We start from the raw sequence: 70,808 nt of genomic DNA on the forward strand, positions 1-70,808 counted from the left end.
GGGAAGAGTTGCAAAGAATTTAGCATATTTAATCTCCCACAAGTGACTGCAAAAACTTAAAGCAAATATAGTACCTAATGATTTTATGTTGAAAGCAACACAGCAGGAAGAAGATACACATGCCCAATGTCACTATTCTATTTAACACATTACTAGAGGTTTTAGCCAGTGCAATAAGGCAATAAATTAAATAAATAAATATCATATGCTTGAAAAGGAAGAGATAACTTTTCACTATTCTCTACATAGTTGGAATTAAAAAGTTTAAATATATAAACTATTAGAATAAATAAATAAATTTAGCAATGGTGCTGGCTTCAAGACCAACATACAAAAGTCAATTGTAGAGATCTCTCTCCCTCTCTTTATAAATATACATACATATATATATATATATATATACATATACATATATATACTGAAATAAACTATTAGAAAATGAAATTTTACCATTTAAAATAGAATATCAAAGACCTAGAAAAAATCTTTTTTTTTTTAGAAATATAGTACTTTTTAATGTGGACCATTTTTAAAGTCTTTATTGAATTTGTTACAATATTGCTTTTGTTTTATGCTTTGTTTTTTTGGCCATGATGCATGTGGGATCCTAGCTCCCCAACCAGGGATTGAACCCCTTGCATTGGAAGGTGAAGTCTTAACCACGGGACCACCAGGGAAGTCCTGAAAAAAATCTTAAAAAGATATGAGTTCGCTACACTTAAAAAGTATAAAACATTATTAATTGAAATTATACACATTTAAATAAATGGAGAGATATACCATTTTCATGGACTGGAAGAGTCAACCCTATATAGTGCTATCTTAGTCTCCTGGTCCTCCTGTTATAAAGTGCTACAATAGAAATTTATTGTCTCACAGTTCTGGAAGCTTAATATCCAAAATCAAGTTATCAGTGGAGCCATTCTCTCTCTGAAATCTGTATGGGAGAATCTTTCCTCGCCTCTAACAGCTTCCGGTGTTTATCACCAATCCTTGATTCTCCTCAGCTTGAAGCTACAGCACTTTAATTTCTGCTGTTGTCACCTGGTGTTCTTCCCCCACGTGTCTGTCTCTACATCTCCTTTTCATATAAGGACAACAGTTATATTGGATTAAGGGCCAACTCTACTCCAATATGACCCCTTCTTAAATAATTATATCTGCAATAACCCTATTTCCAAATAAGCTCATATCTGAGGGTTAGGACTTCAACATATCTTTTTTGGGGACACATCCAACACAGTGAATAACAAATGCCAATTCTCCAAAACAGGCCTATAGCTTTAGTGTAATCCTAAACAAAATCCTAACTGGTTTTAAAATGCATATAGATATGCAAAGGATCAAGAAGAGTCAAGACAGTCTTGAAAACATAATGGGATGAAGGACTTTTTCTGCTAGATATCAACATTCAGTGGATCTTCCCAGGTGGCTCAAGTGGTAAAGAATCCGCCTGCCAATGCAGGAGATGCAAGAGAGTCGGGTTCGATCCCTGGGTTGGGACGATGGCCTGGAGTAGGAAATAGCCACCTAGTCCAGTATTCTTGCCTAGAAAATTCCACGGACAGAGGAGCCTGGTGAGCTATAGTCCATGGGGCTGCAAAGAGTTGGACATAACGGAGCACATAGATCAAGATTTGTTATATAGTCATTATAGAAATTAAGACAGAGTTGTATTTCTACAAAAAAGACAAAAAGAATAGATTACATAGTCTTCAAATAAGCTAACACATTTATAGACAACTTATATATGTAAAGGTGATGATAAAGAACAGTGGGGGAAAGGACAGACCTTTAAAAAATAGTACTTAATCAGTTTAATATTCACATTAAAAAAATGAAACCTGACTTATCTTACACTCATACACAAAACTCAGCTGGAGATGGACTGTACATCTAATGAGGAAGGCAAATTAATGATAATTCTATAAATTAATCAGAACCTTTGGTAGGAAAAAATTTTTTTGACAGGATACAAGAAACACTTAAATGTGTATATATATATATATATATATATATATATATATATATATATATACATATCAAAGTGAAGTGAAAGTCGCTCAGTTGTGTCTGACTCTTTGTGACCCCATGGACTATACAGTCCATGTAATTCTTCAGGCTAGAATACTGGAGTGGGTAGCCTTTCCCTTCTCCAGGGGATCTTCCCAACCCAGGGATCAAACCCAAGTCTCCCACATTGCAGGTGGATTCTTTACCAGCTGAGGCACAAGGGAAGCCCATGTTCATCAAAGGACACCAATAATAAAGTGCAAAGGCTGGCAACGGAGTGGGAGAAGATAGTTGCAACACATGTATTCAACAAGGAACTCATATCCATAAGAAAATAGCAGACAATCCAATACAAAAATGAGTAAGACACTTGAACAGGCAATTCATAAAAGAGGCTATCCAGATATCAAAAAACAGGAAAATGGGTTCAGTCTCATTAGAAACCTAGAAAATCCAAATTAAAATTACAGTAAGATACGACTATACCCCACCAGAATGTTTAAAATTTAAAAGGTGTACAGTAGGGACAGGGAAGTCTAGCATGTTGCAGTCCGTGGGGTTGCAAAGAGTCAGAGATGACTTGGTGACTGAACATCAACAGTAACAGTAGTAATTATCTGCAGGGATGTGGGGCAACTGAAATTCTTATAAATGGCTGGTGGGAGTACAAATCGAAACCACCATTTTCTAAAGTTGTTTGAGGACCTCCCAATGCAGGGTGTCCAGGGTCAATGGAAAGTAGATCTTGAATGTCACAGCTTAAGATGCTTCATGTCCCATTTAGAAGATTTTGCACATCTTAAGGAAGATCCCATGTGGTACAACTAATATATGTGTCCAACTCTTTGTGACCCCACATACTGTAGCCCACCAAGACCTAGGGCAACCAAATAAATAAATTAAATATCTTAAATAATAAATTTGAAACTATTGGCTTAACTTTCATATAAACAAAACAAGCAATTTCACTGCTATGTATAAACCTAGCATATGTGTCACAAGAGGAAAGAATGTTCACAGCAGTATTATTTCTAATAGCCAGAAATTGGAAATAACTCAAATGTCCATCACTAGCAGATAAATTGTATCACATTCATAAAATGGAATATTATACAGCAGTCAAAATGAATAAATGACAGCCTCACAAATCATAGCTGCATCTCCAAAACAATGTTGAATGCAAATGTACCAAATCTTGACTTTGAACAAATTCATTAATCTCTTCATTTACAGCTCCCAGAGAAACATTTGTACCATTGGAGTTGTAGTCAGGAATAAGTGGAAAGAGTCATACCAAGTGTTTACCAAACACTTGGCTTAATAAATATTAGTTATTACTTATTCAACTTCTTTTAGGAGGTCACCTTTCCGGAAATAAGAATGGTGCAGAGCACTTACAGTACCATCTTAGGCCCCTTAGATTCTTCCCCCAAATCCCTTCCTCTAGCTTCTCACTATTGGATCTCTGTCTCTTTAAGAAGTCAACCATATATGAGGAGAGAGAATGCTGGGAAATCAGCTCAGCTCAGATCTGGAGCATGATGGGAAAGGGCGAAGGGGGCGGGGCGGTAACCGAGGCTGCGCACGCGCAGTTGTATGGTTGTTGCGTTGCGATGCATCGTGTAGAAGAATTCCAGTAAGAGAAAGTAATCATTGTCCCGGCGTGGGGCCCCCAGGTTCTGTCCCCGCTTCCCGGAGCGACGAGGGCTTCTCAGGAGCGACGAGGGCAGCAGACGGTGAGCGCGGTCGACCCCAGCAGGAGGGGCCGTATGGGGCGGGGCTGCAGCCGCGCCACGTGACGAGGCGGGCGCAGGGCGGAAGAAGCGCAGTCTGGCTGGGTGGCTGAAACGTTGGGGTTTCGCCGCAGAGATGGGCTGACAGGCATATGCGGGTCGCGTTCCCTCCATCAGATACAGCGTTGCCGTGTTTGTACCCACTGACAGGCGTGGGAGTTAATGGTGGGGGACGAGATTTGGGGAGCGAATAAGACATGAGCGCTCATAGACTGTTAGAACTGTGGCAAGTGGGCACATAAGTTCTCATCTCTCGCACTGGCTTTTAAGCCTGGCGTTGACCATTTCCATGCCTGGCTTGACTGGGTCAAGACAACTTTGCAGAGTTTTCGTTTGCTTTAGGTGTACTACGTCCAATTTAGTATGTTGACTCCTAGGAGAAGGGAAATCTGCTGAATGACTAATCTTGTTTACGAGAAGACGATTGGGCAATGGAGCTCAGAGGGGCTCCTTCCTGGGCATGGACCCCATGAGACCCTGAAAGGTGCAGGTGGACCACTTTAAGGGTATACCAGTTCATTTGGTGGCATCTTGAGCTTAGAGCTTGTCTTAAGGCCAGAGATGGGGTCCCTATGGAGACCTCCAGTGAAGGCTGAGTTAGAGGTGGGGGTGGGGAGCTTGGTGTGCCCCACTTTGAGACATATAAGCTGGAGGTATGCTTCAAGTACTAATTCTCATGGTCTCAGAAACTGTATTTCTAGGTCCTTTCTTCCAAGAGCGTGGTAACTTCCTCTCCCGTCTTGGTCTTCTAGTCTCAATCCCACGGTAACTTTCAACGTACAAAAAATCAAGAGTGTTTGTCTTTAAGATATCAGGGAAGTGGGAACTATTGTTCTAAGACACTTTTTTTTTTAATGTGAAGGCAGCTACTGAAGGAGAAGGCAGGAAGGAGTATAGTCATGGCCTCAGAAGAGTTGTTTTTTCAAATGCTTAGCCCTAAAATCTTGCGCTCAACACAGAGCTTTTGATACAGATACACATGAAGGAGGAAAAAAACAAGAATAAGCTTGAGTACCAATCCTTTATGTTGTGTTTTAGGAATCCAGCTATCTACCACCAAGAAGAAATCTATTTAGACTGAGAAATCCCTTTACGTAAAAAATTAGGATGAAAGAACCTTTGGATGGTGAATGTGGCAAAGCACTGGCACCACAGCAAGCCCTTCTGGACAAAATTAAAGAAGAACCTGACAATGCTCAAGTAAGCATTTCAGCTTTAATTAAAAAAATTTTTTTTAAAATTTCTTTTCTTGTATCTGTTGAATTCAAATTTTTAGTTAAGTTTCTGACTTGTAACCCAAATTGATTTTTTCCCCACATTAGATGGGTAAATTACCTCTTATGTTCCTTGAATGAAAAAAGATCTTGATAACTCTTTCTTTTTGTGGGAGGAAAGTAATGTGTATTACCCTTTTCCCATTATTTGGTACCTTTACAAAGAATTCTCATGTATCTGATAGTAGTTTTCTTTTATTCTGTAAGTGTTTGTGGTCTACTCTATGCTAGGCTTTGGAAATCCAGCAGTGAGCAAGGTCAGTTTAATCTCTTCCCTCATAGAGCTTGCCAGTTAGTAGAGGAAATGGACATTACACAAGTAATTGATCACGTTTATATCAGATGTATATCAGATGTATTCAGTTCAGTTCAGTTCAGTAAATATATATAATTACAAACTATGTCAAATGCTGTGGAAAAAAGGCCTAAAATGGGAGATCTGGCTTAGTTCTGATTGGCAGGTGCAGGCTGGAGGAGGATTTGTAAGCTGAATTTTGCAGAATGAATTGACTAGGCAAAGGCATGGAGGATAGTGTTCCAGACAGAGTGATCTGTATATAGGAAAGCTCTCATCTGGGAAGATGCATGGTTCTTTTGAAGAACTGCAAGACCAGTGGGCCTGGGACATAAAAACTGAAAATGGTGATGACGATGATAATGGTGATCATAATGACAATACTAATAGTGGTATTGATATATCAATATGTAGAGTATATCATAATAACATGACATTATAAATAGTAACTTGTTAAAACTTACATGTGCTTAGACAGTGATGAGCACCACTCTTACAACCTTATCATTAGCCCCATTTTTGAGATGAGGAAACCAAAGTACATAGAGATCAAGGAGTTTACCACAGATCATAGCTCCTAAATGGCAAAAACTGAATTCAAATCCAGGTATCAGACTTGAGAGCCTGTGCTATCCTGCTTCTAGGATGAGGCACTGTAAGTAATTTGAGGCCAGATTATGCAGGACTTTGTTACAAATTTTGGTCTTATGTTGGTCTTATCATGAGAACCTTGTGAAGCCATTGTAGGGTATTACTTGGTAGAATAAGATAAACATGTTTGGAAAGATCATATGGCTACCCTTTAGGGACCCAGATTAGAAATCTGTGGACGTCAATGTAGAGAGACCAGCTAGTTGTTTTGGCAAAAAGTGATTTTTTTTGTCTTGGACAATTCCTTTGCCATATACTCCAGTTACTGGCTTTATTGCAGAAGCAAACCAATAATACTGAAAATATAAATAATAATGATTTTATTTCTCATATTATCTCAAAGGCAGTATCATTCCAGGACAGGATGTCAAATAGTTTGTCTGTTCATCAACTCCACGCCTTCCTAAAGGGCTGTGCTGTGAAGGGTTCGGAGGGAGTGTCTGCAGGATGTGGGGTGGGGGATGGTGGTATCTATGACACTTATTTTCCCTCCAGATAGTAATTCTTCTTCCTTTGCCAGAAGTAACCATTTGTTTGCCACATTTTGTGGATTCTACCTTTTAAGAGTTTTTCACTCTTCCTTTTCCTCTCTTCATTATTTCTCATCTGGACTTTTATAACATTGAGTTTCCTGTTAAACATCATCTCTTCAGTCACATTCATGAAAATATTGTATAGTGATACCATGGTACTCTCTCTCTCTCTCTTTTTTTTTTTTGAGTAACAAGAGCCAAGTTTTTAATTAAATCATTTCTTCTATTAGAAGTACCCCTCAATGACATCCTTTGCTTGAGACTCTCTGCTGTAGTCCATAACCACCACACAACTGCAACTGTTTTACAGGGTTTTTTCCCCTCTCTTGTCAGTTTTACAGAGGCCTGCCCTTTCTTCTGTTTTTTTGTTATCATTGTCCTTAATTAGGTTGATTTGTCATTCATTACAAGGGCCTTCACCAACTTGAGATAAGCTCATCAGAGTTAGATGCAAACACAAAAAGATGGGTTTGGCACGTGTCTAAGGCTTTGGTAGCTTTGAAACCCCCTGTGCTGGGCCATCCTGGGTAAGGGTGGTCTTGAGCACCTCTTGTAAAGCGGCTTTAATGTCCATTACAGCTCCAGCAGAAATGCCTCCCCCACCCAGGTGCGGTGGGTTACAGCCATGGTGCCATGGCAGTGGTGGAGCCGAAGCTCGAATGCTCCTAAACCTCTGCCTCCCATGTGACTCACAGCGGCAGGGAAAGAGCCCTAAGGTACTCTTTACAAGTTTGATGACATGGTTCTCTTTAAAGACCTTGTCTCCTCATGTGGGATAAAACATAAACTTTTTCATGTTATATCCAAACTATCCACATTTAGACCTTTGTTTCCCTCTTCACTGTCATCACTCATCCTTCCCACCTTTTCTAATCTAGGATCCTGCAAACTATTTGCATTTCACAAAAAGGTATATTCTGTTAATTTTTGTTTCCTTGCCTTTGCACATGGCATTTCTTCTGCCTTTGTATCCTAAACTAGGTAGCTTGGCAGAAAGTTTCTCCTCTTTTAAGATACAGTTTAACTGTCTTGTCACTTAGAATTAGCCACTCTCTCTCTCTTTATTCTTTAAATTGTGTGTAGTGCTTTCATTTTTATGAATTTTGTTTTCAGAGTCTGGTCTTACTTGACCTCAGTTGCTTGCACAATGACTGCATGTGCTTAATAATTAAAATAAAAGAGCCTGTGTTTCACAGACGAGGAAACAGCATTCATGCTGTCATGAAGTCACATGAGTAAGTGACTTCATCAAGGTCTCATGGCAAAGCTGGCATACAAAACCAGTTTTTAAGATTCCAGGTCCAATATTTCTTTCATTGTACTTTGCCTGTAGTCGAAAAATTTAAGAAATATTGAACTATGAATTAATTGAGTATTCTTTCTGAATATAAAAATTGTGGTAAAGAAAATCCCACTGACAGCTTGCAATGTAAATTTATGTGGATGGGGGCTTCTTCAGTTCTCTTTGGTTTATATTAATGCTTGAAGGTGAATGGGCTATGATTTTTCATGATTGAGTGTCGGCTATGATGGAAAAGCCAATTGAACAAATAGTGTGTGTTCCTTTGCATGTTTGCATATTGTAAATATTTGAATACTGGAAAATAGTAGAGAAGTTGAAAAAGTTGGCTATTTCCTCATGTACCAGGGGTCTGCTCTGGATACTAAAGCTATATGAATTGTCACTCAGTGATTCAGTGAGCTTTTATTCCTGCTTATATGACCTATAGCACTTGTTGAACACTGTTGAAAGCAGTTTATACATGACACTCACAAATCCTGTGAGTTAAGTATGTTATTATTCCCGTTTCACACACAAGGATACAGACGCACAGATAAAACGTAACACAACCTAGTACATCGATGAGCTAGCATTTGAACCCAAGTGGTCTGGTTCAAGAGCCCAAACCCTTAACCAGGATGCTAAGCTGTGTGAGTTATTTTGTTTTCAGAGGCGCTACAGAGATGAAAAGATAGGGCCGCTGCTCTCAAGTGAATTGATGGCATGAAGGGGAGTAAAGGTATGGAAATGGGAGAGGTATTATTTGTGGTGACTGTGCCCTGCCAAAGGTATGCTGATTGTGTCTTGCCCATTCTCATTTAAATTCTACAAACATAGGAGGGAAGTATCCTTACCCCATTTTAAAAAGGAGGAAACTGAAGGAAGGACAGGTTAGGTAACTTACCAAACTCAAAGGAAGCATCAGAGTTAGAGTAGGAACTTAGCTTGGACTGACTTCAAACGTGTTCTTTCTGTTGCTTTGTGCTCCCTCTGTACAGATACAGAATCTGTGCAGATAATCTGTACAGATACAGAATCAGAATATGATATAATTACCATAATTTTAAATATTGTGTAAGGTGCATGGGGAACATAGGAAAAGGATACCTTATGTCTGTCTAGGGAGAAGAGGAAGGTTTCACAGGGCGGGTAGTGCTTGAGTTACAGCAGTTGATTAAAAGCTTCAGACAGAGAAGAGAGCATGTGCCAAATCATTGAGGGGTGAGAGAATGTGATATATTCAGTGGTTGGGTATTTCAACAGTAAAGTGGGAGAAGAGAATAAATTTTAGATATTTAGACTTAAAGATAGTATATGAGGTATGAGGGTCAAGGAGGATCCGGGAAAACTCAGAGGTTTCTGGCTTCAGTAAGTTCAGTTTGTGATGATACTATTTACTGAGGGGCTAGGAACAGGATTTAAGGGGAAAGAATAAGTGTAGTTGGAGATCTGTTGTGTTCAAGGGGCTCATGGGGGCATTCAAGTGATAATTTTGCCCTCGGAGGCGCCTGCATGTATTTAGAGATTAGAGAGTTATCTGTATGTAGGTATTGTGTTGCCAGTTAAAAACAATGTTCAGTTACATTTGCCTATCAAATGAACAATGAATATTTTTTTCATGTAAGTATTGGTGGAGCTAGTGGTAAAGAACCTGCTTGCCAATATAGGTAGATGTAAGAGATGTAGGTTTGGTCCCTGGGTTGGGAAGATCCCCTGGAGAAGGGCATGGCAGCCCACTCCAGTATTCTTGCCTGGAAGACCCCCTGGACAAAGGAGCCTGGTGGGCCATAGTCCATAGGGTTGCAAAGAGTCGGACACGACTGAAGTGACTTAGCATGCATGTTGCATGCAGTATTTGGGACTTATACTAAAAAATTATTTGTTGTTTATTTGAAATTTAAAATTAACTGGTGGTTTTATATTTTTATTTGCTCTATTTGGTCACCCTATATAGGTGATTGTTGAAGACATGAAAGTGGATGAGATTGTTCAGGGAACAAAAATAGAAAAAAGAGTAGAGCTCAGGATAGAGCGCTGGGAACTGGATTAATTTAATGCTTCAAAATGGCTTCAAGTAATCTCCCAAGCAGCAGCCTTGTTATTACCTGGGAACCTATTAGAAATGTATGTTCTTGGTGGTTCATGCTCCAGACCTGCTGAATAAGAAATTTTGAGGCTGAAACCCAAAAATCTATGTCTTAACAAGATTTTAAGGGTTTCCAATGCCACTGAATTTGGGACCATTGACTTTGTTGTTGCTTAGTTGCTAAGTTGAGTCCAACTCTTTTGTGACCCCATGGACTGTAGCCCACCAAACTTCTCTGTCCGTGGGATTTCCCAAGCAAGAATACTGGAGTGGGTTGCCATTTCCTTCTCCAAAGGATCTTCCCAACCTAGTGATTGAACCTGTGTCTCCTGCATTGGCAGGCAGATTCTTTACCACTGAACCACCTGGGGAGCCCACCTTTTACTTGGGATGAGTATAAGATTAACGAAGGATACTAAGAAATAGTAATGATGAATTGAAATAACATAATCAGAAGGCAACCAATAGAATTATTGGTGATGTCAGATGTTTTTGAGAGACCAAGAAAGATAAAACCTAAAATTGTTTATTGAATTATGCAATTTGAGATAATTGGTTGTCTTTCAGTTGAAGCAACAGCTTGATTGCATTGTGTTCAGGAGGGAATCAAAGTGAAGAAGTAGAGAAAGAATGGAATACTTTTTCTGTTAAGTTTGGTTGAAAAGGGAGAGAGAAGAGAGGTCAGTAGTTCCCTATGGAATAGGTTCCTTATAAGCTGAAGGGAAGAAACCAACATGGAAGTTGTAAAAGGAACAAAGGCAGGAATGACTGAGACTCCTTTAGGGTCATGATATTTGGTACCCATGCCAAACTCTTGCTGAACTCTGTAACGTAAAATTGCTGAATAGTTGCTGAGTTGCCGAAAGGAAAGAACAGTGCTAAGAACTGGACTATTTCCAGACTAAGGAAACCATACCTTTCTCTAGAAACAGATGAGGTGTGCTCGATAACCCAATCAAATGTACAGAACAGATTTATCCTCCAATCCAAATTCTTAGTCAACAGCTTGTGTAAGCCTGCTTGAACTTCCTTCTTTGCCCCGTAAAATCTCCTATGCATTCTCCTCCACTGGGACACTATTCTGGCTTCCTCCAGAATCTGTGATCCCTGAATTGCAGTTCTAAGAACCCATATAGACTACCTTTTTGCCTCTTTACAGTTCATGCTGCTTTCATTGACAAGGTGGAGAGAGGCTTAGGATATACAAAGAAAGTATGAAGTGCTGTAAGAAGGGGGAGGGAAAGGGACTCCGAAAACAGGCATGGTTTCAGCCATGGCTGAGGAGGTTGCCTTTTCCTGTGAGGTTCAAGGACAGTTTGCCAGCCCGTGTGTAGGCATGGTGGAGGAGGCAGTCAGGATGCTGAGGGAATTCTTACTTAGCTGCCTCTATTTTCTTGGTGAAATAGAAGCATTACTGAGTCAGAAATATATGGGGTTTGGACTTATGAGTGATGGAGGTGTGGAACAGTTACTTTGTGAAGTAAGAGAAACTGACTAGGGAAATGTAGCAGGCATATTAGAAAAATATTAAGAGATTGAGTTGATGATAGACGATCTTTTATTGAGTCTTAAGTGTTCTTTTTGGTTAAGTTGAAGGCAGTCTATATATGTACTTTTAACTTCTCCTTTTTCACAAGTGCCAGTAAATGAATATTGTTATTTAAGTATAGTGTTTAAGAATGTCCACTTTGAATTGCCAGGTGGTTCAGTGGTAAAAGACTCCAGTATTCTTGCCTGGAAAATTCCGTGGACAGAGGAGCCTGGTGGGCTACAGCCTATGGGGTTGCAAAGAGTTGGACATGACTGAGTGACTGAGCACACACACACACTTTGAATTGAATGAATTTGGACTCACTCATTCAACAAGTATTTATTCGGTGTTATAATTATGAAAATAATAATAAGAGCTAGCATTTTGTTGATGAGTCATATTTAACTTTTGGCTAATTGTAAGGCATCATGCTATGTACTTTATTTGTTTTAAATCATATGTCCCATAAATTCACTCCAGTGAGTTAGGTAATACTGTCTTTTTAGATAAGGAAATTGGAACTGAAAAAGATTAAATAACTTGTTCCTAAATACTGGGATTGCTAGCGTTGTCATTCCTGCAGCGCACCCTTTCCTTCTCTCCCTTTCTTAGACCTGGGGGTTGTGGACAGCGTCTTGTATCCCAGCCAATTGCTTGAGTGGCCTGGCAGGGGAGTGGGCCACGAGCACGTGGAGGGCACTGTGGACTGAAGAGAGACACACAGCATGGCTGAAAATCGAGAGCCTATTGGGGTTGTCAAGGCTGAGCCTGACCCAGTGGAGTATACCCTGTGGGAGCGGCTTCCCCACCGCCTGCCCTGGAGGCCCAGTGACATTTATGTCCACAAGAAGACTGGCCTTATGGTCCAGCTGGCCTGCTGCCAGAAACTGCTAGGCCGAAGGGCAGGGATTCAGAATGCCTGCACTGAGATCTTCATCCACCACTTGGGCCTGCCTGTCACCCGTGTCATTCACATTGCCCTACAGCTGCAGGCTAGCAGCTTCAGGTCTTTGCACACGGCTGCCAGAACCTCCGCCTTGGAGCTTGTGGATGAGTGGGAACCAGGGACGGATACAGGAGAGCCGCTGCTCCAGATCTGCAACAACTCAGCCATCCATATCTGTGTCTTCAGGGTCACCCTCAAGAAATTGAAATGAGGCTGGCCCGCCTTAGCCACCCAGCTGCCTACAGCTAGACTCAGATGTGGCTCTTCTTGTATCGATTACTGTCATGGACCTTCTACTAGAGCCACGTAGGAAAAAGCCTGTCCCCTTGCAGCCCAGAGAACTGTGAACTGAGCAGGCAAATAGTGTCTTTTGTTGGGCCCAAGCAGTGGGTTTTCCTGAATCTTTGTGTTCTGTAACCATTGTCCTATACGATAAAAAGTTTCAAGTTGTGTCGGTGCCTGGCCACCCCACTGCAGAAAAAGAACCAGGATTGCACTTGTTTCTGTCTGTCAGAGCCCTTAGTCTTCTCCGTTGTGTAATGTTGACTGTGCTGGGTGTTGAATGTACAGAAGTGGAAAAACAGATAGGATCCCTGCCTGTAGTGGACATGGTCCTTTCAGTCTAGTGTGGGAGGAAGAGGGATGTTAGACATTAAGCAGATTATCACCCAAATAAATATGAAGTGATGAATTATGACAAGTGCTGTGAGTGAAAGGAGATGGGAGAGCCTATACCAGGGAAACTTCACTTGGGGGCCAGGGTTGGAATTCATTATTGTAATTATGTTATATTGTATTTGTACATTTGTGAGGGAGAGAGCATGGGTTTTGAAACAGACCTAGGTTTGATTCCCATTTGTGCACTTGCTATTTTTGTGACCTTGTGCAAGTTGATGAACGTCTCTAAAGCTCACTTTTCTCATCCATAGAGAAGGTTCAGTAGGTCTTACATTATAGGCAATAGCTTGTTTGGTGCCATGGAAAGTGGTAAATTAATGCAGTGGTTTTTAATCTTTGGCATTTACTATTCCAGAGTAATGCCCGAGTAACTTTGGGAACTGATACATCAGTTATTTTGCTAAGTACAGGGAGATTAAAACAGTTACTGCTTATTATCACCATTGTTTCAAAAAAAGTAAGACTATTTTTAAAAAAGCTTTTTATTTTGAAATATGTAGGGCTATTTTAACATCTGTTCCCTCCCCCCAAATGTAGGATAGTTCATATCTCAGAATAAAGGGCAGTCTTTTCTAAGGGAGATTCGTGTATTTAAATTTTTTTCCATGATTATATATTATTTTAAAGCATTTTGAAGAATATATTAAAGATAAATCTGATTTAAGCTGTGATGATTTTGTATATAATGAGCAGATTGCATTGAAACACATATCTTTTCTGCCATTAACAGATATGACAGCTTGCAAATCTGTTGGATAAAATTACTAATGTGATCCAAACTCGAAATCACTCAGATTTAATTTCATTTATTGCTCCCTTATAAACACAGCCTAAAAAAAAGTAGTGCTCAGCATTGAAATATCTGTGTATAGCAAGATTAAATTAAAAAAAATTTTTTTAATTGGAGGATAATTGCCTTACAATATTCTGTTGGTTTCTGCCATATAGCAACACAGGTATACGTATGTCCCCTCCCTCTCAAGATTACATGTGGTAAGTAAATATAAGTATCATAAAAGATTCTCCAGTTACAGGATCCTTTTTGTAAAGATTAAATCAGCCTAATAACTCGTAAATTTTGACTTTTGAAGTATTTGTGAAGGTGACTAGGATTATAAGGTAGAAGAGATAAATATGATGATTATTTTTTTTGTTTGAATTTCTGGTTTACTCAGGTACTAACACTATACTGTTTCTCTGTCTCTTCTTTTTCTTTAAGGAATATATACATGCTTCAAAGCCCAAAGCTCAGGAAAGTGAACTGAAAATCAGTGCTGTGTTTTCAGTCAGTGATAGTCCTCTTGGTAAGAAGCAGAACTGTAAGTTAGTTACGATCCGTATCTGTTCTATTCTGACTAGTAGAATGGATGGAAAGTACCTCCTCGTGTCAGTCTGTTTTCTTCCTTTAGACAAAGCAGTGCTTTTCAGACTGGCTGGTTGGTCTTGACCACAATTGTAAAAAGTGGAATATGATTACAGTTGATCCTTGAACACATGGATTTGAATGGGTGCAGGTCAACTTATTTGGGTGATTTTTTTCAATAAATACAGTACCAGTATTTTCATTTTATAGATCTGTAAATTAAGTATGGGGAGATTTTTATGTTCAGTTGGAAATCGCAATATGTGAAATCAAAAGAATTAGAGTTTGAGTCCTGATTCTATCCAAAGTTTCAGCTGCCTGCCCTTGGATGAGTCATTTGTCTGTTCTTTTGGTTTTGAGGCAGACATAGCAGGACATGGATTTTCGACTGCATGGGGTTGGCACCCCTGCCCCTGAATTGCTCATGGGTCAACTGTATATCAGAGTGTGATGCATATAGTAAGGAAACATATTATTTCATAAAACTGTTGTTTCAGCTATTTAATTTTGTATGCCTATTCACATACATACAAATCTGCATATGTGTCTCCTGGGTTGTAATGTGAAATGTGGTTCTTTCTGTGTGTCATGGTTAAATAAATTGGAAATCACCTGTTCTGGAGTGGTTCATTGTCTCAATATTGGATTTCCAGACTGAGGGAATTTGTCCTAAAAAATAGAGAATGTATATATGTTCATGTTGATATGAAAATTTTTTTTTTCTGTTTGTTTCTTTTTCTTATTTTGTTTTTATAGCCCAACAGTTGACCCCAGGCTTTCAGCTTTCTCTTGCATCATCTGGCCCAAATGTATCACTTCCTTCAGTTCCAGCTGTAGCTCTTCAGGTTTTTTGCTCTGGTTGTAAAAAAATGCTTTATAAAGGTCAAACTGCATTTCATAAGACAGGATCTACTCAGCTCTTTTGCTCCACAAGGTGCATCATCGGACATTCTTCGTCTGTCTGCCTACTACCTCCTCCCAAGAAAACCTGTGCAAACTGCTCAAAGTATGAGTTTGTTAATTATATCTTTTTATTTTTTTAGTGTATTTAGTTCAAACATACTATCACTACTATAAATTTCTTTAGCACATTTCTTTGGAAATATTTTTTAGCTAATTGAGAAATTTGCAAATTCTAAAGTTTGTAAAGTTAAATAAGTGACTTGATGTAAAAAAGGATTGCCTAACCCAGTTTTCCTATGTCTTTCAATTTAAATTTTACTAGAAAGAAAGAAACTCTTTGAGAGATTGCAGGATCACTCATATATTGTATGTCTGTTGTAATTGTAGACAACCATTTAAAATTATTTGTTATCTTGAAAGTTACTGAAGTATAGAATGAAATAATATCACCCTTATAATGGTATTTGAAAGTTATTTAATTCTTTAGAAGGTAATTGGCCACAAAAGTAATGCATTTATTCCTGAGAAGTCCTTGTGAGCTTTTGTTGGAGGTCACTGTTGCCTTGTAATAACGCGTAGATGCAGAGAGAGGAAGAAGTAGCAACAGAGTCCTATAAATTTCTTTCTTGGGAATTACTTGGTGGTCCAGTGGTTAGGACTCTGCACTTCCAGTGCGGGGGGCATGGGTTTGGTCCCTGGTTGGGGAACTAGGTAAGATCCTGCGTGCTAGGCACGGTGTGGGCAGAAAAATAAAAAATAATATAGTTAATAATAATCATAAACTTATCTCAGTAAGTTTGAAGAATTTGGCATGTTTTGCCTATTTGTGAGGTACTGTAATTCTAGGAATATAGTGAGTTGTGGAGTAGTCACTAATGTGGAGCAAGAAACAAGCGTGGTTTTAGATTGTATTAATAGCTCTATCACTTACTAGCTGTATGACCTTGGGCTAGATATTTAACTTTTCTCAGCCTCAGTTTCTTCATGAGTAAGTAATATCTACTTCCTCAGGTTTTAGTGAGAAAGTGTTAGCACAGGACCTAGCACATAGCAAATGCTTAATAAGTGGGATCCTATTATTTTAAATAATAAATTTGATATTATGTATAGTTAACATATAATTTGTGACCTCTATTTTGTCTTTGGAGACATAACGATAGTTTCTTTATCTGATTGGTTGTGTTGACCTTAGGTATCTAAAAGTAGATCCTATTAAAATGGAAATCCCCAACTAAAAGGAAAGAGAAATTTTAAAATACTTTACTTAAATATTCAGATTTACTTTTATTACAAAATGCCCAATACCTTACTTTAACTTTTTTGTGTCATTCTCATGAAACTGATCTGGAAGAATAAATTCTCCTCTGTCTCCCAGTTTGTTCAAGGTTGTGTCCATTGAGTTGGTGATGCTATCTAACCATCCCATACCATTTCATTCTCTGCTGCCCCCTTTTCTTTCTGCCTCAGTCTTTCCCAGTATCAGGGTCTTTTCCAGTGAGTTGGTTCTTTGTATCAGGTGGCCAAAGTATTGGAGCTTTAGCTTCAGCAGTGATCCTTCCAATGAATATTCAGGGTTGATTTCCTTTAGGATTGACTGGTTTGATCTTGCAGTCCAAGGGACTCTCAAGAGTCTTCTCCTGCACCGTAGTTCGAAAGCATGAATTCTTTGGTGCTCAGCTTTCTTTATGGTCCAACTCTCACATCCATACATAACTACGGGGAAAGCCAAATTTAGTTTTCTGATTTTAGGTGTTCAGCTTCAATATATCAAATATCAAGAGGAAATTAATTAAATTTTACTTTATTTTATTTTTTGACCAAGTCACATGGTACATGGGATCTTAGTTCCACCCGAAGATTGAACCCATGCCCCCTGCAGTAGAAATGTGGAGTCTTAACCACTGGACCAAGGAAGCCCAAATTAATTAAATTGGAAAGAATAGAACATGACTTATACATCCAAATACATATTATTTTCTTAAAAATAGTCACTCTTGTCATTGGCTTTTTACCACAGTACTGTTGTTGAGAAAAATTTTTTGTCTCCTGATCTGGCATTGCCTTCAGAGACTGTGAAACATTCCTTTAGGCTAAGTTAGGTGATAAATCTATCTTTTCAGCTAGGGTTTGATTTTTGCAAGTTGCCAGAAGTTACTTGATGTCTCCAACTGACTGTTGTAGATGATTAAATTGAGTCATACTGTTAAACATGATATCTGACTATAAAATTAAGAAGTTGTGCTTAGAGTTCTTATAAACTAAATGAGAAATTAGAAAAAGTGTTTGAGCCATGTTGTTGTTGGAAGAGGTATAGTTTTTCTAAGGTGAATGTTTAGGTGTAGCATATACATTTGGATGTGTAAGGTTTAGAATGCATTTATATTCATGTGCACAGATTTTCATTAAAAAGTCATTCTCATTGGTATATGTATGTATACATGGCACTTGTAGGTTTTCATTATTAAATGAAATTCTTAATTGCTTTGATTTTAGTAGAAGAATCACTTTTCAGTATTAGTATTTCATGTGCATGTAAGCATATCCACTTGGTCCTCAAGATTGACTATTTTTTATTAAGGCTGAGTTATAGAAGATTAAAGTAGTGCTCTGTCGCCTTTGGAATTCTTTTGTAGTTTACCATAGAATAGTTAAGTGTGGTGAAGGTGCAGGATGGAAGGTAGAGTAGTGAAATGATGAGCTGCGTACATGGTAGACTCAGCGCCTTGATTTACATTCTGGCTTCACTGCTTATCCAGCTGAATGACTTTGACAAGCTATTTAACCTTTCTGATGTGGTCTCCCAATAATACTTACCTTATAGAGTTTTTTGTGATCATTAGATTGGATAATTTGAGTCAAGAGAACAATATCTGGCACATAGTAATTACCCAGTACGTTATTATAGTACATAATATTATTGCCAGTATTATTCTTTACTATGTGGCCTGCACTAGTGTTTCTAATTAATGACTATTTCCTTCAGTTTTTATACTTGTCAGAAGAATGGCAGTAACTTAGCCTCTGTTTTTACTGGCAGTGCTTATTGTAACAGTGAGCTCTCACAAAATAACTCTAGGAGTCTCATAGAACAGCTCAGTTATTTCTGTTCTTTTTGTCTCATTCTTGTTTCCATCTGTCCTCTGATACCAAGCCTTAATAACCCTTGTTTGTCTTTTGTTTCTTGGATCTCTTCAGTTACAGTGAAGTTTTCTATATCATGCTAATTTTTAATGCAAATCTTTGATAATTTATGTTTCTCAAATCTTACATTTGAATAAAAAATTTTTTCATTCGTTGTTTCATTTATGCTTCTACTCTTGGCAGCTGCTGGCTCATAGGAGGACAAGTGTTTTGTGGTCTGGTTGTGGGATGGACACTTGTTCTTTTTGGCTCCAGTAGATGAAACTTGGTTGGAACTGGAAGCCTCAATGTTTTTTTCATGAGCATCTGGCTGGATATCTTTTAAATGTAATTCTCCCTCAACACGTCTATAAATTAAGTTTTATGAACTCCATTTTATACATGAGGAAATTGAGCCAGTAATTGCCTGTTGCCTCACTCATTGTCCCTCAGCTGAGAAGTAATAGAACTAATCATCAAACCCAGTTTTCCAGAAGCCTGTCGCAGGGCCAGCCATTTTCTGCTTATACAATAGCTGTCCTTAGTAAATGTAGTTATTTTAGCTCACAAAGAGGAAGAAATTACAATTAGGGAGAACACATTTCATTTTGCCTTTGTTATTTATTTTTAGAGACATTTTAAATCCAAAGGATGTGATCACAACCCAATTTGAAAATTCCTCTCCTAGCAAAGATTTCTGCAGCCAATCATGCCTTTCTTCTTATGAGCTGAAGAGAAAACCTGTTGTTACCATATATACCAATAGCATTTCAACTAAGTGCAGTATGTGTCAGAAGAATGCTGATGTAAGTTCTGTTTCGTCTTTACTCAGATTCTGTTCACAGATCAGAGGTTTTCTACTGGCTCTGCTTACTTTGTATCTCTGTGTGTTTTTCTTTCCTAGATTCGATTTGAAGTTAAATATCAAAATGTGGTACATGGTCTTTGTAGCGATGCCTGTTTTTCAAAATTTCATTCTACCAACAACCTCACCATGAACTGTTGTGAGAACTGTGGGAGCTACTGCTACAGTAGCTCTGGTCCCTGCCAGTCCCAGAAGGTCTTTAGTTCCACAAGTATCACGGCATATAAGCAGGTACGAACGGCAGGCTCCTGTGCCCTGTCAGGCGCGCCCCTTTCCAGGTGGCGGCACAGGGACAAAGCGCAGAATAGAGTGAGCTCTGCCCATCAGTTGATCTTGTGTGTGATTTCCCCTCCAGAAAAATGGGATAGATTGTGAAACTTTAAGGGTTGATTTTGATAGTAAGATAAGATAGATGAACTAGATCATTCTTTAGGGTTTCCTTCATGGCCACGAATTCACAAACATAATTTCATGAGTGTGAAATATTTTGTGCTCTATTGATAGTGAAGAAAACCCCATATTATTGTGGATAAACTATGACCAAGAGTTAAAAAATGATACAATCAGCAAATATAAAACATATCTTTTTCATTTTAGAAAGTACGTATTTTAAATGTGTTTTGGAATTAATTATCATTATTTTGGCAACATTGCTTTATTAGGATGCTTTAGGTATTTTTTTTTTTGGATTTTTCTGTTTTCCAACTGCCTTTTTTTTAACTTTAGCTAATTTTTATTTATTAGTTTTGTTACTAAATGTATTAATTTGTGTCAATTTAATCATTGCTGAATATTTATTTAAGAAATAAACTGAAAATTTATTTTTATTTATTTATGTTTTGGCTGTACCATGTGACACGTGGGATCTTAGTTCCCTGACCAAGGATTGAACCTGTGCCCCCTGCATTGGAAGCACAGAGTCTTACTCACTGGACTACCAGGGAAGTCCTAAAAAAAAGAAGTTATTATTTTCAAAAAATGTGTAAATGATAATTAAATTTTTTTTTCAGTTAGGGAGTTTGGTTTAATTCCTCTGAGCAGTTAGTAATGGACATTCATCTTTATAAAGTATCCTTTTTCTAGGAACTTAGCCACTTTTGGCAGTCTGCTTACTATTTTTGCAAGAATAGAATCCATGTTATATGTGTATGTATGTGTGTGTGTGTGTGTATAGTCCTCAGATCAGTTCCATTCCTGATTTTGTTACTGGTATTGTATTCTGTCCACTTCGTAAGTGGTGTTCCTCTTTTACCCAGAGGATTATGTAAAGAAACTTTGCAATTTATGTTTTCCTACCTTTTACTTCCCTGTGTAACTTATTAGTGAAAGATTTTACAGTGTGCCAGTGACAGTATAGGCTAGTGGCTAGGAGCCTGGACTTTGGATCCAGATGAAGTAAGTTCAGTCTCCTACTTTGCTGTTTTTTGGGTTTTTTTGGTTAAGTTAATTAAAGTTACAGTTTATTAATATAATTTTTTAAAGTATCTCACTATGTTATTGGAAGGATTTTACAGTACAGTGTACATAAAATTGCTTAGTATGGGGCCTGGCTCATGATGAGCACTCAGTAAGTAATAATATTTTTAATTTATATAAATGGTGGCCAGTATTATTGTGTTTCTTAAAACGTGAATAAACTTATAGGCAAATTTTATTGTGAAACTCAGCTTGAAAAACAGGTAGTTCTGCAGAATCTCCTCATTTACATTAAACATCTTTTTTGTCTCCTGCTAAAGAGTTTTACTAGTTAAGTGACCTTCAAGGTGGTAGACTGTCTCTTAGACTGATGTCCAAGTCTCTCCTGGGGGTGGTCCTTAGGTTTGTGGATTACTTGGTCTCTGATTATTTGTGATGAGAAAAGTATGTTATGACTAATTAATTCATTATTTTTAATGTATTTTGTTGCTAATATATTTGAATAGTTATTAATTTTTTTCAGTTTTTATTTTACAGACATACTTCAGGAATATTGTGAGTTTGGTTCTAGACCACTGCAATAAAGGAAGATTATATTAGCAATTCTTATATACATATATACACAAATATAATGTATATATATATATATACACACATATATGTCATTTATATATATTTGGTTTAAAGAGGTATGTTTCAGGTCTCAGTGGGTCCTTTCAAAAAGTGAACAACTTATCCTTAAATAATTCCAAAATGTTATTTATAGAGTTTTCATCAGTTAAGAGTTTCAGAGGTATAATTGAGTTAATCCAGTTTCTGTAGCTAGGAAAGCAGCTTACTAGATAACTAACTTATTCAGAATGTGTCTTTTCCTCACCTTTAGAAAGAGAGTGTTTATAGGCATACCTCAGAGATATTACGTGTTCAGTTCCAGACCACCACAGTAAAGCAAATGTTGCAATAAAGTGACGCATGAATTTTTGATTTCCCAGTGCATATAAAAGTTTATTTACACTATACTGTGTAAATACTATGCCGTGTGCAGTGGAATTATGTCTTAAAAAATAATGTGCATACCTTAATTTAAACATACGCTATTGCTTAAAAATGCTAACCATTCATTTGAGCCTTCGGAGAGTCATAATCTCTTTGCTAGAAGAAGGTCTTGCCTCGATGTTAATGGCTGCTGACTGCTCAGCATGGTGATTACTAAAGGTTGGGGTGGCTATGGCAGTTTCTTAAAATAAGACAGCAATGAAGTCTGCTGCATGGATTGACTCTTCCTTTCATAAACAGTTTCTCTCTAGCCATACAATGCTGTTTGATAGCGTTTGACCCACAGTAGAACTTCTTTCAAAATGGGGGTCAATCCTATCAAACCCTGTCACTGCTTTATTAACTAAACTTACTTAATATTCTAAATCCTTTGTTGACATTTCAACAATCTTTGCAGCATCTTTACAGGAGTAGATTTCATCTCAAGGAATCACTTTTTTGTGTGCATTAAAGTTTTATGATGAGATAGCAGAAATTGAGTCACATCGTTGGGCTCCACTTCTAATTCTGGTTCTCTTGCTATTTCTGCCAGTCTGCAGGGGCTTCTGCTCTGGCTCAGCGGTAAAGAATCGCCTGCAGTACAGGAGCCTCAGGAGACACGGGTTCGATCCCTGGGTCGGGAAGATCCCCTGGAGGAGGGCATGGCAACCCACTCCAGTATTCTTGCCTGGAGAATCCCATGCACCGTGGAGCCTGGTGGGCTACAGCCCATGGGGTTGCAAAGAGTCGGACATGACTGAAGCGACTTCACATGCACAGTTACTTTATTCACGGAAGTCTTAAATCTCTCAAAGTCATCCTTGAAAGTTGGAGTCAACTTCTTCTAGACTCCTGTTAATGTAGATATTTTGACCTTTTCCCATGAATCACTATCTAGAATGGTGAATCCTTTCCAGAAGGCTTTTCATTTACTTTGTCCAGATCTATGAGAAGAATCACTATCTATGGCAACAATAGCCTTATAAAATGTATTTCTTAAATAATGAAACTTGAAAGTCAGAATTACTCTTTGATCCATGGGCTGCAGAATGGATGATTTGTTAGCAGGCTTGTTTTCAGACAACATTAATCTCATTGTACATCTCTGTCAGAGCTCTTGTGTGACCGGTTGCATTGTCATTGAACAGTTGTATTTTGAAAGGAATCTTTTTTTCTGAGGAGTTGGTCTAAACAGTGGGCTTCGAATATTCAGTAAACTGCATTGTCAACAGATACACTGTCATTTAGGCTCTGTTGTTCCATTTACAGAGCACAGGCAGAGTAGAATTAGCCTTATTTTTAAGGGCCTTAGGATTTTTAGAATAATAAGTGAACATTGGCTTCCATTTCAAGTTACCAGCTGCATTAGCCCCTAACAAGAGAGTCAGCCTTTCCTTGAAGCTTTGAAACCACACATTGGCTTCTTTGTAGGATGAAAGTCCTAGATGGAATCTTCTTCCAATGGAAGGCTGTTTCATCTGTGTTGAAAATCTGTTGTTTAATGTAGCCATCTTTGTTAATGATCTTAGCTGGATCTTCTGAATAGCTCGTAGTTTCTGCATCAGCACGTGGTGCTTTGCATTGTACTTTGATGTTATAGAGATGATGTCTTTCCTTAAAACTCATGAACCAACCTCTGCCCGCATCAAACTTTTCTTTTGAAGTTTCCTCACCTGTCTTGGACTTCATCGAATTGAAGAGTGGTAGGGCCTTGCTTTGGGTTAGGCTTTGATTTAAGGGAACATTGTGGTTGCTTTGATCTTTTTAGACACTAAAACTTCCTCCATATCAGCAGTAAGACATTTTTGCTTTCTTAACATCTGTGTGTTCACTGGAGCAGCATGTTTAATTTCCTTCAAGAACTTCTTCTTTGCATTCAGAACTTGGCTAACTGGCACAAGAGGCCTCACTTTGGGCCTGCCTCAGCTTTTTATGTCTTCCTCTCTAAGTTTAATCATTTCTAGCTTTTGATTTGAAGTGAAAGATATGTGACTCTTCCTTTCACTTGACTCTCTGAAGACCATTGTAGGGTATTAATTAGCCTAATTGCAGTATTGTTGTGTCTCAGGGGACAGGGAGACTTGAGGAGAGGGAGAGTGACGGGAAACGAGCAGTCAGTGTAGCAGTCAGAGCACACACAACATTTACCAGTTAAGCTTGTCTTAAATGGCTGTGGCTCATGGCAGCCCCAAAGTAGGTACAATGGTAACATTAAAGATCACTGATTACAGACAACCATAACAAAATAATGAAAAAGTTTGCAATATTGCGAGATTTACCAAAAATGTGTCACAGTGAGCAAAGGCTGTTGGGAAAATGGCACTGATAGACTTGCTTGACGCAGGATTGCCACAGAATCTTCAGTTTGTGAAAAACGCAGTATCCGCAAAGCATAATAAAGTGAAGCACAATGAAATGAAGTGCGCCTGTATTAGTCGATGAAAGAACTTATTTTTCCCACATCCCAGTTTTAGGAAAATCTATACTCGGTGTAGCTGCTATCATTGTCAAATATCATGCTCAGATACTTTAGCCAGAGGCTTTGGTTGTAGGTAGCTTTTCCTTTTTTCTTTCCTTACAGCATATGTATATATGTGTGCTTGTACTTGGTATTTAAATGTTATTTTATTTTAATAGAATTCAGCCCAAACTCCTCCGTATGCCTTGGGGAAATCATTGAGGCCCTCAGCTGAGATGATTGAGACTACGAATGACTCAGGAAAAACAGAGCTTTTCTGCTCTATTAATTGCTTATCTGCTTACAGAGTTAAGACAGTTACTTCTTCAGGTAATGTTTAATTCCATACATTTATAGATTTTGTAACTATTGAAGAGGAATGTAACTGCTTTTTTTCCCACTTTATTACAAAACTAAAGCAATCTGTGTGGTTTAAATAAAGACCCAAGGTTGCTTTTGTTTCAAAGAGCTGATTTTTTTTTTAAGTTTTTTTTGATGTGACCATTTAAAAAAAATTTCATTGAATTTATTAAAATATTGTTTCTGTATTATGTTCTGTTTTTTGGCCACAAGGCATGTGGAATCTTAGTTCCCCAACCAGGGATCAAACCCGCACCCCCTGCATTGGAAGGTGAAATTTTAACCACTGGATGCCAGGGAAGTCCCTCAAAGAGCTGATTTTTAAGCAGCAAAGTTTTTCAGTGATTTTCTTGATCAAAGTATTTATTTTGTAATTTCATATGTGAAAAGAGCGAAAAACACATATACATTCCAAGTTAATTTTTGTGTAAGTGGGACTTAATTGTAGTTAGCTGTACATGTTACTATAAAGTTCTTTCATTTTCGTTTTGCATATTCCTGAATATTTGATATTTTTACTCCCCTAATACATTTTTGGTTTATTTGTTCATCTGTGTAACTTAGTCATTGGGTTTTGTTTTTTGTTACCAAGGTGTCCAGGTTTTGTGCCATAGTTGTAAAACTTCAGCAGTCCCTCAGTATCACCTGGCCATGTCCAATGGAACGATACACAGCTTCTGCAGCTCCAGCTGTGTGGTGGCTTTCCAGGTATGACCTTAGCTAGTGCTGTACCCTTGCAGTTCTCTTAGGCAGTGGTCTGTGGCAAAATGTTAACTGCCGAAGGGACCATCCTTATCAAAGATTAAGCTTCAGTTAGGAAGAAGAGAGATTCTGTTCAATTATAGTCCAAGAGGTCATTTCTGCAAAATGTCTGAGCCCAAGATTTGAGCTTTAGTCCTTCTTTATTCAGCATTCTCACCTAAACTGCCTTTCTCTTCCACTTTCTCCCTTGGCTGTCTCCCTTTCAAAAGAATGGAAGTAGGCTGTGGTTTGGATAGGTGGCATGGTGATGGGCACCTGTGTCCGTTCCTCTCATCCTGGGCCAGATACATCATGACTCCTGGCACAGAATAGGAAGCCTCCACTTGTCACATTCTCTCCTTACTCTCTAATACACAGAGAAAGGGTAGAATTTAGTGATCCTCCTGGGTGGGAAGATCCCTGGTGTGGTATCCTTGGCCCCAGGGAGAAAGCAAAGTGGCCACTGTGCTCTTAATAGCTAGGAGATTCTGGTTGGTAATAGGTGTGCAGGTGGAGGGAAAGGAGAAGCCTGGTCTTACTTATTAGAGTTAGGTACTAGAGATCTTTGTCTGGAAAGCCTGAATTTTAGTCTGCAGCGTTTTTTTTTTTTTTGCAACCTTTTAGTGCTACATTCCTCAGTCCTATTCTGGGAATATGCCATTTCAACTCTTCTGTGAACTCCTTAAGAAAATTTTGCAGAAACATTGGGGGAAATTAATTTATTAAAATGAGAAAATGAAAATGACCAAGTTATCTTATTTCTTACTTGATACAATCTTTGCCTTATCTGTATTTATTCAGAATGTATTTAACAAGCCAAAAGGAGCAAACTCTTCGGCAGTGCCTGTATCTCAGACCCAAGTGATTGTAAGCCCACCCTCTGGGTCAGCAGTGTCAGCCGGAAGAGGTCACACCTCTGCCTTTTCCCCCCGCTCCGTCAGTGGCTCTGTTGCAGCCAGTCTCCAGCCTCCTGCTCAGTTCCAGCAAGTTGCTTTAACCCATAGGATTGTCAGACTCAGGTGTCAGCACTGTAACCATCTGTTTGCGACAAAACCAGAACTTCTTTTTTACAAGGTAAAGAGAGATCATAAAAGGGATTGAATATATGAGTTTATCCAATAGAAGCATTTTTGTCTTTTCATGTTTGACAGTCACTCACTCAGTTTTCTTTGAAGTGAGAAAGAAAAAGATTTCTTAAAAATAAAGCAACACTTTAATTAGATATTAATGACTGTTCTTCTGCAGGGGAGAATGTTTCTGTTTTGTGGCAAGCTTTGCTCTGATGAATACAAAAAGAAAAATAGAGTTATGGCAATGTGTGACTACTGTAAACTACAGAAAATTATAAAGGAGACTGTACGATTCTCAGGAGTTGATAAGCCATTCTGTAGTGAAGGTAAGAAAAAAGCTCAGTTGTAGCCATAGAGCATGTGGTGGTTATGAAGTAATTTGTGATGAGTTGGGCTGCTGCTGCTGCTGCTAAGTCGCTTCAGTCGTGTCCGACTCTGTGCGACCCCATAGACGGCAGCCCACTAGGCTCCTCTGTCCCTGGGATTCTCCAGGCAAGAATACTGGAGTGGGTTGCCATTTCCTTCTCCAATGCATGAAAGTGAAAAGTGAAAGTGAAATCGCTCAGTCATGCCCGACTCTTAGCGACCCCATGGACTGGAGCCTACCAGACTCCTCCGTCCATGGGATTTTCCAGGCGAGAGTCCTGGAGTGGGGTGCCTTATTAATCCACAATTAATTTTCAAGAAATTTCTTTTTTGAGGTATAATTTGAAGCTTTTTTATTGAGTTTATACTTAACTCACTTCTAAGTCTATCCTTTTAAATGTTATAATAATCTCAATAAAGAAAACCTTTCCAAATATAATTAGAACAATGGTCTTAGTATGGAGTATAGAAAATCTCTTTGTAAGTTTAACTTCAGAGATCTTTTTTTGTATCCTTTCATAAACGGGGTACTTGGGCAATTACTGCTTCTCGGCTTAAGGAACTTTTATACCTCTTATGTTTCTGAATATAGATAACCTAATATTTACAGTGTATGTTTCAAAGGTGATATGAGTTTGTTTTGTGAATACAGATAGGACTATCTTTTAACTTAGAGCCAAATAATTGTGTCCAGATTTAGAAGTTAGCTTAAGGCTGGTATTATTGAAGACTGTAGAAATTCACTTCACTGCCTTCTGGTTAATGTAAACTTGATGTATCTTCCTTTTATCCTTCTGGTTCTCAGTTTGCAAATTCCTCTCTGCCCGTGACTTTGGAGAACGATGGGGAAGCTACTGTAAGATGTGCAGTTATTGTTCACAAACATCCCCTAATTTGGTAGAAAATCGACTGGAGGGCAAGTTGGAAGAGTTCTGTTGTGAAGATTGCATGACCAAATTTACTGTTCTGTTTTATCAGGTAAATATGATATAGCTCTTTGACTTTCTGAAGTTGGTACAGTTATTTTCTATTTAAAATATATTCAGATTATGTGAAGAGAAATTGGTTGTTTAGAACTAGGTAAATAAATAAATTATGGGCTGTGGGCTCCTAAAGCAAAATTCAGTTGACTACAAACATGAAATCTTTGGGGTCAAGAAGATAGGATTTTTGGAGATTTTATTGTTGTTGGGGGAACTGTTCCTTTTATTTTTTGCTTTCTTGTAAGGCACACGGATCTTATTTATAACTTTTAGTTCTTTGTAGTTGAAATTTTACACAGTTATGTTGCCTTAAGTGGCTCTCTCATTCAGAAGTGGTTCTGAGGAACTTGAAGTGAGCCTTTGCTCTCACTTCATGAGTTAAATGACTCTGACCTCCCTACCCTTCATCTGCCTTCTTTTTTTAAAATTACTTTTTTGAAAGCCTAACAACAAAAGCTGCAATTAAACCACTAATACATGTCTGGTGCTTCATAAATATTATTTCATTTAATCTTCACCACATTCCTTGGTGGCTCAGATGGTAAAAGAATGTGCCTGCAGTGTAGGAGATGTAAGTTTGATCCCTGGGTCGGGAAGATCCCTGGAGAAGGAAATGGCTACCCACTCCAGTTTTCTTGCTTGGAAAATCCCATGGACAGAAGAGCCTGGTGGGCTACAGCCCATCAGGTTGCAAAGAGTTGGACACGACTAAGTGACTAACACTTTCACAATCCTAAGAGATAAGGTATAGTATTGCTGTTGTTAGGTTGTTCTGGTATTGCCTGTTTATAAATAAGGAAAAAGAATAAAGTCCAGGGAGGTTATGTAATGTTCCCATCAAGAATCTGGTAGGAGAGGAACAGCACCTGTAACACTCCAGTAAAATCACCTGTTTACTTGTCTAGCTACCTAAAATATAGTTTTCTTTGAGAGAAGGTATGTCGTTTTCATAATTATATGACTAGGACCTATCTCAATGCTCAAGACGAAGGAAACCTAGTTAGATATTTTTTGAATGAATCTAAGTCTTTATGACCAGAAAGCCCATATTCTTTTTTTTTTTTTTAACTTATTTTATATTGGAGTATAGCTGATTAACAACAATGTATCAGTCCAGGTGCACAGCAGAGTGACCATAGCCCATATTCTTTATACTGCAGTAGGCTGCCTCTTGAAGAAGGCAATGGCACCCCACTCCAGTACTCTTGCCTGGAAAATCCCATGGGCGGAGGAGCCTGGTAGGCTGCCGTCCATGGGGTCGCTGAGGGTCGGGCACGACTGAGCGACTTCACTTTCACTTTTCACTTTCATGCATTGGAGAAGGCAATGGCAACCCACTCCAGTGTTCTTGCCTGGAAAATCCCAGGGACAGGGGAGTCTGGTGGGCTGCTGTCTATGGGGTCGCACAGAGTCAGACACGACTGACGTGACTTAGCAGCAGCAGCAGGCTGCCTCTTAACCTTAAAAAAAAAAAAAAAGCCTATCTTTTGATTCCTTCACCAGTAATTTTGAAAACAGGAGATCAATTTTTATATCTTCTCAATAAAATGAATAGTGTATATATTTTTGACTACAATATCTTGAGGTAGGAACCTTACATTTTGTGATCTCAACTGACTCATACATTCTGTTTTCATAGTTCCTTCTAGTTTTATGATTAGTGTTATGTTTTCATTGTTTTATAGTTTTCAGCCTATCCTGTTTCACATTTCTTTCTCAGATGGCCAAGTGTGATGGTTGTAAACGACAGGGAAAGCTAAGTGAGTCCATAAAATGGCGAGGAAACATCAAACATTTCTGTAACCTATTTTGTGTCTTGGAGTTTTGTCATCGTCAGCAAATTATGAATGACCCTTTTTCACAAAATAAAGGTAAAATTAAACTTGGTTAATGGGCTCTTTCTGTCACTGCTAAGTTACTGTCAGCACTCAAAGTTGTAAATAATATAATAACAAAATTTCACTGCATTCAGATAGCCTAAATTTACTTAAATTTTCCTTTAAGAATCCTTAAAGATTGCCCTAGTGGGCAAATTAATCTTGATGCTTTTTGTTTTCAAAATCAAACATACCAAGGAATCAATAAATATATAAGCAGTAATTTTCTAGGAAAATTAGATTTGTTTGCTTTTGATTGAATTTATCTGTATATAAATAACTTACACTAAGTGATATGTTGCTATTCAGTTAATAAAACAGAAATAAAAATAGAAATCAGGGCAAACAAAGGAAGAGGATATGTTAATATAGTGGCTGTTACTGGTATGAGATTTGATTCAGAGCTTGCTTGTAGCCAAGGGAAAAAGAACAACACATTAATTATATCAGAAAGAATAAAGTAGACCAGTTCTTCATGGGTAGCAAAGTTTTTCCTGGCTAAGAATAAAATAATTTTGCAAGTAGGACAGCTAATGTGGTCAAAATATCCAGATGAATAGATATGTGGCATGTTCTGAAAGTAGCTCTCTGAAGTAGCACTTCTCTGAGTTAGGCTAAAAACATTTGATGTTATGTTCTCTTATCAAAGCCTGGAGTGCTCCTGAATTGACAGGATTCACATGCTCTGGCTTTATGGTCTGGCCTTTGTCTACTTTTGCAATCTTATTAATCATCACCTTGACCACATATGCCTTGAGCTAATCTTTTGTGTTATCATCCATTCCCTAAGACCAGTCTGGGTAATGGTGGAATTTTCATTCTATAATGTGGGTTAACAAAATCAGTGTTCTTATGTGGATGAAGAGCTACGTCACCAACTTATTTATAAAAATTATCAGGTTAAATTTTTATTTGAATCAAGCTTTCGGTGTAGAAATTTTAACATTCACTAATGGAAAAGTCCAGTCAATCCTGAAGCCGATAACTGTATTTTTATACATTAAGTATTTGAAGTTTCTAATTTTAGAGAATTAGGCACCCTTTAAGTCCCAGTGAACACTAAACAGGATCACCCAACCCAACATTCAGTTCAGTTCAGTTTAGTTGCTCAATTGTGTCCAACTCTTTGCGACCCCATGGACTGCAGCACACCAGGCCTCCCTGTCCATCACCAACACCCAGAGTTTACTCAGACTCATGTCCACTGAGCCGGTGATGCTATCCAACCATCTCATCCTGTCTTCCCCTTCTCCTCCCGCCTTCAATCTTTCTCAGCATCAGGGTCTTTTCAAATGAGTCAGTTCTTCGCATCAGGTGGCCACAGTATTGGAGTTTCAGTTTCAACATCAGTCCTTTCAATGAATATTCAGGACTGATTTCCTTTAGGATGGACTGGTTTGATCTCCTGCCTGTCCAAGGGACTCTCAAGTCTTCTCCAACACCACAGTTCAAAAGCATCAATTCTTCGGTGCTCAGCTTTCTTTAGTCCGACTATCATATCCATATATGACCACTGGAAAAACCATAGCCTTGACTAGACGGACCTTTGTTGACAAAGTAATGTCTCTGCTTTTTAATATGCTGTCTAGGTTGGTCATAACTTTTCCTCCAGGGAATAAGCGTCTTTTAATTTCATGGCTGCAGTCACCATCTGCAGTGATTTTGGAGCCCCCAAAAATAAAGTCTGCTACTGTTTGCATTGTCTCCCCATCTATTTGCCGTGAAGTGATGGGACTGGATGCCATGATCTTACTTTTTTGAATGTTGAGCTTTAAGCCAACTTTTTTACTTTGCTCTTTCACTTTCATCAACAGGCTCTTTAGTTCTTCTTTGCTTTCTGCCATAAAGGTGGTGTCATTTGCATATCTAAGGTTATTAATATTTCTCCCGGCAGTCTTGATTCCAGCTTGTGCTTCATCCAGCCCAGCTTTTCGCATGATGTACTCTGCATATATGTTAAATAAGCAGGGTGACAATATACAGCCTTGACGTGCTCCTTTTCCTGTTTGGAACCAGTCTGTTGTTCCATGTCCAGTTCTAACTGTTGCTTCCTGACCTGCATACAGATTTCTCAAGAGGCAGGTCAGGTGGCCTGGTATTCCCATCTCTTGAAAAACTTTTCACAGTTTGTGGTGATCCACACAGTCAAAGGCTTTGGCATAGTCAATAAAGCAGAAATAGATGTTTTTCTGGAACTCTTTTGCTTTTTCGACGATCCAGTGGATGTTGGCATTTTGATCTCTGGCTCCTCTGCCTTTTCTAAAACCAGCTTGAACATCTGGAGGTTCATGGTTCACATATTGTTGAAGCCTGGCTTGGAGAATTTTGAGGATTACTTTACTAGCATGTGAAATAAGTGCAATTGTGCGGTAGTTTGAGCATTCTTTGGCATTGCCTTTCTTTGGGAAACCCAACATTATGCAGTTATATATTTGTATTGCCTTGAAACTTCGTTGTTAAATAGAGTTTTTTTAATGTGTGCATGTGATCCTTTTGTCTTACCTTTTTGTTTATTTTAATCAGTAAATATTTCTAAGGCACACATTGCTTCAGTGGCGCTCCCTGCTGCAAGGACAAATACAACACCAGTTATAACCAATGTGGTGTCATTGGCAAAAATACCTCCTGCCCAGCCCACAGGGAGTGGTGTTTCAAAAGGTATGACTTGAAGTAAAGGCATTTGGGTAAACTGTAGAGGTTTTTTCCTAGTGTAAACAGCACCTACTGGTAATACTCACATGTACATTTATATGAAGAAACATGCCCCTCTGTCCCTGAGGGAAGTGGGTAGCAAGCAGGGTGGCGTGCATAGAGAAGGAAGTGGTATGTATAATTTATTTTTTAAGGAATCCCAATGATTTAATATAGCTACCTTTAACATCAGAGATTGTAACACAGTATGTTGGGATTGGGGCCCAGGAATCCGTTGCCTTTACCAAGCACCCCAGGTGATATTGATGCCAAATTTCCTTGTACTATTTTTTGAGAAATTCTGGACTAGACTCTAGACCACCTTAGAGAGAGGAAAATGACCTCTTGGTTTCAGTGTTTACTTGTGTATATTCTAGGGATAATAATGTATGTTTTAATTTATAACAGGTGCAGTTGTTACTAAAGAGGCAACAAAGATCATTGAAAATGTAAGTTTTATTATCTTCCTGATTAATGTTCCTTGGGTTTAGTTTCATTTTGATATATAGCTTCTAAGGTATGTCTGAGTATATTTCTATTTGCTACTTAGTTGTTTTAAAAAGTGGAGTAATATACTATGCACTAATTTTTGTTTTTGAATTTTAAAGTTAGATTGTTAATAAGAATGCATTTCTGATTTGTTTTACTGTTTGTGTTCTGGTTCCTTAGTTTCTTTAAATACTTGTTAATTCCATCTGGCTGCTTATTTTTCTCTTACTACTTTCAAGTATTTTTCTTTAAGACTAGAAGGTTCTGGAAAAGTTCACTGTATTGTTTTATGCATCTTTGGATTATGTGAAGCTGAAAATAGTGCAAAGTAAGATAATATTTAAATTCTTTATTGTGAAACTTCCCAAAATTAAAAAAAAATTTAAAGAAATGCATAATTTCAAATCTGGCAGGCTGAAAGAGTTGCAGACTATGTCACTGTCTTATGTCAGCATCACTTTAGCAGGAAAACAAAATTCCTATCATCCTTTATCAATATCACACAAAACCTAATGTGTCATATCTTGGGTTAATGTTTTTGTTATTGTGTTGCTCTCTTAATATTTGCTCTTGATACAATTAAAAGTCTTTTAAAAAATGTCAGGTAACAATGTGATTGAGGTTCATTAAGTGGTAGTGCTGTACTAAAAAAGTGTGCCCCAAATTCAATAAATTTGGAGAAGTTAGATGTGATAAAACTCTGTGAAGAAGGCTAGACCATTGCTATGATATCTCATGCTGTTAATTTAGGAGAGTGCACCCTGCAGGGTCTTAGAGATAATGTTCAAAAAACCCCAAAGTGGTTTTAGAGCAGATACACCCTTTAGTTCATGAAATTATCTTGTAACCAGGCAAGGATGATGGAATAAATTGAAAAAGTCCTGGCAACACAGGTGTAAGATCAATGCTGCCATAATGTGCCCCTAAGGCCAAGCTCTCATCTGTGCTAAGACATGAAGTATTTTTGATGATTTGAAAGGAGGTGACACTGAGACAAAAAGGTTTACTACAAGTCATGGCTGGCTTTTCAAGTTTAAAGCCCACCAAGGTTTTAAGAATATAAAAATGAGCAGGCAAGCTATATCTGCTAGCACTGAAGCTATCAAAACATTTCAGCGTTCAGTCAGTCAGTCAGTCAGTTTAGTTGCTCAGTCGTGTCCGACTCTGCGATCCCATGGACTGCAGCATGCCAGGCTTCCCTGTCCATCACCAACTCACAGAGTTTACTCAGACTCATGTCCATTGAGTTGGTGATGCCATCCAACCATCTCACCCTCTGTCGTCCCCTTCTCCTCCTGCCTTCGATCTTTCCCAGCATCAGGGTCTTTTCCAGTGAGACAGTTCTTTGCATCAGGTGGCCAGACTATTGGCGTTTCAGCTTCAGCATCAGTCCTTCCAATGAATATTCAGGACTGATTTCCTTTAGGATGGACTATTTATTTCAGCTTTACCAGAATTTAAAGAGTCTTTAACTTGGAAGACAACATAACATCTGCTAATAAAGAAGCTTTTAAAATGGCAAAGAAGGTAAATTTGTGCAAGGTTGATGAAAGGGATGTTGAGATTTTACTTGGGTTGTTTCCCAGGGATTAATAAAGGAGGACTTGCTAGAATTAGAAAAACAAAGGTAATAGGAAGAGGGCCCCAGGAATTAGCCTGGGTCTTCAGCGCATCAACTAGCAGCGAAGCGACTGGCATAGACTTTGGACCATATTTCAGCAACAGTTGCTAGTTTTGAAGATGATCCATATGTGGATTGCACTCCATGGTGGTGAAGTGAAAGATGGACAAGTGTCTTTGCATATGAAGAAATCCTCAGTGGGGAAAAAAAGAGAGAAACCTAAACCATGTTAGATTCATTAGCTTCATTCTTTAGCAGAAGTCTTCCAGGAAATCAGACCAGCCTTCGCCATAATGTGGAGAGAGAGTTTATCCTACTTAATTTGATATCTCTTAACTCTCCCATTATTAAGATTGTTGGAAGAGGATAATGATAACACTAGTTAATTATTTTTAGGCAGTATACCACATTAGTTAATGAACTGTCTTTAAGTTAATTTCATATTTATATGTATATTATGTATTGTACTTTAAATTATTTTAAAATTACATGATTAATAAATCACTGTTATAGAATTAATAATTTTATAAACTGCTTAATTATATAATGAATTATTAATGTATTGTGCCTTAAATTAATGTGTATTGTTATGAAATAAGTATTGTTGTGTATTATGTTATATATTATGAAAATATTCTATATTATAAGTTTATATTCTGTGATAATGCATCCTTCCTCTATGTGTATGGGACAATTAGTTTTAAATTATGTTGGTTTTGAATTATTCAGGAGCATATTTCTCATATTAAATGTGACTGCCCTACATATGTTTTCCCTATAAGGAGTACTTCTGTAATTCAGCCAGTCATTTAAACTGTGTTACAGAATAGTTCTGGTTAATATTTTCAGTTTAGTCTATAAAAGGTATAATAATAAATAATGTAGTATTTTTATGATTTTAAAAAAAGAAAACCGGACTGTTTTAGAATCTTTTTCTTTGTTTCCTGGATTCCTTCAGGTTATTTAAGTGGTCCTAAATTTGGGGGAAAGGTGAGGTACTGGGAAGTGCAAAGAAGAAAACATCCTGCAAATGTCAGCAAACTTCTGTAAAGGTCTAGAGAGTAAATTAGACTTTGCAGGCCATGCAGTCTCTGTTCCAGCTCCTTACTTCTGCCACTGTAGTGCAGAAGTAGCCATCGACAATACCTGAGTGAGTGAGTGGCTCTGTTCTAGTAAAACTTTAAAACACAAATGATGGGCTGATGAACCAAGCTTTGCCAACTCCGTGTTCTACGGTATTCCCTCCATCCATAATTAACCATTGATAGATTTGGCTTATTTGCTCACAGTTTTTTCTTTTCTTACCCTCCCTGTTTAAAAAATGAATCACTGCCCCCAGTCCTTTTTCACATCCCCTAGAGGCAGCTACTGTTAGGAATTCGGTGTGTGTCCTTTCAGACTGCTTTTAATCTTTCACGTTCATATATACACATCCATGGAAAATAATTTATTTTTTAAAATATCCATCTGATTCTTAATAGATTTGGTGCATTTCTACTGCTGCTGATAATATTGTATATTTTGTTGTTCTGTTGCTGGGTTGTGGTCTGACTCTTTGCACCCCATGAACTACAGCATGCCAGGCTCCTCTCTCCTCTACTATCGCCCGGAGTTTGCTCAAATGCAGGTGCATTGACTCAGTGATGCTGTCTAACCTCTGCTGCCCGCTTCTCTTTTTGCCTTCAATCTTTCTCAGCATCAGTGTCTTTTCCAGTGAGTCGGCTCTTCGCATCAGGTGGTGAAAGTATTGGAGCTTCAGCTTCAGCAAAATTTCTTCCAGTGAATATTCAGGGTTGATTTCCTTTAGGATTGACTGGTTTGATCTCCTACATTGCATGTAGATACCACATTTTATTTATCTATTGCCCTGTTGATAAGCGTATGTTGCTTCACTATCAAAAATTTCTGCTCAATGAATGAACATTCTTGTATACGTCTTCTCGTGCATGTGTGCAGGTGTGTTTGTCTAGTGTAGACATGGAAGAGTGGAATTTTGAGGACAAAGTGTATTTGCATTTTAGTTTTCAAATCGCCCTGTTGAGTGAGTGTTCCAGTTTTTATTTCCACCGGCAGTTTCTGTTTGTACTCATTTCCTACAGCCTTAGTATCATTTTATGTTTTCAGATTTAAACTTTTTTTTTGCCAGTCTTCAGTAATATCTTATTGTTTTATTTTGTATGTCACTGATTACTAGTGAGTTTGCTTATATTTCTGTTTGTGAACATTTGACTTTTCTTTGAATTTCCTGTTTTTAATTATTCCCCATTTTTGTATTTGTCTTTTTTCTTATGGATTTCTTTCTATGTTCTGGATTTGTCTTCCTTTCTACTCATCATTTTTATCAACACAAAAACATGTGGTATTATTTCCTACCTGAAAAAAATCCTTCTTTAATACCATGGCCTTTCAGTTACTATCCCATTTTTCTGCTTTCCATTTTGGAAAAAAATCCTTTAAGGGTGGCCTCTGCTTGTTGCATCATTTTTTTAATCTGTTTTCCTTCCTTAGCTCACTCTAGTCAGGCTTTTATTTGTACCACTCTGCTGAAATATTTCTTGTCAAGATCTCCATCAGTCTTTATTTTGCCAAATCTAGTGGTCCGTTTTCAGTTCTCATTCTCCTCATGCTTTCAGTAACATTTGATACAGTTGATCTCTCTTTCCTTCCTTGAAATACCTTCAACTTCTAGGTCATCATACTTATTTCTTTTGTCAGTCTTCACATTTCTTTATAGGGGACTCATACAGTCCTCTGGTTTTAAACCACCTGGATGGTGGCTGATTACTAGACTTACTTCTCTTGCCTTGACGTCTGAGCTCTAGGTTCACGTATCCATCCAACTGTCTGCATGACATCTACTGTTAGATGATGAATAGCCATCTCAGGTAAAGCCGAGTCCTTTTATTTCCTGCACACTTCCTCTGCAGTGTTCCTTACTTCTTATTACTGCTGGTGCCATCTTCTTAGTCTGAGCCACCACCATCTTTCTTCTGTATTATTGTGGTGACCTGCTGCTTGTCTTTCTCCTTCCATTCTTGCCATTTTCAGTTTTTTTCCTCCACAGTGTTGCCAGAATGATCATTTTAAAACACAAATCAGATGGTCACTCTGATGCTTTAAAAACTTTCAACAAAATTCTGAAAAAGAAGAATAAAGAAGGGGAAGAGCTAGTTCCCCAAATTATAACTACAAATTTAAAAAAAAGTTTAAAAAATTTTATTAGCATATTGTTGATTTACAGTGCTGTGGTAGTTTTAGATGTGAAGTGAATCATTTATACAATAGATTTTATAGAGCTACATAGTTGAAACAACAGGAAGCCACGGATAGACAGTTCAATAGAAAAGAAGTCCAGAAATAGACCTAAATATATAAAAAAATATATATTTATATTTGTTAATATCTAATACACACAATATATTTATATAAAGATTTAATAATTTTTTATTTAATAAAATTTATTTTAAAATTATATATAATTATAAATATTATAGAAATGTTATATATATTATATATAAATCTGAGAAGGAAATGGCAACCCACTCCAGTTTTCTTGCCTAGAGAATCCTGTGGACAGAGGAGCCTGGGGCTGCTGTCCATAGGGTTGCACAGAGTTGGACACGACTGAAGTGACTTAGCATGCATGCATGCATGCATAAATATATATATATAATTATATAAAATTATATATATAATATATATGTAAATATATATATATATGTATGTGTATATATATATACACACATACACATGACTTTAGAAATAATAAAGGTGGCAGTTTACATCATTAGGAGAGATCTAGATTATTCAATAAACAGTGTTGTGACAACTGAGTAGACATATGGAAGAAAATACCATAGGATTTCTACCTCCTAAGTTAAACCAAAATGATGCCCAGATGGAGAACGGTTTCAAGTTTAAAAAATAATGAAAGTATTAGGAAAAAGTATAGGAAAGAATTTTAATGCAGAAGTAGGGAAAGTCTCTCTAAATATGTCGCAGAACCCAAAAGCCATAAAAGATTTGTGAGGAAAATTCAACTACATTTCAAAGTCAAGACACATGAGAAAAATGAAGAAGTTGCAATTTATGTTGTAGAAGGCTATTTTTTCCCATATGTAAAGAGTTTCTGTGAGTCAGTCAGAAGACCCAACACCCATTAGGAACATGGGTAAGAGTATGATCCATAATTTTACAGACTTGGAAATAAAAATAGTTCTTAAACATACACAAACATAATTCAGCTTCAAGATTAGAGAAATGCTATTTAGAACTATAGTTCTATCAGATGGCAAAGATAAAAATGCCAATAGCAGTTGGTAAAACTGCTACAGAGGGCAGCTTAGTAAAACCTGTTAAAATTTAAAATGTAAGTACTCTTTTACCCAGGAGCTCCAATTTTAAGAATTTACCCTTCAGATCTATTCTGCACATGTATGAAATGATGTACAAGGATAACAGTTGCAGTATTGTTTGTAGTAGGAAAAGCCTGTAAACATCTTGGTGGTTTCATCGGTGATCAGGGCTGTTGTGAGTTCATCCTGAGATATTGTATAAATTAGAAAAAAAAAAATAGCCCTAGATAGAGAGTCTGAAATGCATCCTCTCCAATCCCACACTTAGTCACATGGCCTGGCAAGTGGAGTCCCTTGCACGCATACACAGCTGCTCTGTTCAGACTGTAGTTAAATATACCGTATCCCGTGCAGTGGAATATCATGCAGTTAAAAAGAATGTGGTGGCTCTTTATGTACAGACACAAAGCAGTCTTATATATGTTTTGTGCCTGTACGTTTGTATGGAATACCTCTGGAAGGCAGCCAGTAATGAGACAGCAGTGATTACCTCTGAGGAGAACTGAAAGACTGGGAGAGAATTTTAACAGGGAGAATTATTTTTTCATTATTTGCTATTTGAATTTTTGGGTTTGTCCCATATTATACTGCCCATTAAAAAACATGCCTAGAATTAAAAGATAAAGGAAAACCAGGAAAAGGATATGAATAGACAGTTCACAGAAGAGGAAATATAATAAATAATGCTTAAACATGAAAAATATCTAACCATACTACTATTACATAATTTCTCACTTATTGAGAAACAGCAAAAAACATTTGATGGTGTTTAACAGTATTGGGAAACAGGCAGGCTCCTTTACATTGTAATATACAGATTTTCATATACTTTGACCCACCAAATAGCACTTACACGACCTTATTCTAGTCAGCACGCCTGGCAGTCCTGCGGATCTGTCTCTTGTTTCAATAGGGTCTAGCTGGAATAGACCCAGGGACGCCTCTTCTTGCAGCCTCTGACCACCCTCCAACCTCTTTTCCAGTCCTAACCTTCAGAACCATCTTCTCAGCTATCCACTGTCTGCAGGACCAGCCAACATTGTCTTTATTACCACCAGTCAACCAAGAACTCCCAGATTAATCAGAATTATTCCACCAAGGTGGAGGCCAGCATGAAATGCGTGGTCAACCTGCATCTGCAGGCCTCCCACACGTACTGCTCTCTGAGCATCCATTTCCACCATGGCACTGTGGCTCTGGAGAATGTGGACCACTTCTCCTGAGAGTTGGTCTCTTGAAGATACAAACCTGGTGCAGTGGCTGCATCCTCCTCCAGGGTGGCCGAAGCTGTCCCACGATGAGTGAGGTAGAACCCTGGACACTGTGGACACTGCTGTGGTCGTGGAGAAGAACCTGAACCAAGCCCTTTTGGGTCTTCATACCCTGGTTCTGCCTGTGCAGGCCTCCGGCTCTGTGACGTCCTGGAGAATCACTTCACAGATGAGGAGGTGAAACTCAGCAAGAAGTTGGGCATCCACCTGACAGATTGGCTGCCGTTGGGCCGGCACGTGTCCCTTTGAGGGGTCAGCCTCAACTCCAGAAGGGCTCAGAGCCTCTGGCCCAGCTGCCTCTGAGGGGCCACTGTGCATCCCCCAGGTGTCAGGACTTCTGCCTGAACATCTTCCTAAAGCCACTAGGCAGCTTTTTAATGACCCAGGAGCCCTCTCCCAAGCCATGGGCCAAATGGAGACAGTAAAGGCTTTGCAGGAAAAGAGAAAAGACCTTAGTCTATAGATATACTAGCACATGCAGAATCAATTTGTATGTAAGGATATTTATTTGTTTATGGTAGCAAAAGATTTGTAACATTTAATGTTCAGCAGCAGGGACTTTTCAAATTACATATAGTGCATTCAGTGTATAAAAGTGTTAACAGGCAGCTTTGTATAAAGTTATATGAAAATACTTCCAAGATGGTTAGCTAAGTGGCAAAGCAAGGTGCTGACCTTGCTAATAATATGCTACCATGTGTAAAGGCTGAGTGCTGAAGAATTGATGCTTTTGAACTGTGGTGCTGGAGAAGACTCTTGAGAGTCCCTTGGACAGCAAGTCAGTCCTAAAGGAAATCAACCCTGAATATTCATTGGAAGGACTGATGTTGAAGCTGAAACTTCAATACTTTGATATGATATGATATGCCTACCCGATATGATAGAGCCTGATATGAAGAGCCTACTCATTGGAAAAGACCCTGATGCTGGGAAAAATTGAGGGCAGGAGAAGGTGGCAGCAGAGGATGAGATGTTGGATAGCATCATTAATTCAATGGTCATGAGTTTGAGCAAACTCCAGGAGATAGTGAAGGACAGGCGAGCCTGGCTTGCTGCAGTTCATGGCGTCACAAAGAGTTGGACACGACTGAGCAACTGAACAACAACATCATGTGTAATCAGAAGCAACTTAATTATATAGCCCATCTCTAGAAGGATGTATAAGAGACTGAGAACACTGTGTTCAAGACTGAGTTTGGATACATGGCACACAGTTGTAGAAAACTTACTTTTCACGCATATACTTTATGAATGACTACATCATTCAAAATTATTGCATCTAACATCTATTGTGGCTTTCCCTGGTGGCTCAGACAGTAAAGTGCCTGCCTGCAATGCCGGAGACCCATGTTTAATCCCTGGGTTGGGAAGATCCCCTGGAGAAGGAAATGGCAACCCACTCTAGTACTCTTGCCTGGAAAATCCCATGGACAGTGGAGCCTGGTAGGTTACAGTCCATGGGGTCACAAAGAGTTGGACACGACTGAGCAACTTCACTTTATTTTCTTTCAACATCTATTTAAAAAGTAAGTTTAAATAACAGTCTTCCCCTTATCTGTGGGGAATATGTTGCAAAACCCTCAGTGGATGCCTGAAACTATGGACAGTACCAAACCCAATATATACACTAATTTTTTTCCTATATATACACATCTATGATAAAGTTTAGTTTATAACTTAGGCAGAGTAAGAGATTAACAACCATAGCAATAACAGAACAGGTATAACAGTATACTATCATGAAAGTTACATGAATGTGATCTCTGTCTCAAAGTACCTTACTGTACTGTATCATCATTGTTGGATGATGTGAGATGATTGAGGTGAAGTGTGTAGGCGTTGTGATGAAGTGTTACGCTTTTCCCTTTGCACTTGAAGGATGTACTTTAGGACTTCTCTTTGGCGTATCTGAATTGCTGCTCTTGTGTTTTGGGATGCCATTATCAAATACAATAAGAGTTATGCTGTGCTGTGCTCAGTCACTTCAGTCATGTCTGACTGTGACCCCATGGACTGTAGCCCACCAGGCTCCTCTGTCCACAGGATTCTCCAGGCAAGACTGGAAGTGGGTTGCCATGGCCTTCTCCAGAGGATCTTCCTGACCCAGGGATTGAACCTGCGTCTCTTGTGTCTCCTGCATTGTAGGCAGATTCTTTACCCACTGAGCTATCTGGGAACCTAAATACAGTAATAGTTACTTGACCACAAGCACTGTGATACCACGGCAATCGTTTGACATCCTTGATGGCTGAAAGTGGAAAAAATAGTGGAAGTGTTAATTGCTTCAGTCATGTCTGACTATGAGATCCCATGGACTGTAGCCTGCCAGGTTCCTCTGTTCATGGATTCTCCAGGCAAGAATACTCGAGTGGGTAGCCACTCCCTTCTCCAGGGACTCTTCCCAGCCCAGGGTTCAAACCCAGGTCTTCTGCGTTGCAGACAGATTCTTTACTGTCTGAACCACCAGGGCTACGAAATGACTAATGGGCAGGATATGCCGGACAAAGGAATGGTTCACTTCCTCTTCAGGACAGAACGGGACAGCAGGAGATTTTATCGTGCTCCCCAGAATGGTGCACAGTTCCGTAACGTAAACTTGTGAATTGTGTATTTCTGGAGTTTTCCATTTAATACTGTATTTTCAGACTGCAGTTGACCATGGGTAACTGAAACCAAGGAAGCAGAACTGCAGACGAGGAGGGACTGCTGTGTACCATTGGTGGTTTCCCATCACTCTTAAAATACAATCCTAATTTTCTGGCTTTTGTTTTTAAATTGAAGACCTTCCAGGGCTGAGAACAGTGCCTGGCTTGTAGTAAACATTCAGTAAATGTTTACTGAATGAAAGAACATGTTTTAAATACATTCGCCCATTCTGTTGTTTGTCCTTTAACTTTAAAGGCCATTGTTTGCAAAAGTTTAAAATTTCAAGGTAGTCAATTGTATCAGCCTTTTCTGCTTGTAGTCTTTCATGTTTTATTTAAGAATACTTTCTCTGTTGTTGTTGTTCAGTCGCTAAGTCCTGTCTGACTCTGCGATCCCCTGGACTGCAGCATATCAGGCTCGCCTGTCCTTCACTATCTCCTGGAGTTTGCTCAGATCCACGTTCATTGAGTCGGTGATGCTAGCTGACCGTCTCATCCTCTGCTGCTCTCTTCTCCTTTTGCCTTCAGTCTTTCCCAGCATTAGGGTCTTTTCCAGTGAGTCCGCTCTTATCAGATGGACGAAGTATTGGAGCTTCAGCTTGAGCATCAGTCCTTCCAATGAATGTTCAGGACTGTGCTTTAGGATTGACTGGTTTGAACTCCTTGCTGTCCAAGGGACTCTCAAGAGTCTTCTCCAGCATCATAATTCAAAAGCATCAATTCTTTGGCGCTCAGCATTCTTTATGGTCCAACTCTAATGTCTGTACATGACTACTGGAAAAACCATAGCTTTGACTATACGGACCTTTGTTGGCAAAGTGGTATCTCTGCTTTTTAATACACTGTCTAGGTTTGCCCTAGCTTTTCTTCCAAGGAGCAAGTGTCTTTTAATTTCGTGGCTGCAGTCACCATCTGCAGTGACTTTGGAGCCCATGAAAATAAAATCTGCCACTGTTTCCACTCTTTCCCCCTCTGTTTCCCATGAAGTCATGGAACCAGATGCAATGATCTTTAGTTTTTTGAATGTTGAATTTTATGCCAGCTTTTTCACTTTGCTCTTTCACCCTTATCAAGAGGCTCTTTGGTTCCTCTTCACTTTCTACCATCTAGTATCATCTGCATCTCTGAGGTTGTTGATATTTCTCCAGGCAGTCTTGATTCCAGCTTGTGATCGATCCAGCCTGGCATTCGGCATGATGTACTCTGTATGCATGCCCGCCACGTCACTCAGTCATGTCCAACTCTTTTGGACCCTATGGACTGTAGCCCACCAGGCTCCTCTGTCCATGGGACCCTCCAGGCAAGGATAATGGAGTGGGTTACCATGCCCTCCTCCAGGGATCTTCCTGACCCAGGGATTGAGCCTGGATCTCTTATTTCTCCTGCATTGGCAGGCGGGTTCTTTACTGCTAATGCCACCTGGGAAGCCCTATGTTCTTTTAAGTTAAATCAGCCTTGTCATACTCCTTTCCCAATTTTGAACCAGGCACAGAAGAAAGGGAAAGGAGAAAGAAGGCAAGGGAGAAAGGGAAAGATATATTGAATGCAGAGTTCCCGAGAACAGCAAGGAGAGATGAGAAGGCCTTCTTAGATGAACAGTATTTTCTCTGAGTTCTGGTTATTTGAAAATTCTCCATTAATTTTAAAGTTTTATTTTTTTTGTGTTGAGGTCTTTAATCCATATGAAGTATTTTTTTGCATATGGTCTGAAGTTTGATCCAGTTTTTCTGAATATCCAGTTGTCCTAATCTGCAGATTGTTTTCGTTGTACTTACTGTAGGCAGAGTACTTTTAAAAATCAATAAATGGTACTGATACTGATTGAAGAATTAGTAATTAGTATATATTTTCCAAAGCAATTTTATTGTACCACTCTTTCAGAGAATTATATTTCTTTTTATATGTATCACCTTTCGATCAATAGCAATTATAGTCAGTGAGAAGATACTAAAAAAAAAAAAAATCTGTCTTTGGTTTCTGAATTTGTTTTTAACTAGGGAAGTGTGCAGACAGATGCCATGAAACTTCTGTCTTCCCAGTCTTCAAAACTTTTAAAGAACAAAGCGTTATTGTGCAAACCTGTCACACAGACCAAGGCTACCTCTTGCAAACCACATACACAACACAAGGAGTGTCAGACAGGTACGTGTTGTGCTTTCCACACTTAGTAAGTGTGTTCTCTGTTTTGTGTGCTTGTTTTGATTTTTTAACAAAGAAGAGTCATGGGGAGTTTCTTAAATGTGAAAACATTAGTTCTTGGATCACTTACTTTGAACGTCTGATTTATTCCTTTTGTATTTATTGTCATTAACACTAATAACTACTAAATTGAATCCATATGTACCAAAGCGTTATGTGGACAATATCTTCTGAACAAGCATCTCCTGTACATGTGCATTGCTCTTGAGATGTACTGACAGGCTGTTATAATTACTAAATACAAATTTAGTTACAAGCTTTAGTGGATTAACCTTGGTTCTTTTTTAAACACTGAATTAATTTACTAAAAGTATAACTATATGTGTGAGGTATTGGTGATCAGGAAAATTATTTGAAAATGTTGTATACTCTTGCCCCAATCCATGTTAACTGCTTTTAATCCCACTACCCTTATATTTTCAGGTATTTTTATAGCCTATTCTGCCTAAAACATTTATTTTAACTTTTTATTTTATATTGGAGTTTATAACCAATTAACAATATTGTGATAATTTCAGGTGGACAGCAAAAGTACTCAGTCATAAATATACTGCTGAAAACTTTTTTTGCTATTTCTTTTTAATGATAATTTTACTTCACAGAATATACTATATTTAAAAGCTTATTCTGTCAACAACTAACCATGAGTTTTTATGTAGGATGTCTTTCTTTTGGTAGGAGTCAAGGAGAATTGTTTTCCTTCCTCAGTAAATCTAATTTGTTTTATATTCCTGTTAAAATGATACACTCTTTGTTTACCTGTATTTTATATTAAATACACATCCACATATGGAAGGTAGTAAGGGATCTGTGGACAGCTACATATGTGGGTATGTGTGTGCTTATTACATTTTTTGAATGTCTAGATTCTATTAGGATGTTTTCTATATACTGTTGTAAACTACTTTTTTACTTGACATTGCATGAAAACATTTCATATCAACATAAATTTAAATATATATTGCGATTCTTAATGGATGCACAGATCCCAATGTATATAACATACGGATATGTATATAACGTGTATCCATCCTCCTTAGGTTGAACATTTAGATTGCTACTGGTTTTTTAGTGTTATAAACAGTATTGAGTTAAGGGTGTATAAACAGATCTTTCTCCACTTGTATAATTATATCCTTAGGCTAAATCCTAAGTAGTGGGATTACTGATTCAAAAGCTGTCATAGATTGTTAAGGCATAGATTTTGATGTGTTATTGCAGAATTACCCTCCTGAAAAGTTATATCAATTTATGCTCCAGCCAGCAATGTTTGATAGCATCCATTTCTCTGCACTTTGACACTGGGTATGAAACCCCTTTCCCCCTCAACTTTAATTCTGAAAAATTCCAAATTTTGAGATTGAAAATACAGCACAATGAACACCCTTGGAAGAATATATGAATATACACAATGAATATACCCTTCATCTAGATTCACTCAATATTAACTTTTTTCAACATTTTTTTTCTCCTTTTACTCCCGTCCCCACATCTTTTAAAAAGTAAAATAGTTTATTTTTAACTTGGTGTGTTCTACAGACATCAGCCCTAATTCCACTCATGTATTGAATGCATGGCATTGCTAGGACATGAACGACTGCCCTCGGCTTTATTAATACTTATTGTCAGGGACCAACCTTTGAACAAACAGAAATTCAGCTAAAAGCTGAATTAAAAATGGCATCATGGAAGTATTATGGTTTGTGTTTAAACCTTAATTAATATATGCTCTTGACAAATATAAATAGTAACAATGTAAATTTTAAATGCTTGGGGGATAAACATAAATTGCTTATTCTTGAAAATAACTGATTCAAATATTTCATTCAGATTTATCTATGCCTAATGAGAAAAATGATGCAGAACTTGATTCTCCACCTGCAAAGAAAAAAAGAATAGGTTTTTTCCAGACTTACGATGCGGAATATTTAAAAGTTGGTTTTATTATCTGTCCGGGATCAAAAGAAAGTTCACCGAGGCCACAGTGTGTCATCTGTGGAGAAATTTTATCCAGTGAAAACATGAAGCCAGCAAATCTTTCTCATCATTTGAAGACAAAGCATTCAGAATTAGAAAACAAACCAGTAGATTTTTTTGAAGAAAAATCTCTTGAAATGGAATGTCAAAACAGTGCTTTAAAAAAGTGTTTACTAGTTGAAAAGTCACTTGTTAAAGCTTCTTATTTAATTGCTTTCCAAATTGCTGCCAGCAAAAAGCCATTTTCCATTGCTGAAGAATTAATTAAACCATATTTAGTAGAAATGTGTTCAGAAGTTTTGGGTTCCAGTGCTGGAGACAAGATGAAAACCATTCCTCTTTCTAATAATACAATTGGACACAGGATTGATGAACTATCTGCAGACATTGAAGATCAGCTGATACAAAAAGTCAGAGAGTCAAAGTGGTTTGCCCTTCAGATAGATGAATCATCAGAAATCTCAAATACCACCCTTCTTTTGTGCTATATTCGTTTCATTGATTATGGTTGTAGTGATATAAAAGAAGAATTATTATGTTGCATTGAAATACCTTCCCAAATGACGGGTTTTGAAATATTTGAACTAATAAATAAATATATTGACAGTAAATCTCTGAATTGGAAGCATTGTGTTGGTCTCTGTACAGATGGGGCGGCAAGCATGACTGGTAGGTGTTCTGGTTTAAGGGCAAAAATTCAAGAAGTTGCCACGAATACGGTGGCATTTACACATTGTTTTATTCACCGTGAACATTTAGCAGCAGCAAAGTTGTCTCCATGCTTACATGAAATTCTTTTGCAGTCAGCACAAATTTTAAGCTTTATAAAGAGCAATGCGTTGAATTCAAGAATGTTGACAATTTTGTGTGAAGAGATGGGGTCTGAGCATGTGAATTTACCACTTCATGCTGAAATGCGTTGGATATCAAGAGGAAGAATTTTAACAAGATTATTTGAATTACGACATGAAATTGAAATATTTTTAAATCAGAAGCATTCAGATTTGGCCAAGTATTTTTTTGATGAGGAATGGGTTGCAAAGGTGGCCTATTTATCAGATGTTTTTTCACTTATAAATGGATTAAATTTAAGTCTCCAAGGAACTATGACTACACTCTTCAATTTGTATAATAAAATCGATATGCTTAAGAAAAAGTTAAAAACGTGGTTGAAGCGCACACAAGAGAATGATTATGACATGTTCCCTTCATTTTCCGACTTCTCCAGCTCATCAGGCTTAAATATGAGCAGTATGGCAGGCGTTATATTAGAGCACCTGGAAGGACTTTCTCAAATGCTCAATGATTGTTATCCACCAGAAGACGACGTGCGTTCAGGAAATCTGTGGATAATTAATCCTTTTACGAATCACCAAAAGAGTAATCTCACGGACTTGGAAGAAGAAAAATTAGCACAATTATCATCAGATTTAAGGTTACAATCAGTATTTAAATCAATGTCTGTAACTCAGTTTTGGATAAACGCAAAGGCAAGTTACCCAGAACTCCATGAAAAGGCGATGAGATTCTTATTACCTTTTTCAACTATTTATTTATGTGATGCTACCTTTTCAGCTTTGACTGAGTCAAAACAAAGAAATCTGTTGGTTTCTGGCCCTGCACTACGACTTGCTGTCACATCTTTAATTCCGAGGATAGAAAAATTGGTAAAGGAGAAAGAATAGTAATCTGCATATTCCTTAGTATCAAAGTCTATAATTTTGTGTTAAATTTTGTATGAGTATCTGAAAATATAATTTCCTAGTGTGGATATATGTTCTCGGTGATTAAATATGTGTTTTAATAATTCTTCTCTTTTTGTTGAGGAATTTAATAATTACACATTTATACATAACTATATATAATTTTAATAGTCCAAGGTAGAGAACTTAGCTATTTTATTGATGGATCAGTCATTTGGATTAGTGACAAAGATGTAGGTAATGAAAGGCCCGGTTTGTTTTTGTTTTTTTTGGTTGGTGTTTTTTTTTTTAACTTTTTATTTTTTGTTGGGGTATAGCCAGTTAACAGTGTTGTCAGTGTTGTGATAGTTTCAGGTGGACAGCAAAGGGACTCAGCAAAAGGCCCAGTTTATAATGTAATAGCTAACACACTTGGATGTTGAAACTGCTTGGCCTTTAGAAACACATGGGACATTTCAGTCTTCAGCCAGCCGGTTGTGGGTAGATAGAAGACCAGATCCAAGCAGCTTGGCTAACAGGAAATGGAAGCAGCAGGAGAATTTGAGACCCCTGTTAGGGGCCTCTCAGCTCTCTAGACCTGGCTTAGCGAACCTTTCTCGTAAGAGGCCAGGTCGTGAATATGTTAGGTTTTGCAGGCAATATGGTGGGAACTACTCAGTTCTCTTGTTGCATCACAAATGGAGTGGTAGACAATACACAAACTGTGGTTCAATTAAACTACTTATTTATGAACACTGTAATATGAATTTCATATATTTTCAAGTGTCATGAAAGCTACCTTAAATTTTTTAAAATACTAAAAAATGTAAACAAGCATTGTTAGCTGGGGGTGGGGGTTAGTTAGAAAAAAAAAAAAAAAAAGCACTTTCTACATTCGTCATAGTTTTCTCATCCAGGTTTAGATAGATTTCGGTAAAAGAAAATGGGCCAGGAGTGGACTGCAAGGTTTTGTTCAGTGCAAACGCCTCTACCCACCGCTGCACATAGCTGAATTTTCAAACACCTTTCACATTGGAATTTCAACTGAGAGATATTAGAGCGAAAATATATTTCAGGCAAAGATAAGAAACAGCTTATTTTATAATCACTAGCAATTGATTTATTCCTAATAATTTCACAAATAATTTACAAATAATTCTTTGTGTCAGGCGTTGTGCTGTATCTCAGGACTGATACTGCGCTATCCGCATTTCAGATGAGGACACCACTGGGGCCCGCTGAGGTTAGGTGACAGCTCCGATCGCCAAGCTAGCGTGGCAGGGGCAGGGGCAAGAGCGACTCCCTGCCCCACCGTTTTTTGACCCAAATGGAGCTCTTTTGCAAGCCACGTCCAGATACCCGTGTTTGATTCTTCTGCTCTGTCCATATTGGCTGGGAAACTTTCCCTGAATTCAGAAGGGACTGTTTAGTGTCAGTTAAGAGCAAGCGGGCGTCAGTGTCCCCAGCTGTGAGATGGGGATGCCCTGCCCCTGCGGTGCCTCTTCTGGCAGCCGGTGCCGGGCCGAGGGAGGGAGGCAGCCCCGCTGGGAGGCGAGGTCCTCCGGCCGCCCGGGGAGAGAGGCAACGCCCGGGCGGCAGGGGGCGGGTTTTCGGCGGCGCCCACCCCGGGGCGGGCGCGGCCCGCATGCCTGCGCGGCCATGGCGCTCCCGCTCACCGCTCTGCGCGTGCTGCTGGGCAGCTTCTTCGCGCTCACGGGGGCGGCCAAGCTCTCGGAGCAGATCTCGGCTCCGGTGTCGGAGCAGATGGTGAGCGGCGCGGCGTGGGCGGAGGGCGTTCGGGCGTTCGGGCGGGGGGATCGACCGCGCGGCAGCGGGGGCTGCAACCCCGGCCGTTACCCAGGTGCCCAGCCGGCCCCCGCCCCGCCTACCCGCGCCCCGCGGACCCGCCTGCCTTCGGGCTAGACGGAGCTAGCGCTGGGGGAGAGCGGCCAGCTCTCCGGTACACGTGGGCACTGGCCTGGGGAGTTCCTGCGAGTTCTCTGCCATCCCCTTCCCATCGGGTATCCCCTTCCAGGCAAATCTAGAGCCGGAAGAGGAATGCTCGGGGACCCTTTGCGGGAGGGAGTAGGACCGAGCTCCCTTGCTGCCCTCCTTCGTTTGCTTGAGTTCTCGGAAAGTTCTCGAGGCAGAGGTTTAACTAATCCCCCCTTGACAAAATAGGAAACTTGCCCTGAAGGTGGAGTGTTTCTGCTAAAGTTTACACAGCTAGTCAGGAAGCAGGACCCAAACTTTAGACCTTCAACTACCTTAGGGAAGCCTGGCGTGCTGCCGTCCGTGGGGTCGCAGAGAGTCGGAGGCGACTGAGCAGCTGAACTGAACTGAACTTAGAATCCGGAATCCTTCCTGGGGCCAGGAGGGAGGCCTAGAAGTCGCCCTTCGGCTTCCTGTCTAGTTCCACTCGGGAATGCTGACATGTCTTTCTGCCCACCAATCCACCCAGCCCCTTAAACCAGCCAGATTTTCTAGACAAAGTACTTCCCACCTCCCCGCCCCTGCCCCCGTTTGGCCTGGCTTAGGGTGGGTTGTTTGGGGAAACATCCTCAGAGCCTGACGGCTTAGAGTTTCTTCCTTAGAGCCCTGAGTAGGGGAGGTAGAACTGAGGTTGGGGAGCAGGAAAAAGCCACCCTAAGGGTCCAGGTGAAGTCATGTCGCTCAGGACAGAGTTTGAGTCAGAGAGTTGAGTCACTCTGAACCCCTCAACCTCCTGTCTGCTGCAGTGAGATCCAGGTCCCAGCATATGATATTCAGTAGAACCTGTTTAATGAACAGTACAATCTCTCTTTCCATCCCCTTCCTCATCTCCAAATACTCCCTTGCGTAGTAGCCTGAAGAGAAACCAGGCCAGGCAGAAGGAAAGAGAAGTCATGAAGTTCCCAAGCCTTGGCACTAGATGAGAGGGGCCAAGCCTAGCTTCTCTTCCTGGAATCTGGGGCTGGGTTGTAATCTGGTGAGAAAGTTCGTCCATCTGTGTACCACCATCCAGCCCTTTTTGGAGCATAAAGTGTTTTCTGATGCCAAAGCTCGGCCCCTCAGGGAGGCCCTCTCCTTTCCAGGCTGGCTGAGGTCAGCCCTGGCCCTGGCCTAGAATAGTAGCTCCTTTGCTGGGGGAGTTAAGGGTGCTGGCACAGAATGCCCCTGCGGAGCATCTGGGAAATGGATCCTTGGTGACTGTGGCTGACAGGCCTTCCCTGCCACCTCTAGAAAGCCCTGTTCGTGCAGTTCGCTGAGGTGTTTCCGCTGAAGGTGTTCGGCTACCAGCCAGATCCCATGAGCTACCAAGTGGCTGTGGGCTGGCTGGAACTGCTGGCTGGGCTGTTGCTGGTCCTGGGCCCACCGATGCTGCAAGAGATGAGTAACTTGATTTTGACGCTGCTCATGATGGGTAAGGGGGTGGGGGAGGGGTGTGCAACCGGGCTGGTGAAATGGGGACTTCTGCGGGAGGAAAAAATCTGACTGCTCACTTTACTGTTGCCACGCTTTTTTCTCTGGAACCAGAAGCACTTTCTGCTCACTTGCAGTTTCCATGGTCTTCAGACTAGGATAGGTGCTTTTAAAACTTACACTATAACAATTGTCAGCAGTTCTATTGGCTGCATGATATTTCTGTCATAAGGATATATTGGAACCTAAAAGCCCCTACCCCTTTCTCTTCACCCCCTACCCTGAGATGAGGGGAGGAAGTAGCAGCTGCCACCAGACTCATGTGTCTGGCAGGTGGAACAGCAAGAAAGCCGGGCCCCCTGAACACAAAGGCGGATGATTCCTGGAGGGCCCCCTTTCAGTAGCTCTCCCCACAGGAACTGCCAGTGTACAAAGACAGCTGCTGCTTCAAAGGCCAGACATCTTCAGGCTCTTCTGTATCCCCTGGCTTTGTGTCACCCTTGCTGCTGGCGCTCCTGCCCTTCTTCTAGGCTTTCTTTCCATCTCCGCAGCTTGCCCCATTTTGAGCTCTTCCCCACCATATCCACCACCAGTCCCTGGGCCTTCCCTTCCCTTCACTGGGGTTGAGAAAGGAGAAGGATCAGGAGCAATCTGATCCTTCAGAAAATGCCCACCTACTCACTCCATGCCCTGTTTGGTTGGATTGTTCCTGTTTTCTTTCTTGCCACCTGAGAGGGGCTGTGTTAGTTTAAGAAACTTCTGATTTCTGGTTCTGCTTTTTCTGGGGGATCAGAGGGTTGAGAGCAGCTAGTTTAGGGTGTGTGTATGTGGGGAGGGGGATGGTGTTCAAGAGAGGGCTTAAGCTCGAATGAGTCAACCTTGGCTGGAGGGTTCTGATCTCCTGGATCTCCCAGGCATTCCCTGGGAGCCTCAGGAACCTCATTTTCCATTCTAGGGGCTATCTTCACTTTGGTGTCTCTAAAAGAGTCACTGAACACCTGCGTCCCAGCCATCGTCTGCCTGGGGCTCCTGCTGCTGCTGGATATCTGCTAGCTCTAAGTCCAAACCAGAAAAGATGTCCAGACCCACTAGGAAGAAGTCTCCAAGTCCATTCAAGGAATCCTGGGAGTAGAGTATCTCTTGTCCCTTCAGGCCATATCACTGTCAAAGCAGAAACATGGTGGAACACAGAATGTCACCTTGTTACCCATACAGTCAAGGGTGGCCAGTGTTGAAGTAGACATCTGGTCTACCTGGCTCTGCTTTCTGAAGTAGACATGTGGTCTACCTGGCCCTGCTTTCTCTTGGACACTTTACTGCTCTTTTTTTTGAAGAGTCCATGTTACATACTCTTAGCGTTCCTCATGTCATGTGAAAGTAAATTTAAATGACCCAAACTTTTAATGCCCCCAAATAACTATTGATACTTTCAATTCCTTTGTATAACTGTACCTCCCAACTTTTTCATGTGTCTTTATTCGGATATATTTTTAATGAAAATGAGACTATATGTACTACTTTATTTTCCTTGCTTTCTAAACCTAACACACTAACTAACACCATTCCATGTCTATTTTATCTCATTGATGTTAATGGTTGCGTAGTATTCCATTGTAAGGGTGCAGTGTGATCACCATTCCACGTCTGTTTTATCTCATTGACGTTAATGGCTGCGTAGTATTCCATTGTAAGGCTGCAGTGTGATGTATTTATAAAGGCCCCCACTAGGAACATTTGGATTGTTCCCGATTTTTTTAGCTATTGTAAACCTCACAGTGAATCACCTCTACATACTTATTTTCTTTCCTTTGAAGCGAGGGTGCTGATTCAAAAGGCATGCGTGTTTTTAAGATTTTATTATAAGCTTAGAATTTACACACTGAGTATGGCAGAATATTAAGAATACTTGCTTTTGCCTGCTGAGCCACATGAGATAATCCCTCCCATTCCTTTTTATCTCATGCACTTTAGAGTCACAAAGCTAACAAAAATGGGCATTGAGTCATCATTTTACAGGATCTGAAACCGCCAGGGCACTCAGTGCAGTGCTCCTTGGACATCTATGTAGAGGCAGGGGACAGCCAACTCCAAAAGGTGTTGTTAAAGCAGTGTGTTAAAGCAGTGCCGGAAACCGGGGATGAATCGCAGAAGCCCTAGGGAGTCAGAAGCGGGCGTGTAAGACAGTTCTCAAAGGCCAGTGACCATGTTAAGGTGCCTACTGTCATATCCCCAACCGCCTTCACCTAGGTAGGGAAATGATGTGCTTCCTATCAAGGAAAATAATGAAGAAAAAAGTTCATTTATTTATACAAATACTCTAGCCACAGCCTACAGCTTGCTTTTGGGGGTAGGGACAGTGGCTTTTGCTAGCCCACAGAAGTAAAAGAAGTAAAAGTAAAAGAAAAGAAGTGTATATTACTCCATTTCATCTTCACTATAGAACGGTAATTTCTGCTCTGACACTGACAAGCTGGGAACCTCAGGCAAACTGGCACTCTTAGGTCTGGTGTCTGAAAACACAGTGATGCAATCTATCTATAGTAGGTGTGTGTGTATGTGTATATATATGCATACTACGTATGCTGGTGCTGCTCAGTCCTGTTTGACTCTTTGTGACCCCAAGGACTGTAGCCTGCAAGGCTCCTCTGTCCATGGAATTCTCCAGGCAAGAACACTGGAGTGGGTTGCCATTTCCTTCTCTGGCGGATCTTCCCAACTTGGGGATCACACTTGTGTCTCCTACATTGCAGGCAGTTTCTTCACCTGCTGAGCCATCTGGGAAACCCTCTACATATACAGAGTGTCAAAACAATAAGGAAACTTTTTCTGTTATGGGAGGTCTAGAGATAACATAGCTTCAGTTTCAATGTTGCATATTTTGGCTGCTTTTTACGATGACACCAGACTGATATTCTTTCAACTTTGTCCTCTGCTTCTTTCAATTTATTGACTACTGACATCAGGGTTATAAAATAGCTGCAGCAGCTCCAGACAACACATTTGCATATAATATACCATGATGAAAAGAGAGAGGAAAGCTCTTTTAGAAGACCCCTAGGTTTCCCTCATATCCCACTCTGCAGAATTATGTCATATTTCCATTCTTACACCAATCACTGGCATGGGGAATGGAATTCCCATGATGGACTTAGACTAGTTAAGATTTACCCACACTGGTCAAGTGGTCAGCAAGAGAAGGGAGAGAGTAGGTAGTGCCTCTTACCACTTAATATGGATAATAATGGCAAAGATTTTTATAGAGTTGCTGTGAAGACTTAGTGAGTTAAAGTGCTTACAATAGTGCCTGCACATAATAAGTGCTCAGTAAATGCTGTTATTAAATAGCAGTTCTACAGATGGGAAAGTGGATTCAGAAAGCTTAAGTGCCCACGTGTCAGTGCTGAGACTAGAATTAAGGCTTGATTGACTCCAGAACCCAACACTTCCCACCGCACCAGCTGCCAAAGTCAGAAGTGGGCAGGCGTGGTACCCCTGCTCTTCAACTTTAAGGTAAATGGGATGATCAGTCCAACGTAATTAAATCTGCATTGCTTCCCAGAATTGCCCCTCTGCATGGATATTTTGACTCTTGAAAGTAGAGCCTGGACACCCTAGGAGCCCGGCCTCTTCCCATCTCCACCCCTTCCAGGATTCCACAGCCAGCCTGTCTCCAGCCGGGACTTTGAGTAAAATCTCTCACAGCTGGCATTAGATTGAAGGCTCCTGTTTACCAAGGCCTGGCCTGTAAGCTGATTAGAAGCTACAAGGCCCTTGACTCTAGGGCCCAACCAGCAGCTGCAGGAAAGGCTGGGTGCTGGAGAAGTAGGCTGGCCAGCTGGTATGGAGGAGTAGTTGGGATTGACAGCAGCAGGAGTATCTTCAGCTTTAGCAATGCTGCCTCAGTTGGAGGAGAAGCCAGGCCTTAGGAAATGGCACCCTCCTCCCCAAACCACAGCCAAAGCATTGGTCAGGTCAGCAGAATGACATTCAGCAGCAAGGCCTTCCTTATACGGTTTTATCTCCCTCCCTGTGCCCCCAGGCCTTGCATACTCCTTTCCTTTGGGGCTCTGGCCGCATCCCACACACCCCACTCATAGCTGCCACAGGTGGACCCCGCCCCTCCAGCTGTTGCTCCCATTCTTCATGTCCTGTCCAGGATTAGTTGGTTGATGGGAGGGTCTAGGATGTGTGGGTGGGAGTGGATTCTGCTCTGTCTCAGCTCCTTAGACCCCGGGCCCCAGAGAGAGCTGTAGCAGCCAGAGCAGCAAGAGGTAGGAGTGATCTGGTGGGATGGCAGGGAGACGTTCAGAGTGGGGAAATGGAGGGACAGAGACTTGGTGGACAGAGCCTAGAGAGAGGGGGAGAAAGGAATAGACTCATTCAGGATCCCAGAAAGGATGAGCCTGCAAAGCTCAAAGGCAGAAGTACAAATTTTGGTATTGGAGGAACCAAGTTTTGGGATATCCTAGGGTATGTGTGCCAAAAATAGGAACAGGACATGGGCTTGTGCCCGTATCCCCCCTTGGAGAGAGGGGCAGTACGCCCAGATGTCTTTGTGCTGTTTGACTGAGGTGTCTGTCTCTAACACTGTGTGTGTGCCTGTGTGAGTGCACACATTTATCTGTGTGCTGCCTAGAGGGGAAGGGAGCTAATGGTTATGAAGTATCTCCCCAGTGTCAGCCAGTGCTCAGAGTTTTACTTATGTTTTCTCATAATCCTCCGAACAACCCTGTGAGGTAGGTATTTTAATCTCCATTTTACAGCAGAGAAGACAGGCTCCGTGAAGCTGAGTAATTTGCCCAAGGTCACATGGCAGATAAATATGTGTATCTAGAATCTGCCTGATTTCTGGGCCTGTGCTCTTTTGCTTTGCTGTCCAAAGTTCCAAATCAGACCCTGGACTTCTTTGTGGTCAAAAGACGAGGGGGAAGGAAACAGGCTGGAAAGCCTGAGATGTGAAAGCTTTTCAGCCCTGCCCAAGGTGCTCCAGGCAAGCCCCAGAGAGGACATTCACCAAGGTAAGTCCAAGGTCACTGTGCAGGGGCCTGTCGCCTGGGTCACTGCATCCTACGGCCGTAACTCCATCCATGCCTCTCCCCTACTGACCTGGATGGCACTGGAGCTGGAGGCTTGGGCTTTTTCGGGGAAGGAGTCTGTATTCCACCCTGGTTTCTCTGACTTCCTGTTGGCTCAGCCTTGCTGGGGCTTGATGCACATGCCGGTGCCCCACGAAGTGGAGCCCTACTCCACCTATAAGGGGGCACTTCCACCTTCCCAGTCGCCAAGGTGAAAAATTTCCAAGCTGTCTGGGATTCCTGACCCGCCCTCATTTCCCACATCTTTCACCAAGCTCATTCTACTAACTCTGTAGTCCCCTCTGCTCCACCTCCAGCGGGCACCGGCGGAACTAATTCCTCAGCCCCTCACAGGGGCTTCCCGGCTTCTGGTCTCCTCCCACCACGGATTTTGGAAGAGAGGACTGGGGTCTGGCGAGGAAAGGCGGGGTGGAGGGCTTCTTGTGCGGCTGGCTTCCACAATGACCTCTCTTCCTCTTGCTATACAAGGTCCGAGATGAACAGGAGCGTGGGGGACCTGGGTGTTGGCGGCTGCAGACCCTGGGACGACCCTGCTCGCTTCATTGTGGTGCCTGCGGCCTATGCCTTGGCGCTGGGCCTGGGGCTGCCAGCCAATGTGGCGGCCCTGGCGGTGTTCGTCCGCAGCGGCAGGCGCCTGGGCCAGGCCCTTCGTCTCTACCTGCTCAACCTGGCCCTGGCCGACGTGCTCTTCACGCTCACGCTGCCGCTGTGGCTCACCTACTACCTGGGCCCGGCCCACTGGCCCTTCCCGGAGGCCGCCTGCCGCGCAGCCGGGGCCGCCTACTATGTGTCCACCTACGCGGCCGTGGCCTTCGCGGCGCTCATCAGCGTGTGCCGCTGCAGCTCCGTGCACCGGCCCGGGCCCAAGGCGGCCGCCCGCTCGGCCCTCCGCCGCCGCGGCCCGGCCCGCGCGCGGCGCGCGCCGCCGCCTGGCTGGCAGGCCTGGCCTGCGCGCCGCACCGCTGGCCGCCCGCCCGCGCGCTGAGCCCGGGCCGGGCGGCGCCTCGCTGCCTGGAGCGCGGCTGGCGCGCGCCCGGCCTGGCCTACACCACCGTGGCCTTCTTCACCGCCGCCTTCCTGCTGGTGCTCGCGGCCTACGTGAGCCTGGCGCGGGCGCTCGCCGCGCCCTCGGGCCCGGGCCCAGCCCGCGCCGGTGCGCACCGGCGCGCGGCCAGGACGATGGTGTTGGGGCTCCTGCTGGTCTTCGCCCTCTGCCTGGCGCCCTACCACCTGCTGCTGGCGCCCTGGGTAACGGGGCAGGAGGTCGCCGCGAGCCGCGAAGGCGGCGGATGCCGGGCCACCTCCACGCTCGACGTCCTGCACACCCTCAGCCTGGCGTTGCTGAGTCTCAACAGCTGCCTGGACCCTCTCATCTACTGCTTTTCGGTGCGCCGCTTCCGCCAGGACTGCTGGGCGCTGAGCTGCCGTCTGGGGGTGGGGGCATCTGGGGCGCACTCGGCCTCCTTGGCCTCTTCCTAGAAGGGTCCCTGGCCCACTGCCTGCTTCACCCTTGCCACCCTCCCAGCCGAGTCCTGGGTGGTGGAAGCTCTTTGCAAGGACGTGGATTCCAATTCTGACACAGCCACAGACTAGCCGCCTGTAACTGTAGACCTCCAGGCTCTGCCAAAAGGGGGAAAACTTTGTAAGCCGAAAGTTCCCTAGACTTTACCATTGTTTGGATACGCATAGTATGCCATTGTTTTTAAAATCTCTTGGGATAAACCCCAAAGTCCTTAAAAGGTCCTCCAAGGCCTGACTGGCTCCAGCTTCACTCTCCGCATCCTCTCATCTGCATCTTCCCTCTTCTCTACCACGTCTGCCCGTCCCCGTGGGTTGAGTCACATTATCAGTCCCTGGAACAGACCAGTTTCCTGCCCTTCAAGGCCTTTGGAATTGATTGCCAGGAATGCTGTCCCTCGGTCTCCTTCATTAATTCCTTTTCATTATCACCTCCTCAAAGGTGGAAGTTTTCTTGATCAGCACCACATACGCCATACCCTAGACTGGATTAGATATGATTGCTCCCTAACAGGTCTTTCCATAATTGCAATCAATTAACTGGGTAGTTCTTTCCTTTTTTTTTTTTCTTAGTTTTTCTGCCTGTAGTTCTTTCTCTTTTCAGAATGTGTTTATGTTGATCCATAAGAAAGTGCCATTTTTATAGACCCAGAAAGGTTGAATAGTGGCAGTTTTATTTTTATCCAATTCAACTTAATGAATTCCATGTTTGCCTTATTTACTGCTTGCTACTGTTCTTTGCACGTAGTAGCACTTCAGTATGTCAGATGAATGCATGAAACGTGAATATCACTAGCTTAAAATGCCCAAGGACTCATTCAGACACTCCAGTCTCAGATTTTCTTCAAGTGTTTCTGGGATTCTCTAAGCTTATATTACCCAGTTGCATTCCTGACTGAGTACTGATGATTGCTTCCTTTTGCTGTTGCTGATTATCTGCAACTCGTCCATCACCTCCAATGTGCCAAGATTCCAGGGCCAAGACTTGGTGATAACCAAGCTGGATATCCATCCTGCTATTACCTGGGAGAGGGATTGGCCAGACTTGCTGCCTTCAGCTTCAGCTGAGCAGAGAGACTGTCGGTGCAAATCCCTGCCAATGGTTCTGGCCTCTGGTTCTTTCTCTCCTTGTGCCTTGATGACTTAGCAGTTGGCTTCAAGTGGGAAAGGGAACCTCTCCCTCTCTTCAGCCATGTTACTGGGGGCTCCATAGCAAGACTGCTTGGGTCTCGAGTTTAATGAGTGAGGGCAGCATATTCACGTTGCCAAGTCAGCTGGGTCAGGACAAGTTCACCGATCAGCCACCATGTCTTACTGACTTCCAGTCCTATTACTGAATTTGCCTTCTAATAGTAAATTTGAGAAATTTCTTCTTTTATTTTTGATAAATTACCTTTCATTGGTCCTTTATTCCTTATTTAAATGTTTTCTTTTGCATTTTAAAAGTAATACACATTCATAAAAATAAATTCAAAGTACTAGAGAAAAATGCAAAATAGAAAATAAAGGTCCCCCAGTGGTAACCACTGTTCACAGTTTCTTGTAGTGTATATCTTTCCAGAGGTTTTCTATTTCAGTACAAATATATGTATAGTCAATTTCCTCCAAAAATCCACAAATGGGATAGTAGTACAAGGCTTTTCTGTGCTTTCCTCATTTAATATATTTTGTACATCTGTTAATATCAGCACATATCGATCAACCTCATTTTTTAAATAAATGCAAAGTATTTATTTTACTCAATTGGTCCCCCTGTTAATGGGCATTTGTTTCTACTGTTTTACTGTGATAAACAATGATGCAATGAGTGTCGCTGTCCACAAATCTTTGCATACTTGTAAATCTATAGAATAAATCCCTGGCAATGAAATTGCTATGTCAAGGAGTATGTATGTGCACTTAAGTTGTTTAATCACATCACCAAATTGCCTCCAAAAATGGGGTACCAATTACATACCAATCAACAACTTTGTAACACTCCCTGTTTTACCACACCCTCACTAGAAATGGATATTTTCACTTGCCTCTCTGGACTTCTGTCTGTATTTCAACTGTGAGCATAGTTAATTTGTTCTTGTTCCTAGAAGGCTTCTCAGTCTCCTCCATATTTGTTTGAAACCTGTCTGGGGCAGGAGTAGGAAGAGAAAGGGTATCACCTGAGACCTTGCACTAGCCAAACTTTACCCTGTCTTTCTCACTGGAGGAATTAAGCAAGAGCCCAAATACCCACTGGTAGGTCTGCAGTAATTGTCATCCTTCTTCCCTGGGAGTTTCGTTGGCTCATTCCATGCAACACTAACCATCATCTCAGGCCAAGGCCAGCAGAAACAGCTTGAGCCCACATCATGAATTCACTTGCTTTGGTGGAATGAATTGCTCATCCCCAGGGACTGTGCAAAGCTGAGTCTGAGAAATGATCCTGTGTCCACACTAGAGCCAGCTGAATCTCCTGAGGCTGAATTTTATTTTGTCCAAATAAAAAATGATTCCCTGTGGCATCATCCATCCCTGTGGTCTTGTACTATCTTGCTTTTGATGTGACTTTTCCCTTAGTGAAGTAGTTTCCTTTGGGAGATGTCTAACTTAGTCTTATTTGTCCGACCTAGGGAAAAAGAACTTGAGAGTCGATTGCCTCTGGGAGGTCAGGCACAATGGAAAGAAGGCATCTGTCTGGAGTTACTGTGTGTTGGAATTCTCTCCCTGCTGACTCAGAGGAGTGGGAACTTGGGGAGATAACCCAGAGGCAAAGAGCCTGAGGGATAAGAGAGACTAGACTGCTTTGCATTGTCAATCCTTTTGGATTCTTGGTTGCCTTATTTATTCTAAACCTTCAAGAATTTGACCTAAGACCCACTCTCAAACCAGGATGAAAAAGAAGGAGCCCAGGTTGGTCCTTGATTAGATGCTGGACACCCACTTTCTCTAGGATCTAGGAAAAACTCTGCCAACTGTTTCCAGAAGCTGGTGGCGTCTAGCGCATGTTTTCAGTATGCCCTAGGCCCCTGTCCCTCTAGTGAAGCCAGAAATGCGCAACTCTCACCCCGACCCACCCAGGCCACACCCTGTGGCTGTGGGGTGCACATGTGGTGCAGAGAAGCTGCTCCTGACTCAGAAGAAAGTTTCCCTTCTCTACTGACCCCTGCTCTTTCCCTCAATTCAGTTACTGTCCAGGTCTCTGGATCCAACCCCTTGGGCTCTGCAAACACCTGCTTAGAGTCCCTCAGCCAGCCCCGCATCCTCTGTGACCCTGCTTGCTCTTCCTGAGTCCTACCCTGGAGACCAGGCCCCACCTGCTCCTTCCACCTCTGTAGGGAAGCCTGCCAGACTTCAGCTGGTTTCTCTCTTGTCCTCAGGCCCTGGCCCCAGGTGTGCTCTCTGCAGCTGATTCTTTGCCTTGCCATCTATTAGCCTTTCTTCTAGACTTAGTGGGAATATAGCGTTTCCCCTTGGGTCCCCTAGGTGCCCCTGTGGCTGCAGCTGTCCTTCACTGGCCCTGAAACCAGCTCCACGGACTACATTCCAGCTTCAGGGACTGGGACCTTCTTCCCAGAACTGTCATTCTAGGACTCTCCCAGTACTATTCTGCCACTGGTGTAGCACATGACCACCATCTGGCCTTAATGCTATCTTTTTTTTTTTTTTTAACATTTAAAATATTTTTTTGGCTGCCCTGGCTGCTGTGTGCAGGCTTTCTCTAGTTGTGGCGAGCAGGGGATCTTCTCTAGTTGCGGTGCACGGGCTTCTTCTTGCGGGGGCTTCTCTTGTTGTGGAGCACCTACTCTAGGGCATGCGCAGGTTTGAGTAGTTGTTGGCACAGGAGCTCACTAGTTATGGCTTACAGGCCCTAGAGTGTGCAGGCTTTGGTATTTGCTGTGCCTGGGCTTAGCTGCCTGCGGTATGTGGAATCTTCCTGGACCCAGGATGGGTCCCATGTCCCCTGCGTTTGCAGGTGGATTCTTTAACCACTGGACCACCAGGGAAGTCCGCTAATGTGATCATTAAAGCATACTTCCTCACCTCTAATTCTTACTGAGCACCAGTCTAGTTCTGAAATGTACTGGTTGGGCTGCTGGGTTCATGCTCGTCCCTAGCCTTTGTGGGATCCTGGGCAAAAGTATAGATGGAGGCCCACATATTATATGTCTAAATATTTGCAAGTTATAAATTAAGCAAGCAATGAAAGTGTGTGTGCTCATTCCTGTCTGACTTTCTGTGACCCAGACTGTAGCCTGCCAGACTTTTCTGTCCATGGGATTTTCTGGGCAAGTATACTGGAGTGGCTTGCCATTTCCTCTTCCAGGGCATCTTCCTGATGCTGGGATTGAACCCATGTCTCCTGCATCTCCTGCGTTGCTAGTGGATTCTATTACTGCTAAGCCAAAATTAAGCAAATTAATTAAGCAAACACATTGTTAAATAAAATGTGTTTCATCCATCTATCTTGACAAGCTGTGGTTTTTCAAGATTGAAAGTCAGCAAATTATCAAAGACGATTGAATTTAATTCTACATATTATGTTTAAATATTATATTTGGGTGGTATTTAATAAATTATTATTACAGAAAATATGTTACTTTAATTTCATTATATGTGTTACTATAATTTTTTACCATTTCTTCAAGCCATTTCTATTCTCACACAGAAATTCTTGAGTTTTTTTCAAAAAATTTCAATAATAAAATTTAATTTTAAAATAACAGAAAAGGACACCTTGTTGCTAAATTTCTTCAGCTCTTTCTTCAATCAGGGTTATAACTCAATCTACAGTGGCCACAAAGTAGCCTCTATAGAAATTTGTTTTGAGATTATTGGTCTGAATCTTATTCATTGTCAGACAAATATTTTCCTTTCATTGTTCTAACTGCCTTATATTTTAGTGAGATCTCATTATGGTTGTATATTTCACATGCCGTGTTTTTTAATTTCAAAAAACCATTTTCTGATATGTATAGAAATAGAAATACATTTTTGCAAAAAAAAGCAAAATGGCTGTATGAGGAGGCCATACAAATAGCTGTGAAAAGAAGAGAAGCAAAAAGCAAAGGAGAAAGGAAAGATACACCCATTTGAATGAAGAGTTCCAAAGAATAGCAAGGAGAGCTAAGAAAGCCTTCCTCAGCGATCAGTGCAAAGAAATAGAGGAAGACAATAGAATGAGAAAGACTAGAGATCTCTTCAAGAAAATTAGAGATACCAAGGGAACATTTCATGCAAAGATGGGCACAATAAAGGACAGAGATGGTATGGACCTAACAGAAGCAAAGATATTAAGACAAGGTGACAAGAATACACAGAAGAACTGTACAAAAAATATCTTCATGACTCAGATAACCATGATGGTGTGACCACTCACCTAGAGCCAGACATCCTGGGATGCAAAGTCAAGTGGGCCTTAGGAAGCATCACTACAAACAAAGCTAGTGGAGGTGATAGAATTCTAGTTGAGCTATTTCAAATCCTAAAAGATGATGCTGTGAAACTGTTGCACTCAATATGCCAGCAAATTTGGAAAACTCAGCAGTGGCCACAGGACTGGAAAAGGTCAGTTTTCATTCCAATCCCGAAGAAAGGCAATGCCAAAGAATGCTCAAACTACCGCACAATTGCACTCATTTCACACACTAGTGAAGTAATGCTCAAAATTCTCCAAGCTAGGCTTCAACAGTACATGAACCGTGAACTTCCGGATGTCCAAGCTGGGTTTAGAAAAAGCAGAGGAACCAGGGATCAAATTGCCAACATCCGTTGGATCATTGAAAAAGCAAGAGAGTTCCAGAAACACATCTATTTCTGCTTTATTGACTATGCCAAAGCCTTTGACTGTGTGGATCACAATAAACTGTGGAAAATTCTGAAAGAGATGAGAATACCAGACCACCTGATCTGCCTCTTGAGAAATTTGTATGCAGGTCAGGAAGAAACAGTGAGAACTGGACATGGAACAACAGACTGGTTTCAAATAGGAAAAGGAGTACGTCATGGCTGTATATTGTCACCCTGCTTATTTAACTTCTATGCAGAGTACATCATGAGAAATGCTGGACTGGATGAAGCACAAGCTGGAATCAAGATTTCCAGGAGAAATATTAATAACCTCAGATATGCAGATGACACCACCCTTATGGAAGAAAGCAAAGAAGAACTAAAGAGCCTCTTGATGAAAGTGAAAGAGGAGAGTGAAAAAGTTGGCTTAAAACTCAACATTCAGAAAACGAAGATCATGGCATCTGGTCCCATCACTTCATGGGAAATAGATGGGGAAACAGTGGCTGACTTTAATTTTTTGGGGCTCCAAAATCACTGCAGATGGTGACTGCAGCCATGAAATTAAAAGACGCTTACTCCTTGGAAGGAAAGTTATGACCAAGCTAGACAGCATATTCAAAAGCAGAGACATTACTTTCCCAACAAAGGTCTGTCTAGTCTAGGCTATGGTTTTTCCAGTGGTCATGTATGGATGTGAGAGTTGGACTATAAAGAAAGCTGAGTGCCAAAAAATGGATGTTTTTGAACTGTGGTGTTGGAGAAGACTCTTGAGAGTCCCTTGGACTGCAAGGAGATCTAACCAATCCATCTTAAAGGAAATCAGTCCTGAATATTCATTGGAAGGACTGATGTTGAAGCTGAAACTCCAATACTTTGGCCACCTGATGCGAAGAACTGACTATTTTGAAAAGACCCCATTGCTGGGAAAGATTGAAGGCAGGAGGAGAAGGGGACAACAGAGGATGAGGTGGTTGGATGGCATCACCGACTCAATGGACATGAGTTTGGGTCAACTCCAGGAGTTGGTGACGGATAAGGAGGCCTGGCGTGCTGCAGTCCATGGGGTTGCAAAGAGTCAGACATGACTAAGTGACTGAACTCAACTGAACTGATAGAAATATGTTTTAGTTTTAATACTGAACTAGTCAGCTGTTTCTATAAACTTTTACTGCTGCTAAGTCACTTTAGTCATGTCCGACTCTGTGCGACCCCATAGATGGCAGCCCACCAGGCTCACTGTCCCTGGGATTCTCCAGGCAAGAACACTGGAGTGGGTTGCCATTTTCTTCTCCAATGCATGAAAGTGAAAAGTGAAAGTGAAGTTGCTCAGTCGTGTCTGACTCTTAGCGACCCCATGGACTGCAGCCTACGAGGCTCCTCCATCCATGGGATTTTCCAGGCAAGAGTACTGGAGTGGGGTGCCATTGCCTTCTAACATTTTTAATTAACAAGCAATAGTATAAATCAAGTAACTTGGTAATACCTATTTAAAATTAATATATTTTTCCATCAATGAGTATGGTTTGTTTTTCATTGGAGAATTTTAATTGTTTCATTTAATTTTTCTGGTATATATCTTAAATTAAATATAATTAATGTCATTTAGTTGAGGTTTCTACCATGTGTCTGAAAGTGACACTGAGGTCATATCTGTTGTATTTCATCAATGTATTCCATCTTTGGGAATTTCCAGAAAATATTGTGTATAACCTGAATTACTCCAAAAAATGTCACTGCTATCAGAACAACTTGAAACTATCAGTTCAGTTGAGTTCAGTCATTCAGTTGTGTTCGACTCTTTGCGACCCTGTGGACTGTAGCATGCCAGGCTTTCCTGTCTGTCACCAACTCCCGGAGCTGGCTCAAACTCACGTCCATCAAGTCGGTGATGCCATCCAACCACCTTATCGTCTGTCATCCCCTTCTCCTCCTGCCCTTAATCTTCCCCAGCATCAGGGTCTTTTCCAGTGAGTCAGTTCTTTGCCTCAGGTGGCTAAAGTATTGGAACTTCAGCATCAGTCTTTCCAATGAATATTCAGGACTGATTTCCTTTAGGATTGACTGGTTTGATCTCCTAGGTATCCAAGGGACCCTCAAGAATCTTCTCCAACACCACAGTTCAAAAGCATTAATTCTCCAACACTCAGCTCTCTTTATGATCTAACTCTCACATCCATACGCGGCTACTGGAAAAACCATAGCTTTGACTATACAGAACTTTGTTGGCAGAGTAATGTCTCTGCTTTTTAATATGCTGTTTGGTTTTTCATAGCTTTTCTTCCAAGGAGCAAATGTCTTTTAATTTCACGGCTGCAGCCACCATCTGCAGTGATTTTGGAGCCCAAGAAAATAAAGTCTGTCACTGTTTCCTTTGTTTCCCCATCTATTTCCCATGAAGTGATGGGACCAGATGCCATGATCTTCGTTTTCTGAATGTTGAGTTTTAAGCCAACTTTTTCACTCTCCTCTTTCACTTTCATCAAGAGGCTTTTCAGTTCCTCTTCACTTTCTGCCATAAGGGTGGTGTCATCTGCATATCTGAGGTTATTGATATTTCTCCCAGCAATCTTGATTCCAGCTTGTGCTTCTTCCAGCCCAGCATTTCTCATGATGTACTCTGCATAGAAGTTAAATAAGCAGGGTGACAATATACAGCCATGACGTACTCCTTTCCCTATTTGGAACCAGTCTGTTGTTCCATGTCCAGTTCTAACTGTTGCTTCCTGACCTGCATATAGGTTTCTCAAGAGGCAGATCAGGTGGTCTGGTATTCCCATCTCTTTCAGAATTTTCCACAGATTATTGTGATCCACACAGTCAAAGGTTTTGGCATAGTCAATAAAGCAGAAATAGATAGTCACTGGGTATTTTCTTCCCTGGGCATTTGCTCATTCTATGCATGAATTGAGCTTGACTCATGCAAAGAGCTTCTGCTGGTAGAAAAAAGAACCACAAGTCTTTTGGCAGTTAAGTGGGGCTGTTGTGAAAAGTTGGGATCTCTAAAACATGCTGGTTATAACTATAGGATATTTTCTGAGTTCAGAGTTTGAGTATGAAAGGCTGGAAAGCTAGGATGAGTGCTTCCAAAAGCCCGAGCAAAGTCTCTCATAATCTTGAGATGCTTGGGACACAAAGTCCAACTAGAAGAATGAGGCCTGATGTAAAAACATTGCTGATATTCCTCTCAAGAAAGTTTCCAGACTTAGAAGACGTTAGGGTAAATAGAAAGTAGAAAAAGAGGCTAAAGGGCTAGGTGCAGAGTCTTAAAGGGCAGAGCTGAATCTCCGGCAGGTCTTTCAGGGTTGAGGAGACAGAGAGCCTCTGGACTCTTGGTCAAAATCCAGAGAAACACCACCCTGAAAGCAGAAATGAATTGTAAGTGGGCTGAATCATACTAAAACTGTCACCCAGTTCTGTCTTAGTTAACTTCTGGCTGGATTGAGGTGATCAGTCCCTTATCCTGTCTGCCTAAGAGATAAAAGATGGAATTTTCTATGATGGGAGATACCATACAGAGCTTCTACATGTCTTTTACAGACAATGTCTGGCATACAATAAAGTTACTAGGAATGCAAAGAGGTAGGAAAATGAAACTGATCAAGAGAATAAACAGAAAATAGAAATGGATCCATAAATGATCTAGGTGTTGGAGTATAAGACAAAGACTTTAAATATTTAAAATTAATTAAAACGATTAAAGAAAATAGAGGAAAATAAGGACAAAATGTATTAAAAATAGACATTTTCAGTGGAGAATTAGAATTCTCAAACAGGAATCCAATGATTGATTTGAGAACAATAGAGAGAAGGTAATATAGGCAACCCTTGGGATTTTTTTTTTAACAGAATAACAGTTAACAAGCAGAATTCACATATCAAATTTCACCCAGTCAAAAACCTATATATAAAAGTAAAACAATTAATCTCTTGCTAGAAGCAAATCTATCAGTAAACATGAGCAATTAGTGTTACAGAATAAAGTTTTACCATAGTAATTTTTTGGGGAAGAAAGAGTCATTAGCATTTCAACACTGATGGAAACAACATAGGAAAAGTCTATCATCAAATAATTTATCGGCCTCTGGCACACAAAATGATGAGTCAAATAACCTTAGTTGTAGCCTGTCAAGGCTTCTGTCTTGGAGCATCAGAGATAATCAGAGCTGGGGTTGAAAATTCAAAACTGGCAGCAGTTTACATAGGGAAGGCATAAGCCATATAAGCAAACTGTCTTTGTAAAAGCGCCAACTGAGGAAAAAAAATGATATATTACTATGATTTGGAAGAAAATACAAAATCTAATATTCCAATACATTCAAATTATTTTGCTTGGATTGTTAAATTTTTCTTGGAAATTAAGGCATGACAGAAGCATGGGATACAGATGAGGAAAAGCATGGGATCTGGCGTTAGAGAGACCTAGGATAGAATCCCGGGAGAAGGCAATGGCACCCCACTCCAATACTCTTGCCTGGAAAATCCCATGGACGGAGGAGCCTGGTGGGCTGCAGTCCATGGGGTTGCTAGGAGTCGGACACGACTGAGCAAATTCACTTTCACTTTTCACTTTCATGCACTGGAGAAGGAAATGGCAGCCCACTCCAGTACTCTTGCCCGGAGAATCCCAGGGATGGAGGAGCCTGGTGGGCTGCAGTCCATTGGGTCGCTAAGAGTCGGACATGACTAAGCAACTTCACTTTCACTTTTCACTTTCATGCATTGGAGAGGGAAACGGCAACCCACTGCAGTGTTCTTGCCTGGAGAATCCCAGGGATGGGGGAGCCTGGTCAGCTGTCATCTATGGGGTCACTCAGAGTTGGACACGACTGAAGCAACTTAGCAGCAGCAGCAGCAGGATAGAATCCCACCTTTACCATGTTCCAGATACAGGACCTTGGCAAAGTACTGCCCCTTCATATGATCAATTTTACTCAGATGTAAAGGATGAGACAGCACCCATAAGGTGTCTCTTCTAATACTTGGATATTGGACTTTCCTGGTAGTCCAGTGGTTAAAAATCTGCTTTGCAATGCAGGGGACAAGTGTTTGATCCCTAATTGGGAAAGTAAGACCCAATATGCTGCAGAACAGCTAAGCCTGTGTTCTGGGGATTCTACGTGCTGCAATAAAAGATCCTACATGACACAACTAAGACCTCAGTTCAGTTCAGTCGCTCAGTTGTGTCCGGCTCTTTGCAACCCCATGAGCTGCAGCACGCCAGGCCTCCCTGTCCATCACCAACTCCCGGAGCCCACCCAAACTCATGTCCATTGAGTCAGTGGTGCCATCCAACCATCTCATATTCTGTTGTCCCCTTCTCCTCCTGCCCTCAATCTTACCCAGCATCAGGATCTTTACTAATGAGTCAGCTGTTTGCATCAGGTGGCCAAAGTATTGGAGTTTCAGCTTCAGCATCAGTCCTTCCAATGAACACCCAGGACTGATTTCCATTAGGATGGACTGGTTGGATCTTCTTGCAGTCCAAGGGACTCTCAAGAGCCTTCTCCAACACCACAGTTCAAAAGCACCAATTCTTTGGTGCTCAGTTTTCTTTATAGTCCAACTCTCACATCCATACATGACCACTGGAAAGACCATAGCCTTGACTAGACAGACCTTCCTTTGTATGCAAACTAAGACCTCAGGCAGCCAAATAAATGAGCAAATAAAAAATTTAAAAATACTTGAAAATGGAAAGGTGTCAATAGACGGTGGTGCTAATTCTTGCAATTGTGATGAATCTAGTGGTTGAACATTAAACGCTCAGTTTGAAAATTTTGTTTTTAATTTGGACTTCTTTGCATAGATTTGCTTCTATAGTGCTGTAGGAATAAAGTGTAATATGAAAGTGAAAGTCACTCAGTCATGTCCGACTCTTTGAGACCCCATGGACTATACAGTCCATGGAATTCTCCAGGCCAGAATATTGGAGTACGTAGCCATTCCCTTCTCCAGGGGATCTTCCCAACCCAGGGATCCAACCCAGGTCTCCCACATTGCAGGCGGATTCTTTACCAGCTGAGCCACCAAGGAAGCCCAAGTATAATATAATGGAATATAAAACGTAGCATCTAAACACTGGTCACACTCAGGACAGACACTGAAGCTGAATATTGACTAGGAAATTTGGATATGTAAAAATGAATTATATCCCAGTATTTTTCAACATGAAACAGAGAAGCTGGAATGTAACAGTAAGAAGAAACTTATTGTTAGCACAATGTCAGAAGTGGAGATGTTTGAGATTTTGTATTATAACTGATCTTCTACATTATGAATTTTAACTAAAACCAGAGGATGTACTGAAAAAAACAGGTTCCTCTCTCTGGCTGACTCAGGTGAGTGACCATTCTGAAAAGGCTGTTGTTATTAAGACAGGGTTAAACAAACAGGGATAGTAGCTTATATCCTCTGCTAAAAGAAGTGCTCACATATTTCCACTGCAAATGAAACAGAG

The 70,808-nt window shown here is 40.7% G+C and overlaps 4 protein-coding genes across 9 annotated transcripts; all 4 read left to right on the forward strand.

Annotated features, from left to right (window-relative positions):
* Positions 1-4,867: 4,867 nt before the first annotated feature.
* On the forward strand, positions 4,868-14,290 carry LOC102280765 (ribonuclease P protein subunit p20-like). The gene is made up of 2 exons (XM_070368472.1): positions 4,868-5,006; positions 12,071-14,290. The coding sequence occupies exon 2, from the start codon at positions 12,184-12,186 to the stop codon at positions 12,613-12,615; it is 432 nt and encodes a 143-aa protein (XP_070224573.1). The 5' UTR covers positions 4,868-5,006; positions 12,071-12,183; the 3' UTR covers positions 12,616-14,290.
* Positions 4,868-48,694, forward strand: ZMYM6 (zinc finger MYM-type containing 6). Of its 4 annotated transcripts, none has more exons than XM_070368469.1 (16): positions 4,868-5,006; positions 7,139-7,275; positions 14,302-14,401; positions 15,202-15,451; positions 19,100-19,274; positions 19,373-19,564; positions 24,422-24,572; positions 25,195-25,310; positions 26,145-26,417; positions 26,589-26,739; positions 27,585-27,757; positions 29,483-29,633; positions 32,163-32,297; positions 32,739-32,779; positions 44,709-44,853; positions 46,741-48,694. In XM_070368469.1, the coding sequence occupies exons 2-16, from the start codon at positions 7,150-7,152 to the stop codon at positions 48,570-48,572; spliced, it is 4,011 nt and encodes a 1,336-aa protein (XP_070224570.1). In that variant the 5' UTR covers positions 4,868-5,006; positions 7,139-7,149; the 3' UTR covers positions 48,573-48,694. The 4 variants fall into 4 exon arrangements, with proteins under 4 accessions (XP_070224570.1, XP_070224571.1, XP_070224572.1 ...); XM_070368470.1 differs by having other exon boundaries at positions 14,302-14,386; XM_070368471.1 differs by lacking the exon at positions 7,139-7,275 and having other exon boundaries at positions 4,870-5,006.
* Positions 48,695-50,180: 1,486 nt separating this feature from the next.
* Positions 50,181-57,543, forward strand: TMEM35B (transmembrane protein 35B). Of its 3 annotated transcripts, XR_011463756.1 has the most exons (4): positions 50,181-50,336; positions 51,792-51,972; positions 52,927-55,481; positions 56,735-57,543. XR_011463756.1 is itself a non-coding variant. In XM_005892634.3 (3 exons), the coding sequence occupies exons 1-3, from the start codon at positions 50,229-50,231 to the stop codon at positions 53,022-53,024; spliced, it is 387 nt and encodes a 128-aa protein (XP_005892696.2). In that variant the 5' UTR covers positions 50,181-50,228; the 3' UTR covers positions 53,025-57,543. The 3 variants fall into 3 exon arrangements, 2 of the variants coding, with proteins under 2 accessions (XP_005892696.2, XP_070224575.1); XM_005892634.3 differs by having other exon boundaries at positions 52,927-57,543; XM_070368474.1 differs by having other exon boundaries at positions 51,792-51,942; positions 52,927-57,543.
* LOC138985579 (P2Y purinoceptor 6-like) lies at positions 57,187-58,546 on the forward strand. The gene is made up of 3 exons (XM_070362502.1): positions 57,187-57,257; positions 57,536-57,900; positions 57,936-58,546. The coding sequence occupies exons 1-3, from the start codon at positions 57,187-57,189 to the stop codon at positions 58,544-58,546; spliced, it is 1,047 nt and encodes a 348-aa protein (XP_070218603.1).
* The last annotated feature ends 12,262 nt before the right edge of the window (positions 58,547-70,808 follow it).

Source organism: Bos mutus, chromosome 3, assembly GCF_027580195.1.
Source record: "Bos mutus isolate GX-2022 chromosome 3, NWIPB_WYAK_1.1, whole genome shotgun sequence".
Classification (NCBI taxonomy): Eukaryota; Metazoa; Chordata; class Mammalia; order Artiodactyla; family Bovidae; genus Bos; species Bos mutus.

Excerpts from the sequence above, each read along its gene's own strand:
- LOC102280765 (XM_070368472.1), top strand. The coding sequence starts at position 12,184 with ATGGCTGAAAATCGAGAGCCTATTGGGGTTGTCAAGGCTGAGCCTGAC.
- LOC138985579 (XM_070362502.1), top strand. The coding sequence starts at position 57,187 with ATGCCGGTGCCCCACGAAGTGGAGCCCTACTCCACCTATAAGGGGGCA. Across the intron at positions 57,258-57,535 it reads CCACCTTCCCAGTCGCCAAG|GTCCGAGATGAACAGGAGCG; the intron begins GTGAAAAATTTC and ends TTGCTATACAAG. Across the intron at positions 57,901-57,935 it reads CGCGGCGCTCATCAGCGTGT|GCGGCCGCCCGCTCGGCCCT; the intron begins GCCGCTGCAGCT and ends CCCGGGCCCAAG.
- ZMYM6 (XM_070368469.1), top strand. The coding sequence starts at position 7,150 with ATGCCTCCCCCACCCAGGTGCGGTGGGTTACAGCCATGGTGCCATGGC. Across the intron at positions 14,402-15,201 it reads TCTTGGTAAGAAGCAGAACT|CCCAACAGTTGACCCCAGGC; the intron begins GTAAGTTAGTTA and ends TTGTTTTTATAG. Across the intron at positions 19,565-24,421 it reads GTATCACGGCATATAAGCAG|AATTCAGCCCAAACTCCTCC; the intron begins GTACGAACGGCA and ends TTATTTTAATAG.
- TMEM35B (XM_005892634.3), top strand. The coding sequence starts at position 50,229 with ATGGCGCTCCCGCTCACCGCTCTGCGCGTGCTGCTGGGCAGCTTCTTC. Across the intron at positions 50,337-51,791 it reads CTCCGGTGTCGGAGCAGATG|AAAGCCCTGTTCGTGCAGTT; the intron begins GTGAGCGGCGCG and ends TGCCACCTCTAG. Across the intron at positions 51,973-52,926 it reads TTTGACGCTGCTCATGATGG|GGGCTATCTTCACTTTGGTG; the intron begins GTAAGGGGGTGG and ends TTTCCATTCTAG.